Raw genomic sequence first — 72,089 nt, forward strand, 5'->3', positions numbered from 1 at the left:
TTCCACAGGAAGCTGATGCCTAAACCAGGATGAGTGTTGATCCCAGCAGAGATGACGATGCTTCTACCCAAAGGTCAGTTGTCATCACGTGTATAAACCCACAACAGAAGCAGGTAAGGCAGGAAATATGGACTGAATGCAATTAATTCACTGATTCTTTCATATAATTGTGTGGTTCTCATCCCTCTTTTCCCAGTCCAACATGCAGTATTTTTTTTCTCACTCTAAGGCTTCCAAACATATAAACTAAGCTAATTACAAAGCCATTTAAAAAAATAGGTATACATCTTTAATAAAGTACATGTATTCCTGAAATGCTTCTCTTGAAATAAATGTCTATAGGTGAAATAGGAGTCTCCTGATCCCCTTCAAATAACGTGTAACAGGGGTGTGGCTCACCTGTTCCATCGCCGCCACCATCCAAACCCCTGACTGGAGCGGGAGCATGCAGACAGGCAGGTGCAAGACCCGGGGCAAGTGCTTTGGGCTCAGGCCCTGCATAGTGTCTAGGGGTGGGTGCCTGCAGTCCCAGTGTTACCATGTTCTTTTAGCCTTGCCATCCACAGACGGCTTAAGGGTTAACCAGCTCAATGGACCCTCTGCCTTTTGCAAGGGCTGAGGGCCAGTGTGACAGCTTTCTGTATCCTGAGCTCTTGCCCGGCATCCTGGAAGAATTGGGTCACACACAGATTTGAAGGATGAATGCAGGGTTTTACTGAGTGGTGGACATGGCTCTCAGTGGGATGGATGGGGAGCTGGAAGGGAGAATGGAGTGGGAAGGCAATCTTCCCCTGGAGTCTGGCTGTCCAGCAGCTGAAGTCCTCTCCAACTACACCCAGCCGAACTCCTCTCGGCATTCGGACACTCCTCCTCTTCTCTCTTTCTCTGCTGTCTTGTTCTGCTGTCTATCTGCTTGTCTCCTCACCTGCTCATCTGCTTCTGGAGCCTGGGGTTCAGGGTTTATATGGGTACAGAATGGGGGACAGGTGTGGTGGGCCAAAGGCAACTTTTTTGGCTCAAAAACACCTTTTCCCACTTAGGGCCATGGGTCTCCAGGCTTGAGGGTGGGGCCTTTGCTGGGGAACTGCCTTCTTCTACCCAGTATTTTCTTGTCTCCTGTCTGTAACAGGTGAAGCAGCTTCTCTGTTGAATTACATTTTAGTTTAGGAAAATACTTTTGCAACTATTTCTGCTGTGAACTGTGGAGAGACAAGAGAAGCTATCAAGCATAAATAGTTTTCTTCTTCTTAGTGGAGCTCAGAAATGTATGGGGAAATAGTTGTTTACATTTTCTTAAGAATTTCCTTAATTCAAATCTTAAGAACACACAGTGAATTTATTTTTTTATTATATTGATATTGTTGTGTAATGAAAACCAATTTCACAACCTTTTACAATAGTTTAGATTGTTTACATTTTATTTAATTCACATTTTGAAAACGTAGAATCCAGTTAGCTGATATGAGCAAACACTTCAGTTGGCCGATGTCTCCTTTACAATGAAATAAACCTTGAAGAGAGGACAGGAGGCACAGAAGACGCCCAGGGGCACCCTGCAGCGAGGGCTGCCAGGAGAAAATGTCCCTATTTTCCAAGATGCTGTGATTCTTTTAATACAGGCGACTTCGATTTTGTCTTAATTTCTTCTTACCTCTTTGGGATTAAAACACCTTAAGCAGAGTAAACGACAGAGCTGCACACATCTGCTGTTCCTGATTTATCTGGATGCAGTGGGTACCTCCACATGGTTGAGATGTAGAATTCTTTGCCAAGAGGTCATGCTGTCAAAGACAACATATGTTGTGCAGCTCTGCAAATAATTCTTCCAGCATTTGCTATTCACCGGGCAGAGGAGGCCAGTGATCTAGAAAGCACTTCCTACTAACTTCCTCAGCCTCATCCCTGCTCACCCATGCACATAAGCCCAGCCTTCCCTTCTCTATGGGTCCAGGTATTCAGGAAGGAACAGAGAGTTGGCTTCAGGAATTGCTTTTTATTAAAATATCGGTTTAGAATTATTTTCTTTCTTTTAAATAGAAAATACGAAAGACAAATCTTGTGATTGCCTATCAAAAGAGCTTATCCAAGGCACAAGCTAACCATAGGTTAATATTTAAACTTCTGCATCTCACTCAGCCGCCTTCTGCCCCTTTGCAAAGCAGCTCACATGCTACTGTCTCTGCCTGGGCTGCTCCTGTGGGGCTGGGCGCACCCGCTCCAGCAGTTCAGGTCTTCACCGGATAGGAGTCTCTATCCACAGTAACATGCCCTTCTCTGTGACTCTCTACTTTTCTGTCTTTTCAACCATAGCCTCTGATATATAATATATTACTATGCATCTTTCCGCTTGAAAGTAAACTCAATAATAACAAAGAACTTGACTGTTTTGTTCACTGCTATATCTCCATTTTCTGGAATAAACATACATTAATTAATTCAAAACAAATTAATAAATGATTTATTAATAGGTTAATGAATACACTGTAAAACACATGGCTGAGACTCTGCAGCCATAGAATCGAGATGATGTTGTGCTGAATAAGCTCTTCTGGACACTCTTGCTAAGCCCATAACTAAATAGTCAGCAACTAAAAAACTTATCCCATTTTAAGTGACATGTAAAATCACAGAACATAAAAAAGAAATGAATCTTAAGCTACCTCCATCAGAGCCAGGTCACAAACTCCTATTTTATGGGGATTATGGTCTCTGAAATATTTCAGAATTACAGAAACAGTCAAAAAATGGCTTCCAGACATGAATCTGAATGGTAGGTTCTCCATCAACACAGACATTCTGTTTTGGTATCAGTGACTCCCAGGCCGGATCAGCAACCATCTCTCACATGCCTGGAATAACCGCCGGCTGCATCCCTCACAGGCTGGTGCTGGTGATTTGGAGAGATGTTCACATGTCTCAAACCTCCACACAGGCAGGAGATAAATTCTCTGAAGAATTAAAACATGCATTCTGAATTGGACTCAAGAGAAAATCCTGTGGATTCTTAACCCCAGGCAAAATGCAGACCATATAATGAATACAATGTGTTTTCGGGGGGCCGGGAGGGGCGGGGAGAAACATCACCACCACCAGCAATGCACTTTTTCAAGGTCTTTGGCAGAAACTGATATATAAACAGATTTTTTAAAGCAACTAACCTCGGAATTGTTTATTTCATTCTCTTTAAAGAGAAAGGACCATCTATTTCATCAAAGCACAGTGGAATAATTTTCTTCTTTCAGAAATGAAATAACAAAGATGCATTATTCCCTGCTGTGGGAGCAAGTGTCTTTCCTCATTTCCCCATCAGCCGCCACCTGCACACGTGGCTACAGCAACAGCCTGTGCTTCATGGCTGGGAGTCAGCACAGCACATGGTAAAATTCATCACAAGTTTCTCTTTGGATGCAATCCAGAAAGAAAACGATTTCAGATTTAGAGAAAAGGAATGGGTGGTCAAGGGATTCTAAAATTCAGTCTTCAAAACAAGCTGGAGCCTTGCATGCCTTCACCGTCCACAGAAACACAACGGTTATTAAATTCAACATCCGTGTGTTCCTTTCCACACCAACTGTGTACGGCAGCAGGTTCTGCCTTGTGTCTGTGGCTGCTCCGGAGGCTGTGTCTCAGTGGTCAGAGATGCCTATGCTTTACCCACAAACAGACTCCCTGATATGGTTTGGCTGTGTCCCCATTCAAATCTCAACTTGAATTGTATCTCCCAGAATTCCCACATGTTTTGGGAGAGACCAAGGCAGAGGTAATTGAATCATGGGGCTGGTCTTTCCTGTGCTGTTCTCATGATATAAGTAAGTCTCACGAGATCTGATGGGTTTATCAGGGGTTTCTGCTTTTGCTTCTGCATCATTTTCTCTTGCTGCCACCATGTAAGAAGTGCCTTTCGCCTCCCGTCATGATTCAGAGGCCTCCCCAGCTGTGTGGAGCTGTAAGTCCAATTGAACCTCTTTTTCTTCCCAGTCTCAAGTATGTTTTTATCAGCTGCGTGAAAATGAACTAACACCCCCTCCCGCTTCTTGGTGTCCACACACTCAGCGCTCATGCTCTGGATCCTCTGCATTCTCAAGTTTGAAGCTCGGTTCCTACCCCTTGTCCTCTCCCCTCTCCATAGCCCCCAGACAGTCCACTGCAAAGCCTGACACTTTCTGTCATTTCTCTCAAAACCAGCCCAGTCTTTCCAAGCTCATTTCATCCCCCACCCAGCTCAGGTAATGAGGCCCATCAAGGTAGAGGCTGAGAGCCAGAGGGATGTGGAAACGGAAAGTAAAATTCTAAGCCTCAACCATCTGAATGGATCCCTCCTCTCGGCCAGGGCCACTGGGAAGTTAACTTGAAAAACTAGTTCAGGCCATGATGGGAAGAGAGAGTCAGACCTGCCTTATCATACCCTCCTCTCTTTTGGAATTACTAATAGAACAAACTCTTTAAGTCTGATAAGAAACATTTACAATCTATTCTCTCTGAAGCCTGCTACCTGGAAGCTTCAATTTCTTGATAAAACCTTGGTTTCCACAACCCCTTATCTTAACCCAGACATTCTTTTATATTGATTCCAGGTTTAGATAATAACTCTTTCAACCAACTGCCAATCAGAAAACCTTTGAATCGCCTATAACCTGGAAGCCCCTGCTTCCAGTTATCCTGCCTTTCCTAACCAAACCAATGTACATTTCACATGTATTGATACCTTATGCCTCCCTAAAAATGTATAAAACCAGCTTGTGGCCTGACCACCTTGGGCCATGCTCTCAGAATCTCCTGGGCAGTGTCATGGGCCATGGCCGCTCATATTTGGCTCAGAGCAAATCTCTTCAGATATTTTACAGTTAGATTCTTTTTGTCTAAAGCCAGAAGACATAAGGCCCACAGAGGATGAAGTCAGAATGGAAGACTGAGGCAAAGGAGGGTGGGGCATTGCAGGAACTTAGCACCAGACAACATAAAGGATCCTCCTGCTGACTCAGCTAACAAACGTTCACTGAGTATGTACTAAAAACTGAGTACCTGTTCACTCTGATGATAGTTTCTTTTGCTGTTACAGAATGGGAGAAAATCTTTGCAATCTACCCATCTGACAAAAGGCTAATATCCAGAATCTACAAAGAACTTAAACAAATTTGCGTTAAAAAAACAAACAACCCCATCAAAAAGTGGGCAAAGGATATGAACAGACACTTCTCAGAAGAAGACATTTATGCAGCCAAAAGGCATATGAAAAAATACTTATCATCACTGGTCATCAGAGAAATGCAAATCAAAACCACAGTGAGATAGCATCTCATGTGATCATTAAATGATCATTAAAAAGTCAGGATTTTAATGGTGATCATTAAAAAGTCAGGAAACAATAGATGCTGGAGAGGATATGGAGAAATAGAAATGCTTTTACACTGTTGGTGGGAGTGTAAACTAGTTCCACCATTGTGGAAGACAGTGTGGTGATTCCTCAAGGATCTGGAACTAGGAAAACCATTTGACCCAGTGATCCCTTTACTGGGTATATACCCAAAGGATTATAAAACATACTACTATAAAGACACATGCACATGTATGTTTATTGCACTATTCACAATAACAAAGACTTGGAACCAACCCAAATGTGCATCAATGATAGACTGGATTAAGAAAATGTGGCACATATACACCATGGAATACCATGCAGCCATAAAAAAGGATGAGTTCATGTCCTTTACAGGGACATGGATGAAGCTGGAAGCCATCATTCTGAGCAGACTTCTGAGGCTGTGTTACGTGTGTGTCTGTAACCTTGGCAAAATAAATTTTCTAAATTGACTGAGAGCTGTCTCAAATATTTTGTGTTCACAAGACAATGAGAAATAAGTCTCTGTTGTTTATAAGCCACCCAATCTATTGCACTTTAACAGTTGAATGGACTGGGATACTGGGTTTGCTTATTAGGTCAATTTTGTCAATCTAGTTGTTCATCTCTTCTGTGTTATCGCTGATGTTTAGTTGGTCTGTTTAACCTTTCTGTTACTAAAGTATATTGGATTATTCCAACATGGTTGTGGGCTTATCTATTTTGCCTTCAGTTTTTTCCCATTTTTGCTTTATATATCTTGAGGTTATTTTTTAGGTGCACTAATATTTTATTAGATTAAAATCTAAGTTTTATTTAGATTAAGAATTGGTATATCTTCTGTGTATGGCTCTTTGTTTTCATTACAAAAACTTCCTTAATTACTAATGCTAGAAATTTTCTGTCTTTGATGATACATTTCCCTGCTTTTTCTGTGTCCTTTTACATAAACTATGTCTCCTGTAAAGAGCATGTAGTTACATTTTGTTATTTTAATCCAATTCAACAATATTATTGGTTAACTGGCACACTAAGTTCATCCATATTTTCATACCATTACAATATATTTGGATGTGAGTCTACTCTTTTATATTTCATTTTTAATGTGTGATATCCGGTCTCAATTCGTTTTTTTTATTTCTTTAATTATTTTTGCATTAATCAAGTGTTTCTATTCTTATTATGTTTTCACTCTTCTCTTAATGGCATTTTAAAGATTAACACACCCATTCCTGATTTATTTCTCGCTGATGTTATTACCGCTCCCACTTCCAAATGATGAAGGACCTTAGAACACTAGCATGATCAGTCCTCTTTGCTCTTTGTGCTTTTTGGAAGTGAGCTATGCTAACCACCTACCACAAACACCTCTTGTTTGTGCTGTTTGAAATGTGTTTACATTGCATTTGATCTTTTGGTTTTATTTTACCATTTTTTTAAAGATGGGGATCTCAGTATGTTACCAGGGCTGGTCTTGAATTTCTGGCCTCAAGTGATCCTCCAGCCTCAGCCTCCCGGAAAGCTTGGATTATAGGTGCACAACACCACACCCAGCTCTATTTGATCTTGACATCATCAAAACTGTATTATTCCCATTTGATAGAATCCACATTTTTTTTAACTCTATGCTTGCTATATTTCCTATCTGGTATTTCTGTGGGATCATTTGCCTTCTTCCTACAGACTTTCTGGTCATCCTCATAGTGCAGCTGTGCTGCTAAAAGTTTTCTAAGTATTTGTTTACTGAAAAATTATTATTTTTGTTTTTGGAGAATATTTTTAGTGTTAGTTATTTCTTTCAGCATTTTAAATATCACATTCCAGTGTCTCCAAACACCCATTCTTCTTTTCTTCTTCTTAAATGTCAGTTACCATTCTTATTATTGCTCACATAGTCTTTCAGTTTTCCTCTGGTATAAAGATTTTTTTTTTGTCTTTAGCTTTCAAAAGCTTTACATTAATGTGAGTGGGTGTGACTTATTTATCTATCTGCCTACATATCTTGGATCTTTGGAATGATGGATTCAGCAGTTTTAGAAACTACTTGTCCAATAGTTCTAATAGTTTTTGTCACATTTTTTTCTCTCCTCTCTTTTTGGGTCTGCAGTTAATACTGTTTAGACTTTTTCTCCATTTCTCCTAGTTTATTTTTGTGTACATTCCAATCTTTTTTTTTAACTCTGTGTTTCCTTCCAGATATTTTCTTCTTGCCTGTTTTCCAATTCATCAATACTCTTTTCAACTCCATCTCATTGCTATTAAATCCATTTATTGGTTTCAGTTCTTGATTTCAGTTAATTTTCAGTTCTATAATATTAATTGATGGGTTTCAGTTCTCTCATGTAATTCCCCATAATATCACCAGTTTTCTTATACATATTTTGATTATTTTAATGTCATTTTCTGATAACTCTTTTATCTAGATTACCAGTGAGTTTGTTGCTCTTGTCCATTTTTTGTTTTTTTTCCCCTCATTTACTATAATTTAAATTTGTTTTCTACTATGGCTGGTAACTTTTGTTTGAATATTGACACTATCTTATGAAAAATTATAGAAGCTTTGGAGAATATCACCTTGCTCCAGAGAAAAACTAATTTTCTATGCAGTTTTGAGTAGTCATAAATTACCTTTATTATATCAGGGATTAAACGGTTTTAAGGCTGTGGGGCCAATTTCCCCACAGTTCTAGATGCTTTGGTAGCATGAATAATAGAAATCCCTTCTGCTTTGCCCTTTTTGATGATTGGTACAATTTGTATTTTCTTTTACTCCTAGGAAATAGTCATTCAGGGATCTCAGGTGAAAGTATAAAATTGACTGATTTACTTTGGCTATTACTAGTGTCCCTTTTGATGGAAATTAAACTTCAATATTTTCCATTCAGCACCTTAAGAATATGGAAATCTCTCCTTAGATTTACAAAATTTCAGATACCAGTTCTTGCTTGTTTTTTTCTCTTTAATTCCCTGAAGTTTAGGAATTGTTATAAGCCTCCAAAAGAAAATTAGTAGAGAGAGTCTCTGTTCTCCAAGATATTAAAATTAGTAGAGAGAGCCTCTGTTCTCTAAGGTATTAAAATTAGTAGAGAGATTCTCTGTTCTCCAGGACATTAAAATTAATAGAGACAGTCTCTGTTCTCCAGGATATTGAAATTAGTAGAGAGAGTCTCTGTTCACCAGGATATTAAAATTGGTAGAGTCTCTATTCTCCAGGATATTAAAATTAGTAGAGAGAGTCTCTTTTCTCCAGGATATTAAGTCAGTAGAGAGAGTCTGTGTTCTCCAGGATGTCATCCCTCAAGTCCTGCTACTGAGGCCACTCTACTCTCAAGCCTTCACCTCCTCAGCTGTGGGAGATGCTGAGAGTTCTGATCTTCTTACCCTCAGCTGCTGTGCTCCAAGCACCCACAATTGGCCAAACTAGAAGAGAAAGTTGGGTCCAGCCTTGTGTAATTTCCTTCTCTCTGGCTTTTCCAGTTATGGCTACTCTGGTTGTTCTCCAGAGTCTTCCAAAAGCTCTTTAGAAAATGTTGTACATATATAGACACAGGGAGAGGAACAACACACACTGGGGCCTGTTGGGGAGTGTGGAAGGAGGGAGAGCATCAGGAAAAACAGCTAACGCCTGCTGGGCTTAATACCTAGGTGATGGGTTGATGGGTCCAGCAAATCACCATGGCACACATTTACCTATGCAACAAACCTGCATGTCCTGTGCATGTACTCCAGACCTTAAAATAAAATAAATGCATAAAGTAAAATAAAATAAATAAAATGTTGTTCATGTTTAGAGTCATTCCCAGCAGGAACTACTTCATCATCATCACATGGATAAACACTATAACCACATTCTGATTCTGATCCACTCAGTATTTGAACAAAATATGTCGATATTTATACACACACAAGAATGAATTAAAAAAATGAATAATAAGAGGGTAATTGATTTGCAGTCTTTTCTAGTTACAGCAGTAGTTAACATGAACTGATCAAGAAGGGAACTTTACCTGTATAATTAAGGATGTATTTTCATCAAGTTTTGCTTTTATATTTAATACTCTTAAAATATGTAATTTTATGTTGTTTTAACAAGTTAAGCATTAAAAGCAATAGTAATAACACAATCAGAAACTTTAAAAATATGCAGTCTTAATGACATCATTTTAAGTTATATTTCTCAATTACATATTTGTGTGGAAGAGGAGTATGATAGAGTGATCCCTCAAATGTCTCTATTCTAAAATTTATTATGTAAGGTTAAAAATAATAATTACAAAAATAGAAGGGACTTGCAAATTCAAGAAACGTGTAATAATTTAACATTTTGACTGTTAAAAAGCTTTTTCATGTGGATGATTCTGGTGTAAAGGAGACGTGGTATTTCAATGCCCCTGTATGTATTTGAAACTGGTGTGACAGTTTTACCTGACACGTCAATGACATTGTTTGCAACTACTTAAACTTTGGAGAAAAATTTAGATACCTACTTACAAATGTGCAGTCTTTTACATTCATGAGCAAAGAGCTTGAAGACTGCTTCTTTCAATCGTCCCTTCCCTAGCATCGCTCCCTTCAATCATCCCTCTCCCTAGCAATGGTGTGATTGAAAACAGTTTCCTTCGTTTTTCTTGGGTCCATTGCCTTAGAAGAAATTCATTTTGGAAAGCACTCAATCCTGTTCTAGTTTACACAGATCACGTTCCAGGTGTGAGGCATACCCACCATCCTCATGGCTTTGTGCACAGCCATGTGGCTGTTGTTGGTTTTTGTCTTTCTTATGTTTAAGTAATTATTTTGCTAGAACACTTCCTTAAGCAGTTTGTCCAGAGAAGATCACCTGGTCAAATATGTTTTATTGTGTTCCTTCAACATCTTGAATTATTCCTGTGCACTTTAATAATAGTGGTGGCACATCTGAAGTTTGCGTATATGTGTCCCATTCTTTATGTGTTGGTGTTTGAATACTGGATCTAAGAAAATTTAATTATAAAAATAGGTTTTCTGTAATTTAAAAAAATCTCAGAATACTGACACAGATACAAATCTAGCACAAGAATGAGGACTTCATTTCTGACCAGAACACAATGCATTATTTTATTCATAAAAATGTTAAATTATTTTCAGAAGTAACATGTGAATAAACTCATAAATTTCAGTAAACTCAGTTGTTTTTTCCCCCAAAGTGCTTTACTGAGGTGTAGTTGACTTATAAAAACTGCATATTCAATGTATACAACTTGATGGGTTTGGAGAGAAGTAGGCAGCTATGAAGCCATCACTACAATCTATGCTCTAAGCCTTTCTATCACTTTCAAAAGTCTCTTCCCACTCTGATGATGATGATGATGATGATGATGATGATGATGTTTGCAATAAGCACACTTGACTGTATGCTCTGTGCTGAACTGTAGAGCGTTAGGGCTTGTTCATCCTTTATCAACACCTCCCTGTTTCCCTCTCCTCCCAGCCCCTGGCAACCGCCCTTCTACTCTCTGCTTCTGTAAGTTTCATTGTTTTAAATTCATTACATACATGGTATCTATCAAGCAGTATTTGTCTTTCTGTGGCTGGCCAATTTCACTCAGTATAATGTCCTCAGGGTTTATCCGCATGGTTGCAAATGGCAGGATTTCCTTCGCTTTAAAGGCTGAATAATACTCCATTCTACATACACACCACATTGTCTTTACCATACATTCATCAGTGGACGTTGAAGTTGCATCAACGCCTTGGCTGTGAATAATGTGAATAATGCTGTAACGAGCAAGGGAGTGCAGCTCCCCTTTGAGATCTTCGCGTCAGTGCCTTTGGATATATGCTCAGAAGTGAGATTGCTGCATCCTTGGAGAGCTCTATTCTTAGTGTTTTGAGGGACCTCCACTGTTTCCCAGAGCAGCTCCAGCACTTTGCATTCCCACCAATAGTACACAGGGTCCGATTGCTCCACATCATCAACCCACACTTGTTGTCTTCTAGTTTTGTGGGTTTTTTTAGCCATCCTCACAGGTGCGGTGATGTCTCACTGTGACTTTGATTTGAATTTCCCTGATTATTAATAATGTTGAGTGTTTTTTCACATGCTTGTTGTCCATTTAAATGTCATCTTTAGAGATATGTATGTTTCAAGCCCTTTGAACATTTTAATTTTTTTTTTTTTGCTGTGCTTTTATTTTCATTTTTGCTATTGAGTTGTGGAAATCCTAGAAGCCACCCCAATGTGAAGAATTGCAGCTGTGTATAGAGCCCAGTGGTGTTCTAGGAATCACTCACAAGTCAAAGTCAACATGGTAAATACCTTGTTCTTTTACCTATTGGGAAACATCATCTTCAAACACGAAGTTTAATAGAATTTGTATGGATGTATAAACAACAAAGGAAGCCATTAAAACCTATAATTGAGTGTTGTACCATGATGATCAGAGATTACACTTTCAGTAAAACTTTCTGGTTTACCATGCTTTCTATAAAAGGGAAGGCCTAAAATATGCTCCAAACGCATCCCTCGTGTCTGAAACGGTGTGAGTAGCCGTGGAAAGGCTAGCATCCTCATGGGAACAGTCTGACCGTTGAAACAGTAGGCTCGCTGGGGAAGCGGTATATTTCACCTTGCGGGAAGGTCATGAGGAAACACACCCTGCTGGTTTGGAGGTTGCGAAGAAACAGGCCACCGCAAGGGGATTTCATTACTAGTGGCAGAAAGCTGTTCCTTCAAGACTTCCAAATTGGTAGTTGATACATTGTGGATGTTGGGGAGATTTCAGTACTCTACCAGCTTTCTTGAAAATATATTTTTAATATAAAAGGGTGTTGACATTAAAAAACGCGTGCTAAACAAGAGCAGAAGCGCTCCTCTGTACGCTCACCGCTCGCTCTCAGCGCCGTCCATCTGGTGCCTTGACTCTCACTCTCCTGGGATGATGAAGTTAAATGCCAAGAGAGTTAACTGGAGCATTTTTAGAGTCAACTTAGTATGGAAATCTCTCTATAATAGGCAATAACTAGTACAATTAATTCACGTCGGCCTCTGTTATAGCACCCTCAAATTATCATGCTTCCCTCATCCATGAGGGAATTCATGCACTGGATATTTGCTGAACACCTACTACATGCCAGGCATTATGGTAGGTTTGGGGAACATGACAATGGAAAAGAAAAAAGGAAAAAAAAAAAACCTGCCCTTATAGGGATTGATATTTTAATGAACCAAAAAGGGAAAGATTACAAAAAAACAGATCTAAAGGCCATAAATGACCCAGTTCATTAGAGAATGGTGAGAGATGCATCAGCAAAGAGAAAAACTGAGCAAGACCAGCGGTCCAGGGTGCAGGGTGAAAAGGGCAGGCGGTGCCTTTGCCATGAGCTACGTTGTTGGGTGGTGGTTTTTGTATAAACCAAGGAACCGATGGGGAAATTAGGCAGGTGGTGATCCCAGGGGACAGAGTTCCAGGAAGAGAGGAAAGCAGTGTGGAGGCCTCCAGGCAGGAACACCCACGAGTGTGTTCAAGGGGGAGTGAGGAGCCAGGGTGGCACAGCCTTCGTGATGGAAGGAACTCCCCATGGAGAGGAAGGAGAGGAAGAGGACAGCCGTGGGAAAGCCACTGCACTCACCCAGGTGGGCAGTGATGGCAGCTCCACCAGGGCATCACCAAGAAGGGAAGGAGGTGTGTCAGGACATGCACTGGGAGGGTATTTGGACGGACTGGATGTGATGTGTAAGATAAGGGAGAATCCAGGGGCTCTTCAATGTTTTCAGCCTAAGCAACAGAAAGGACAGCATTGCCCTCACCTGAAGTGGGGTGGCTGCAGGTGAGGACGGATTGGAAAGGGAGATCAAGAGTTCAGTTTGGACATTTTGAATTCTCCATGTCTACTGAGAGGAGAGGTTCGTCTAAGAGGAGAGGTTCGGTGGACAGACCCTATGTGAGTTTTGGGGTCAGGGAGTGGTCTCAACCTGAGGTATGAATTTTGGAGGCAGTGGCATGAGGATGGTGTTTAAAGCCATGTGGACAGAGAAGGGGAGTGAATCCAGGAATGAGTCTGTGGTTTCTTCGATATTCAGAAGCTGGGAACAGAGGGATTAGCAGAGGCAGCTGAGAACCAAAGAGCAGGAACCTAGAGGCCAAGTAAAGAGCAAAGTGTGAGCTGAAGATGCTGTGGGAGTTGCCCTGTGTGCTGACAGGCCCGTGGAAGGGGACCGAGAGGCACCGCCGAGATCACCCGAGTGCTGCCCCCACAGACACAGAGTGGTGTGGACTAAACGGCGGGGTGACGGCTGATGGGAGTGGGTGCAGAGCAATGGGGACGTAGCTTACTGACAGCGTGGGTTGGGAGAATCTGTTTTGTTTTGTTTTGTTTTAAGATGGGTGAAATCACATGTCTATCTACTGTTGGGAATGATCTGGCACCTGTGGTTCATTTTCCTTTGCTGGTAACCGGCTCCCAGGATGCTGTACACACACCCCTCCCTCGTGCGTTTCAGAGGCTCCTCCCCAGGCTTGTGATTCACATCCTTGAAGCAGGAAAGGCATGGTCGTTTGTTGCAATCAGCCACATAGTGCTATCTGGGAGTGACGGCCGGCGTCCAAGACAGTCTTCCCAGGTCCTGGCCTGCTGTGGCTCTCCCTGCTCCAGTCTGCCTGCCTCATACTGGGGACTGTGTGCTCAGAATATGGCAAAAGTGGGGGCGTGGGCTTCTGAGACCAGGCCACAAGTGACCGCAGCTTCCTGCCAGGCAAATCCTTGCCCTCCTGGATCACTCACTTGGGAAGCTGAGGCTTCTGATGGCCGCAGGAGTGTGCTTGGAAGCCTCACCTCCAGTCCCATCCAGTCTTCAGATAACTGCAGACCCAAGGGACACCCTGAGCCTCAGCCAGCTAGTCAGCCAGCTAGGCTGCTCCCCAACTTCTGAGCCCAGAAACTGTGTGAGATGAGAAAGGGTTGTTTAAGCTGCTAAAGTTGGAGGTGAATGGTTATGCTGCAATAGATAACCAATTCTCAGGGACAGACAGGCTTGGTAGACTGGAGATCTTGTCAACCTGAAGCACATGTTTTCTTTGAGGCTTAGTTTCTACCAAGAAAAAACAGAGACGGAAGATTCTAGACCACTCAGTGCCAACTTTTTTGTATATTTTATTTCCGTGTCCTCGCGGAGGTCACTCAGGCAAAAGCAGTGGTCTCCTGGCTGTTTACACACATACGACAGCATGTTTATCACACACTTGGTTACTCTCTGCAATCTCCCTGTGGCTGGCACTATTCACCGTTTACGTCCTCACCACCCCATCAGGAAGACACGTAGGTTTAATCCCTACAGCCAGAGATTTCTGCAACGCCAGGGCACAAGCTTCTTATGTCATCTTTGAAGGAGCACAGATGATTTAAAAGAAAATAACACTAATAGCCAACAACCGGGGACCCCTTCCTGCCTATGGAAGCTTCCCCCACAGAGAATCCCATTTAATATTCATAGGAAGCCAATGAGGCCTCTGTGGCCCCCACTGGCCTGACAAGGATGAAGAGACCCCGGAGGGCACGGAGCCCACCTGGAGTCACAAAGCCAGAGACTGCAATGATCCCAGTTGCAAAGCTGGCGCAACAGGCTATACCCTTTTACGGAAGGGTCACTGCCATGCAGGAGAGGGGAGCAGTGTGGGTTGTGAGATTTCCTAGAGGTGACTCTCGCCATGGCCCTGCCAGCACTTTTGTTTGGTGGTTCAATCATCGCCGAGGAACGGCTCCAAGTCTGAAGGGTTTTTTGAACCTTTTCCTGCTTTTCTTGCAGAGAGAACTCTGCACGAGGGGCAGAGGAGAAGCAGATGCCAGATCCCCGAGAAGCACTCCAAGCCCTCTGGCAATGGAGTTCCGAGAAGAAAGGAAAGAAGAAAGAACCGGGCGCAGTTTCCAGGTTCTGCCTGCCCCTCCTACCCCAGCACTTCCCTCCTGCCCTGAACTCCTTCCAGAGGAAAGACTGTGAAGCCCATCGTCCCTGTCTGAGGTAGACCGGGCAGAAAGCACGCAGGTTTTGTTGCGAAGTGGAACGTGCTAGTGTGCTGTCCCCTCAACCAGTGTCTTCTGCTTTGATTTCATTTTTATTTTTTTAAGAAGAGAATAAAAATCTCAAAGACGAAGTTTTCATACTGTAATTCCTGGAAATCATTCTGGAGTCAAATACTTTTGTCTGTTAAGAAAAAAAAATAAAATGTAGAGATTTCCTGCAGCTCTGGGAGTGTCGCCAGCAGACAGGGGTTTCAGGCTCCCCCTGCCAGCACTTCTGAGCAACGTGGCAGCTGCCGGGACCGGGCCTCTGAGTGCAGAGAGCAGGTTGCCAGGAGCGGACTCAGACAGTGGAGGCCCCTCGCTGACCCTCTCCGGGGCCGCTGCAAAGGAAGAAGAAAAGCATAGGCATCAGCTTCAACAATGCAAAACAAAGTCAGCTTGAATTCAGATGAGGGGCAGTTAAAATCGCAGCCTAGAAGTCTGAGTGTGGTTTGTAACACTCCAAACCCGGTGTCAGCCTTCAGCGATTGTTCTGCTGACCATCTTGCTAAAGGACGGCTTGGGTTTTTCCTTATGGCAACTCCCCAGGGTGACAGATTATTCAGCAATGTCACCATTTTGTAGATGCATTCGGGATTTCCAGCCATAAGCCATGGATGATGTCGGGGATCCTTTATTCCTGGTGGGTGCTCAAAAGAGTTTGCAAACTATACCCAAAAGGGCACGGGAACCCCTGAACTTTCCAGGCTGTCTTGGCACACGGCTCACTAGAACTGTTAAAGCCATCAAAGTATCTCTGACACGTCCTTAGCCTGTGTTTGAAAACCTGCAGAGATGGGAGACTCCACTCTACCAGACAGTGCACTCCGTCCACTGGGAGTGACGCACGGCCAATCCAGGCTTCAAAGAGAGAGGTTCACCATATTCCAATAGTGACTACTGGGGATTAGGGTAGGATCACCTTACCAGAGCTTGGAAGCTGCTTAGAAGTTAACATTAGTTTTATTTTTCTTTAAAATAAAAGTCCAGCAGGAGGGCCAGGATGTGGGCAGCTCAGTCCTTCATGAAAAGGATGACGTTGATTAGCCACGCTCCACATCCCCAGAGTTAAACGTAGGACTAGTTCTGACGTCTGACTCAAGAATGTGTTTCCTTGCATGATGTTAAGGCAGACCCACAGATCCATGTGGATTAATCCCCTTCACTAGCAGCAGGGGCCCGACGAGTTAGCTGATGAGGAGTAGCCCCCGAGACGAGGCCTAGCGTGGGGCCACGGCCTTGGGATCCAGACAACACCCCAGCGGTTCTGTGCCGCCAGCAGGCCCTGCCACATCTCCGGGCTGCAGCCTTGACTGTCAGCAGATGAGGCCATGGGTTGGGGTGTCTCTCCCACTGGAACGGCTTCGTGGGGTGCTCACTATCCCCTGGTCATGCTTCGGCACGGCTGGCACCAGCTCCCTGAGGGGCCATTGATTGGTTTTACACAAGTCTGTGAAGCCTTCCACAATGCACGATGTCATTAGCAAATCCAACACAGCCTGCTGGTGTCGCCTCTTCCTTCGCTACCTTCACAACCACTTGTGGCAGAGGAGGAGCCTCCAATTGCACTTGGCCAAGGCGGCTTTTGTAAGAAAACGACAGGACCAAGCCACCCCCACGGCATCATTTCCACGAGAGAACATGTCCCGGGGAAACTCCAAGGAAAGGGTAGTTTTGTGAAGAACATGCTTGTGTTCTTGGACACAGCCCAGCAAGTCCCTGACTTTAAAAAATGTGTAAGAAACAGGAATGTAACATTGACTAAACATGCCTGCAAAGATGGACTTTCCTTGTGGCGAGACCCTTCCTTCTCCTCCCTGCCTGGGTGCTAGCAGGGTAGGACCCCCAGCATCAGAGCTCACGCGTCATGATTGGGGACACGAGACTGGGCAGCCATTCGGAAGGCCGGGCAAAGAAAAGTGTAAAGAGACATTGGTCTCATGCTGCAAAATGAGTTCCAAATAGTGAATCCTCAGCAATACTGTCTCCCCATGGACTGGAATTTGGACCTGCTGCTGCGGCGGGCAGCTTTGACCCGATGAGGACCATGCCCGGAAGGATGTGGGAGCAGCAGGGACCTGGGTGGAGTGACCTGGTGGATCGGAGACGCCTGCCGGCTCAGCAGCCACAGCAGCAGCTGCCCTTCATGGGACGGCAACGTGGCAAGAATTCCCCACGGGTTCCGGGGGAGCCTGTGTTGCTGGACCCTTTGCCGCACCACCCAACCTGGTCCAGAGGAGCAGGAATTGGCCGACTTCCAGGCCCTGCACCTGACGGGGGCTTCCTCAGCCTCTCACGTGATCCTCGCAGCAGGCGAACGTGTTTTCCAGATTTTACTGTTGAGAGGGGAAAGCCATGTTTTCAAATGTCACAGTAGAAGAGGTGGGACGCAAATCCAGCCCTGGCTGGTGCTGAAGCTGGTGCAGGTGCATCTGCAGGGCACTGCCTCCAAGGGCAGAGGGGGGACTGCTGTGTTCCATGGCAGGGAAGCCCCCCTCGATGCTCACACCACCCAGGTCGTATGGCTTTGAGGACATCCCTTTCTTCAAACCCGTGTCATCTGAACAATGTGGCCTGAATCCCAGGTTGGGAGTGAGTAATTCATCATCCAAACTGATTAGAGAATCTGAGTGAGGGACCTTCAAGTCAGGGATAGAGGAGAAGAACGGGCTTTGTCTTCCGGAGCTGCCATAACAAAATGCCAAAGACTGGGCGGCTTCAACCACACAAGGGCCTTTCGACACAGCACTGGAAACTGGAAGCTGGGGGTCGAGTTGTGGGCAGGGCTGGTTCCTGGGCCTGGGGAAGGATCTCCTCCCGCTGCAGACGGCCGCCCCTGGCTGCATGCCCACCTGGCTATCCTTGGTGCTCACCCACCCGGGTGCCTCTTCTGCTTCTTAGAAGGACCCCCAGCAGATGAGGGCCCCAGCCTGTTGACCTCAGTTACCCTCCATCATGTGCTGAACGGTCCATCTCCAAAAGCAGTCACCGTGGGGATTAGGGCTTCAACGTAGGGCCCAGGGTGGATGCAATTGAGTTTGTAGTGGACGTTATCTTTGGGATCCTCTGTCTTCCCCCCTGAGCCTGTGAGGCTCACTGTGAGGGGAAGGGAGTCCCATTTCTGCTAAAGCCGTGAACTGGAGATCCTAAGAACTTGTGGGACCACTCCGTGCTGACTTGCATAATCTCCTGGTGGCTTCCCTGTCTGCACCATCTCTCTCGAAGCCTGGACTCAGGCCCTCAGCCTGGCACCCTGTCCCCCAGCCTCCTCGGCTCCACTGCAGGGCTGCCTCACCCTCAGCACAGCCCCCATCAGCTCAGCCTCTGCACCCATGCTTTGGCGACCTCCTCCTGCCCTCCCCACTCACCCTGTGGGAAAGGGGTTCCTCCAATCTGCTGGCCCTGCTGCCAGCTCTAACCCATTGATCCGATCACTGTTTTGGGGTCAGTTTCCAAGCCTCCAGGTGTCCAAACTCCCCACCTTACATATTTGAATTCCATGACAAATAATTTTTGACACCGCCTTGCCTGCAATCTCACCATTTTTGGATTTCTGTTTATTGAACTTGCTTGGTTAAATCTTATTCTCTTCCATCTCTGTGTGCAATGACACAACTGGTCACCACTGGTAAAAATCTCAAAACCACCCACAGAGACAGTCCAGCAGGCCGCATCGTGCCACCGGCTAGCCTCATGCACCTCCCTCATGGTCTCCTACCCATCTCCTGGCTGACACTGGCGCCTTCTCCGTCTCCTCAACCTGCACCAGCTCGGGCCTCACCCTCATGCTGAGCGCCAGCCTTGCTCTCTCCTAGTCCCTGGCAAGATGGGGGTGATCTAGAGGAAGTCTCGGTGTCCTCCCCCTTCCCTGCCCATGGGTGCCCCGGCCCCTGTATCCAGGGCCCTGCCCTCCACATCCCCGCCCCGCAGAGCCAATCTGTGACCTGGCCTGCCCGCCCCGCACCCAGCTTTCTGCCAGCACAGCTCTGCTCACCCTCAACTTCACTGTTTTTCTCCTGAATTTTTCCCATCAGCAAACACACATGCTGTTATTTGTCCCATTTTAAAACGCAATCAAAACAAAACAGAGTACTTTGGACTGCACTTTCTCCCAGCCACCATCTTCGAGCTCCTGGCCTGTGCAGCTGACCCCACAGCCAGGTCCTCCTTCACGTTCTCACCACCCCAAATGCGGGCACAGTGGCGCCAAACCTGCTCTTCCCACTGTTGTCAATAACCCCAGCCTGGCCGAATCCAGTGATTCATTTCTGTCTTAATCTCTCCTGGACTTTCAGCAGCATTTAATGTGTGCGACCCCTCCCTTCTCCTGTCTTCAGCCTTCCTCGGGATCCACGCGGCGCCCTCTCTCCCATCTCCCTCTCGGGAGCGCGTCTCCAGCCCCGCACCTGCCGTCTCTATTCTCAGGGCATCCCCGCCACAGGCATCACCTTCTGACCTGTCGTGCTGTCTGCCCCCTCACTCACCGTATCTATGCTTTATTATCTGCCTCGGCTCATACAACGTCAGCTTTGCAAGGGGTTCTTCCAAGGTCTTATTTTCAATTGATCAATGCCGAGGATGTGGAGCAATGTGTGTACCAGAGGGGGCTGGGCACACGCAGGCTTGTTGTTGGATGGAGGAGAGGCAGCATCCCCTGCATGCCTGGGTGGTCCCCATCTCCAGGCCCTGTGCCAAGCACTTCTCATCTTCTCGTCCTCTAAGGGAGCCGGCCCCACCCACCACGTGGATGCTGGTGTTGTCTGTGGACCAAGATCAGTGTTTTGTTGGTTTTTCTTATTGTTTGGCACCACCAAAACATAGACCCGTAGACCGTGTTGTTCTCCTCCGCCTGGAGGGGCTGGGGCTGGAGCTGGGGCAGCGCCCTGGGGAGGCCCCGCCCCAGGCCATGCAGTTCCCAGGCTCCTTTCTGGGAGGGGTTGGTTCCCACAAATGGGGAAAATCATGAAATGGCAAACCTGAGTCACGGCAGCACGGAGGACAGCCCCTGAAGGCATAAGCAGGAAGGGCATAATGCTTTCCAAAACAGAAAACTGCATGGACTTTACTGACTCATCACTGAGTTCTGAGATCACTGACACTTGCACATGCGTCCATGCTGTTGTGAGTCACGGAGAAAAATGGAAGAACAAAATGACCAAGTGACAGGGTCTGTAAGAGTCTCTCACTGTAGGGACGGGCTGCCCTGAGGAGACACTGCCCAGGCCTGGGTGCCCCGGGCCAAAGTCCTGACCCTCACAGGGCTGTGTCCTATGGATGACATGTGGCACTGGACTGCTCACTGACAGGTAGGAACTATGCACTGAGAGGTGGGAACTGCTGGCTGGGGAGTGGGAACTGCTGGCTGGGGGTGGAATGTGGCTGGGAATGGGATTGCTGGGGAATGGAATCTGGTGGGGGGGGAAATGCTGGCTGCTGGGTGGGAACTGCCTGCTGAAGGGTGGGAACTGCTGGCCGGGGGGTGGGAACTGCTGGCCTGGGGGTGGGAACTGCTGGCCGGGGGGTGGGAACTGCCTGCTGAGGGGTGGGAACTGCCCACTGAGAGGCAGGAACTGGACTGAGCGCTCAGTAGTCCTATTCTGCTGATATCTTCAGAGGCATCAGGATGCGGCTGCCTTTGGGGAAGCTGCGTTTACCCAGCCAAGGACGCTGCCTCCAGAAACAGAACTGGCCTCAGGCCAGAAATAGGGGTCTGCCTTTTTAATATATTGTGTTGTTTAAATCAGCAATCCCCAACCTTTATGGTACCAGGGACCAGTTTCAGGGGAGACAATTTTTCCATCGACTGGCAGTAGGGGCAGTGGGGGCAGTAGGGGTGGTTTCTTGATGATTCAAGTGCATTACATTAATTAATTAATTAGTTTGTTTGTTTGTTTTTGAGCCAGCTTCACTCTTGTTGCCCAGGCTGGAGTGCAGTGTCACAATCTCAGCTCACTGCAACCTCTGCCTCCTGGGTTCAAGCAATTCTCATGCCTCAGCCTCCCAAGCAGCTGGGACTACAGGTGCCCGCCAGCATGCCCAGCTAATTTTTATACTTTCAGTAGGCACAATGTTTCACCATATATTGGCCAGGCTGGTCTCGAACTCCCGAACTCAGGCGATCCACCTGCCTCCCAAAGTGCTGGGATTATAGGCGTGAGCCACCGCGCCTAGCCCAAGTGCATTATATTTATTGTGCATTTTATTTCTATTATTATTACGCTGTAATATATAATGAAATAATGATACAGCTCACCATCATGTAGAATCAATGGGAGCCCTGAGCTTGTTTTCCTGCAATGAGATGGTCTCATCTGAAGGTGAGGAGAGGCAGTGACAGATCATCAGGCATTAGATTCTCATGAGGAGCAGATAACCTAGATCCCTCGCATGCACAGTTCACAATAGGATTTGAGCTCCTGTGAGAATCTGCTGCTGCTGCTGATCTGACAGGAGGTGGAGCTCAAGGGGTAACTTGAACCATGGGGAGCGGCTGTCAATACAGATGAAGCTTTGCTTACCTGCCGCACACCCCCTGCTCTGTGGCCCAGTTCCTCACAAGCTACGGACCGGTACTAGTCATGCTCCCAGGATTGGGAACCCCTGGTTTAAATCATGAGGGAAATCTCAGTTTAAATCTTTATTTTACAAAAATAACAAAAATGAATTTTCTGCTTATGATGGCCTTATATTAACAGAAATGAGTAGTGCTCACATTTTGGAAGTCAGCTATGATGATGATGATTTATTTTTCCATGTTATATATACACAGGCAGTATGAGTTCAACAGTCACTTGCATATTATCAACACATGTTAACTTAGCAGGATTCTAGAACTTTTTTCTTCACAGAATTAGAAGTACCTTTTCCAATATTCATGCCATGAAGAGTTTGTTGGTGAGTTCTGATCCACCCCTCTCAAATCTGCCTACAAATGGGGCCGTCCATGGTGATGGGGTGGACGGCTGGGCTCTGCAACCTGCCAGCGTTTTCCTGCTGTGCCCTGAGGCAGTGCTCAGGCTAGCCAAAGATCTGTGGGTGCTGAATGCAGCTGTCCTCATTGTGAACTCCCTTTTTGTCACCAAAGCCCCTTCTCTTGGTTGATTCTGTTAGGTGTGGGGTGTATCCACAATTTCTTAGGTTAATACTTAAGAGCTAGAGATGTACTCAATCCAGGTCCAGTGGAATGCCTTTGGTAGTGGGATTGTACCCAAAGTTCACAGAAGATAAATTTTGTATAAAATGAGCCAGGTTTGCTTTGTACATTTCCAACTGAGAATGAAATTTAGGGGGCTGAATAGTCAGAGTATCTTATTTTACTTGTGTCTTTGGATATAAACATTTTTCTTTTAAAACTCCTGACTGCATATTCCTTGTGTGTGTGTGGCTTTTAGTCCTAGATTGTAAAGCTTGCCAAGTCTGCCTGCTGGGAACTGACTCCCCCGTGTGGAAGCTCCCCTTGGTCTGACACAGTGCAGGTGGGTCAAAGACTCCTCCCGCACTTCATCCTTGAATTACACAGGAACTTGCATTGAGGCCATTGAAAGGGTGATGGCTTAGAGTGCACGAGAGCCTGGCCACCATGTGCTAGTGACCGACCGTACCCCCTGTGGCCCTCAAAGGGAGTCATCATCCCTGCCTTGCCAGGCACTGTCTAGTGAAGCCCCCGACATCTCTCCCGAGCCTGTGGGCTGTGGGGATGCTCTCCATGGCCTGGAAAGCCTTTCATAGTCAGTGTGAGATAGCAATCGATGTAAAACTGAAATCCGTCTTCTCCTTATCCACTGAGGGTGTCAGCTCCCCCACCGGATCAATATAAAACTGAAATCCGTCTTCTCCTTATCCACTGAGGCGTCAGCTCCCCCACCAAATCCATATAAAACTGAAATCCATCTTCTCCTTATCCACTGAGGTGTCAGCTCCCCCGCCGGCGCAGGTGTGCTGTTTTCAGTGGCTCTGGCACCCATGGCTGTGGGTCGTGCTCTAGCAGTGTCTTCATCACAGAGGCACTTCCCTGCGTGCTGCAGCTTTGCCGCCAGGACATCTTACGCACACACTGTCCTGGGTAGGCCTTAGAGCTATGTCTGGACCAGAAAGCTTGAAATTGTGCCTACAAACCTGCTTCTGTCTCCCTATGAATTTGCATAGGGGAGGTTTGGAGATCATGAAGATGAGCCCTTAGTGACATAGAGACGACAATTCCCTTTTCCTATTAGCAGTGACCCTCTTAGCCAGCAACCTGAGTAGCCGGTTTATCTAGGTGTCTTGTCTCCTGGTCTGTCTCTAGAGCTTTCTGCTTTGCCTGGCTTTAGAGAACTTGCTTTCTGTCCATGCCCTGTAAGGGATGGAGTGACTGATCTGCAGTTTCCAAGGGGACAGTGACTTTGAGAAGATCCCTGCATTGCACACACCACAGGATTTTACCGTACAGCAGAAACACTTCTGCCTCTGTTCATGTGGTGCAGAGGGCGGGTGCGTCCCCTAGGAAAGGCGAAAAAAGGGGAAAGTAAGAGAGTTCTTGGTGGAAGTATTTTTGTTTGTAACTTTGCCTCCTATAAGATGTTAGAGAGGGAAATAGTGCCAGAATGGGGAAGTAGGGGAAGAGAACGGATAATCCCTGGATTGGAGCTCTAGTCTAGTTGATTGGTCAGGAAGACTGCAGAGGTTTCGGGGTTGGATTGTCTATTTCAGTTCATCACAACAAGGCCCAGGAATCAGAAACAGGGCTGCAATCAGCAGAAACAGCCCTGCTCTGGACATCTCAGGGGCCTGAGCATGAAGGCTGGGTCCAGGGAGGACGGGGCAAACGACGGCAGGACAGCAGCCCGGCCCAGCCAGGGCTCACAGACGCGCTCCCAGGCAGGGGCAGCAGAGCGCCCAAAAATGCTTCCTGAGAGCACACCATGGACGTGACTTCATGTGGATGTGCTCGTTCCCTTCTAGAAAGACACGCTCCTGGGGCGCCATCATCACTCGGCATCCCTCGATGATGGAACTGCCGTCAGACAGTTCCAAGGAGTGGCTTGCCCAAGGCCACACACTGGACGGAGGCTGAGCTCCACTGCAGCCCCGGCAGGCAGGCTTCCTAAGAGCAGCGTGGAATCTGGGGGCTCCGCGCACCATGCCCGGCCCTGGGCTCCCTGACGCAAGGCAATGCCTGGGCACAGTGTGCGGCCACCGGCACCTTCACTCCTCACCTGTGCAAGCGAGTGTGGGGGATGAAGCGACATCGGTGTGTGGCGTCTCAGTGCAGTGTCGGCACACAGACTGCCCTAAGCAGATGGGGGACGGGGCTGACGGTGGATTCACCCTGTGGGGGCAACCCCATCTCAGCAGGAGGGCCGGGTTTTGGGCAGCTCTGGCCTTCACAAAAAGATTCATGTTGATTAGCCACGCTCCACATCCCGGGAGTTAAATCTAGGAATAGTTCTGACACCTGATTTAGGAGTGTGTTTCATTGCATAATATTAAGGCAGATCCGCAGATCCATGCAGATTAATTACCTTCACTTTCAGCTAGTAGGAGGCGCCCCATGAGTTAGCTGATGAGGAAGAGCCCCCGAGACGAGACCCAGCGTGGGGCCACGGCCTTGGGATCCGGACGACACCCCCGTGGTTCTGTGCCTCCAGCAGGCCCTGCCGCATCTCCGGGCTGGAGCCTTGACTGTCAGCAGATGAGGCCACGGGGTCGGGGTGTCGCTCCCACCAGAAAGGCTTCATGGGGTGCTCACTATCCCCTGGTCACGCTTCGGCACGGCTGGCACGGGTCCCCTGAGGGGCCGTTGAAGAACCCCCAGGCCTCCTGGGTCTTGCCAGGGAGACCACCCAGCCTCAGGCTGGTTCGCAGGTGGTGGCAGCTTCTCTACGCCTAGGACGTGGCTTTTCCCAAGCTCTTTCCCAGCTGCCTGTCACTTTTCTTCCCAGCTTTCCCTTCTGAGGGGAGCTCGGCTTCATTCCATGGCTTTCCAGCCACGTCATAAGCATTTCCTCGTCTGACCCACGAACTGATAAAACGCTCTGGACGGGGCGGCCTGGATGCTCCAGGGACTGCACCATCTCCGTGGGCGGCAGGGCGCCTGCAGGACCCAGCGTTGCGCGGGGCAGGCGGTCTTCTGAGGGTGTAACCCTGTCCCCCAGGGCCCTAAACACGGCGTCAAAACTGAGCTACCTCCACAAAAAATTTGAACAAACTGGAAATCATAAGGTGGTGAATAATGATATGTTACCATAGGCAAGTAGAAAATTGAAAGTTTAAGCAAAAACTAAGTCCAAAGCAACAGCTGCGCCAGGACGGAGATGAGAGCCCACAGTGAAATTGCTGCGTGTGCCCAGGGTGGCGGCGGCGCCAGGCAGGCGCGGATCCCGCTGCGAGGGACTTGCCTGCTGACCCGGGGCCGCAGGGAGCTCTGCTTATCAGGAGAATATTTGAAAAGCGATCTATTAAAAGGAATGCTTAAGTGAATTATAAAGTCTGAGAAAGGAAATGGGAGAACCAAGATATCTAAATTTTCTCAAAACTAATTGTTAGCTGGGCAAAAATGTAGATATTCGGGGCACTGAGGGCGGTGAGTGCGATTTTGCTTGCACCATTGGCAAAGTATACCTTGAATTTATCAAAATTTTGTCATCATCTAGTCTTAAATAGTTAAAGGGTAAGCAAAGGATGCTAAACAAAATAAGGAGAGAGAGAAAAGGGTGGACAATTCTCACAGGAGTTTCCACTGGGGCTGCATTCCCAGGGTGCTGGCCGGGAAAGCTCAGTCCACTGAGCACAATATGCTCTCTCCACAGCATGCGGGCTGCCAGCATCTACCGAGTGGGTCATTAGGCCTGTCTCCCAGAGACAGCAAAAATGTGCAGAACTATGTACACATCCCTGGGCCGGAAAGCACTGACCCTATAGATTCTGGTGCCCTGCGGCTCTCAGACGCGGATAGGCGCGCACTCCAGACCCCCACAGGCCCCCAGAGCACGGTGGAGGGTGGGGGCAGAGTCATGAGAAACGTTTTACCAAACACCACTGAATGCAGCTTTTTCTCTCCCTTGAGAAAAATAAAACGCCCAATAATTTAATTTTAAATTAAAAAGCTGCCTCTTTAAACTTTGTTGAAAAATACAGAATATGCCACCATTCTGCAGTTCCATGTCATGAATGGATAAAGTACGGGGAAAGGGAGGGGAGTAATTTGTAAAAGTTTAATGGAAAAGGCAAGAAGAAAGCTGGCCAAGAAACAGAGAGGGAGAACCAGAGAGACGGGATGTGGGGAGGAGAGAAAAGCATGCAGATGAGGAGACAGCGGGGGAGGAAGGGGACACAGCCGGGAGCGTCCCTTTCCGAGGAGCGCTGTGGACAGGCCTGCGCAGCCTGGACGGGAGTGACTTGATGATGTGATGGGCGGATTTCCTGGCAAACTTTCCACCTCTTTCCAGTCACACCCATCTTCAGTCCCCGCTCACCATGACAGAGTCGCAGCCACCCCAGGACAGAACCTGGCCTCCGGGCAGCAGGTAACAGGAGGATATTCTACCCAGGGCCGGAACAAGCCAAGTCCAGCCTCAACTGCTCTGTGGCTAGTAAGTGCGAGGATGCTGTGTCACAGGTGTCACAGGTCACTAAGAGAACGTCATGGGCACACGGGGAATGTCTTTATGGCACTGTCTGGAAGCAGGCTGCATCTCAGCAGCTCCAGAGGTTACAGGGGCTGGTTTTCACAAACACAAGGAGTGTTAGAGACAGGAGACGTGGAGGAGCATGTCAAACCTGGTGGGGATCGAGTTTAAACACATCTGCACACACCTGGGTGTGTGTATCCCCGCGCACCTCAGCCCTGAGTGCCCGCACCTGGCTTCCCTGCCCCCCCACCCCCCTACCCCACAGTCCACACAGCCCCACACCTGCTCGTGTCCAGAAAGCCCTCGCTGAGCATCCTCCCACACCAGCCACTCTCGGAGGACTGAGAAAACAGTGGTGGGGGGCCAGTTCCCAAATCCAGGCGCTCCCGGCACAGCCAGATCCGGGACCACTGACCGAGGGCTCGCACTCAGCCTGAGGAGGCAAGTGGTCCTTTGATTCAGAGTAAGAACTGCTCTGCTCAGAGGCCAGCGTGCTCTGGCTTGGGTCCCCCTGGCACCTCCAGGCAGGTCTTTCTAATTTGGTTCCTGAACACGCTCCAGCTCCCACCCTGAGGCCTGCCCTTGCCCTTCCCTCTCCTCATTGCTCTTCCCACCCTCCTCCTTCCACTCCCTCTCAAGGCCCTGCCCTGTCTGGTTCACCATCCTCCCCTCGTCCTCTCCTGGCTCCTCCCCAGAGCTTGGTGTTCATTCAGACGCCTTCTCGCTGCAGCCTCCACCAGGGCCCTGGCGGCCCTCACCCTCCAGCAAGTCACTGTATTTTACTTTCTTCATGAAGTTTTTTACTTTTGAGATTTATCAACTTTATGTGCACGTTTGTCGCATCCCCCCTCACTAGATTTCATCTACATGGGAACAGAGACCCCTCTGCTTTGCTCCCTGCTGTAAAGTCTCTATCTACAGACACTGCTGGGTGCTGAGTTTCCAGAGCGGTCAATGGGATGTGGGACTCCGTGGTGAGGACTGAATATGCGTGAGGATGAAGGGCGCTCGATCCCTGTCCTCTGTGATCTGGTACAACAGAACCAACCCCTGCATGGTGGGCCCCAGTGAGCAACCTGCAGGATGCACGGAGCCACCCAGAAACACGTGAACTAGGCGGTGACAGCGGGGACAGAAACATCTCACAGTACACCAAGAATGAAAGTTTAAAATACTTAGCATTTGACAAAGTTTCCAGTTATATATTCTTCTTTGAGCATCAAATGAGGGTCCAATACCTATTTCTGTGCTCATGTTACAGACAGAATGGAAACACAGAGAGTTACAGAGATGCGATCCAGGTGGGGGCTGGGAAGGGGCTTCCTGCAGAGGTTTATACCCAGGCTCGTGGAGAAAAGGCCCCTATGAGGGACCAAGCCAAGGACTCAAGCAAGCGCAGGGAACGAGACAGCGTTTCCAGGCCAGCATGCGGGAGCCCTTCAGCAGAATCGGGGGTTAGGAAGCTCGGTGACTAAGGCAGGAAGGCGATGGAACGGGAACGGGGTCTTTCCGTTTCACGCAGGTGATGGAACGGGAACGGGGTCTTTCCGTTTCACGCAGGCGATGGAACGGGAACGGGGTCTTTCCGTTTCACGCAGGCGATGGAACGGGAACGGGGTCTTTCCGTTTCACGCAGGCGATGGAACGGGAATGGGGTCTTTCCATGTGGGAAATGCTGAGCCTGCGCTGCCGACAGCCTCCGGCTGAGACATCTTGTGGGCAGCTGGGACAGGCGGCAGAGTAAGAGTCAGTGGTTTAGAACTTAAATGCCCTTGGACAATTGTGGAAGCTGTTGATTTTATTATTTTATTATTAACTGAAAAAATAGAAAATAGAAGAAAATAGAATTGGAGAGGAGGACTAAGTAGATGTTTAACAACAGAGCGTGCAATGCAACAGCACACTGAGAAAAGTAGACCAGAAAGGACGGGGAGCTTCAGGAGGCAACAACTTAGAAATATGACAGCCACTCACAGGCCAGTCCTGCAAACGACAGATGACTCCAGGACAGGCTGGGCGCGGTGGCTCATGCCAGCAATCCCAGCACTTTGGGAAGCCCAGGCAGGTGGATCACCTGAGGTCAGCAGTTCGAGACCAGCCTGGCCAACATGGTGAAACCCCGTCTCTACTAAAAATACAAAAATTAGCCGGGCGTGGTGGTGGGCACCTGTAATCTCAGCTACTCGGGAGGCAGAGGCAGGAGAATTGCTTGAACCTGCGAGGCAGAGGTTGCAGTGAGTCGAGATCATGCCATTGCACTTCAGCCTGGGCAACAGGGTGAGACTCCATCTCAAAAACAAAACAAAACAAATGACTTAAGGAGACGGCTTCAGAAAACACTGTTGTGTTTGGTGACTGAGAGGTTATTCATGTTCTTGGACAATACTTTCCAAATGTTAGTTTGCCTACAGGTCACGCAAACATCCTGCATGTGGAGTCAGACTCCGAAGGTCTGGGAGGCACTGAGTTTTGGGTTTTTTTGTATAAAAGCTTCCAGATGGCACTGATGCTGCCCGTCAGTGGACTACACCTTGAGAAGGCTGTAGAGACTGTGTTAGAAGGGCAGGGTGAACACCAGGTCCCGTAGCAAGGTAAGGGGTAAGCAGGTGTGAGGAGACAGGGCAGACACATGGCCGCCTTCTAGGAGTCTGAGAGTGGAGATTAGGATAATAGAAGCTTAAGGGCATTTTAAGGTTAAAGGTCTTATTTTTTGTTTTGTATTGATTTTGGATGGATGAGTCCTGGAAAAATTAATTGCCAAGGGTCACTTGGAAGAGAGTGGGTGCTGTGACATCGGTGGGGTCACCCAATGTCAGACTGGCGAGCATTTCAAGTTGCCTGTAAGTGTTGTGCCTCAAGCTCCTGGCGTTCCCGGAGGCTGTGCCCTGGAGGCCCGTTGCAGAGGACACGGAGGCACATTCTCCTGCTGTGAAGTCAGCCCGGGCAAGGCAGGCGTGGCAGCCTGTACCACTGGTGCGGCCACGGGGCCGGGAGGGCAGGAAACGTGGAGAGGGAGGTTGGTTTCATGTTGCGAAATGCGGGATGAGTAGGCAAACCCCCCGCAATTGTCTGGCCAAATTATACTTTTAGGTTCAGGCCTATACTTTATATTTTAAAAGCTCAAATTATTTTATAATCTCCTGAAAATATATCATCTCGCCATTTGCTTTCAATACTGCACTTGGACTTTTTATAATCTTTCACAAACATGTTCTCCCTTTGGATAAATGAGGAAATAAATAGTACTCAGTGAAGACCAACTACTGAATTATTTTAAAATATCTTGTTTATAAAAGGTTTTTTACTAGTGAGAGGATTTTTTTTTTTTTTTTTTGAGACAGAGTCTGGCTCTGTCGCCCAGGCTGGAGTGCAGTGGCACCATCTCGGCTTACTGCAAGCTCTGCCTCCCGGGTTCACGCCATTCTCCTGCCTCAGCCTCCCGAGTAGCTGGGACTACAGGCACCCGCCACCACGCCCTGCTAATTTTTTTGTATTTTTAATAGAGACAGGGTTTCACTATGTTGGCCAGGATGGTCTCGAACTCCTGACCTCGTGATCCGCCCACCTCGGCCTCCCAAAGTGCTAGGATTACAGGCTTGAGCCACCGCGCCTGGCCCTAGTGAGAGGATTTAAGAGTTGCTTTGCTCTTGAAGCCAGCAGAGACTTCTGCGTGCATTGCTTCATTTGTGGGGGAGGACTCTAGCCCCACATGGCAGATGAAAAACTGTGCCTCGGAGGAGTTAAGCAAATTGCTGAGGATGGTACCACAGAGAGTGACTGAGGCGACAGCCAGCATCCAGCCTCCAGAGTTCCGCTGTGCTTCCCCAAAGACAGGAAGGCTCTCCTCAAGCACATTTACTTCAGGAGCTGCTGAAACTGGGGTGTAGACCACAGGAGCCTCCGTGACCAGCCCCAAGCCCGAGCCTGCGATTCTCTCATCTGCGCTCACCAGCTGAGGTGAAGGGTGGGCCTCCATTTTGGTTGAATTACATTATCTCTCATAGAACCATCTGGAAACCCCATCACCTTAATAATTCAGTGTTGTTTGATGCCGTGAAAGGTGAAAAAGACTTCAATTCTTACTTCCAAATTGTGCTGGGGAATGACACAAATGGTCTCTCAGCAGCACACACACCCTGTTAGAAGGGGGTATGGTTTTGACTTCACGCTTATTCCCAGCAAATCCTGTGGCTTCTGCTAAGCAAGGCTGTCCTCTGAGCACTCCGCCCCTCCCAATTCCCGGCCACCTCCCCAGCTTCCGCTGTTGCCTGCCCTCCACCCGGCGCCTCCACTATGTACTCGTTCCCCAGGTTCAGTCTCGGGCGGCCTCAGTTTTCTCCACGTCTTCTCCCTGGACAGTGGCAACGTTTGCAGAACCCCAGCTGCTCTAACACCAGGCCCAGCTCCTCCATCCCAAGCGTCTCTACCCAACTGTGGGATCTGTCCGCACCTCCAGATGGGGAGGCCCACGTCTCCGTGTCACCTAAGGGCGGGTGTGTTTAGAAGCATGCTTTTGCATCTCCACCACTGGAGACCGAGGGACATGGGGTGTGTACGTTTTGTGAGTAACTCAAACATGGGCCTCACCTTTTGGTTTTATGGATATGAACCACTTCCCTGCAGTCATCGGAGTGGAGTGCTGGTAGCGGCTGGCCCTAGGCTGAGTGTTTGACCGGGAATACCCACACATTTCTCTCAACTAACCCATGAGGTTGGCATGTTCAGTACCTGGGGAGAAAGTGGGGTAACAATGATATGGCTAAAGCCCACAGCCTGGGGCCTGGCACCTGGCAAGTGCCCTCTGGGTGTTGGTGGAGTTCTTATTTGCATGACTTCAATCATTACAGAGGTTCCCTAAGGCCACACAGCTGGTCGGGGCTCTGGCCCTGTCTCATCTCACTCCAGAGCCCCAGATGAGTGCAAGGCAGAACCTCTATATTTCTGTCTCAGATTCTTCTCATTGCTTTGTTTTTCTCAAAACCTTTCATTTTATCAATGATGAATACTAAAAAAAGATTATTTTCTTTTTGTTGAAACTATATGTATTGATTTTTTCTCTTTGGTGTTGTCATAAAACACCTGTGGTCAAATCCAGGCCCTTCCGGTTACCAGCAATGTGACCCTCTGCACGCTAGTCACCTCCTTGATGACTCAGTTTCCCCATCTGTAAAGGAGAAGCAATGGAAGTACTGCGCAGTTTAAATAACATAAATGTTGCAGAACACTTGGTACATGGCCAGACATCCAGTAGGTATTCCATAAAGGAAGCTATTTGTATTTTTTGTTTCAAATTCTGTTCCATGGTGAACGTTTACTGTCTCAGATGTGATATGAGATTCCATTTTGAATAGCCTTCAGGGATGTGACACTGGAAATTCTCTTCCTTTTTCCGTCAGCTAAAAACTATTGTATAAATGTTTCAAGCTCTGCTCTGCTATTCCCCCTACTCTTACCAATGACAAACATGCCCCTAGGTTTCCCCTACATTCCCCTACAGCCGCCCCAGCGCCTCGCTCCACATCCCCCTCTCCCCACCGCCACCTTCCACCCCTGCTGCTCCTTCCGCCCCTGCCCTGCTGCTCCTTCCGCCCCTGCCCTGCTGCTCCTTCCGCCCCTGCCCTGCTGCGCTGGGCTTTCCCGGCGGCTTTGCTGCCCACTCTTCCTGCTCGTCAGACCCACCAAGGTTGCAGAGAAAGAAAGATAGCAGTAGATTGCTAGGAAACGAATACTCAACAATAGGGTGATTTCAGAACTAAATTCCAAAGAATTCAGCCGACAGAGCAAAAACTCACTCAAAAAACCAAAAAGATGGAGATCTGTCTACATCAAGGCCTGTTCTGATGAAGTTATTGAATTTCAAAAAAAAAAAAAAGGAACATTTTAGGTACCCAGCCAGGTGCTTTAAAGGAAGACAGTCACCAGGCTGGCCCTGGATTCGTGAACAGTAGCGCTCATGCTCTCGAAATCTTAGTCTAAAATTTTGTGCCCACCGTGATTTTCTGCAAGCACAAAGACAGCAGCGCTCAGGCGGTTTCAGTGTAGGACGGCCCGAAGGAGTTGTCCTTTAAAGTCCTTCTTGCTGGTGTGATCCAGCCATGAATGAGAACAACCTGAATGAAGAGGTCAGAAACAGGAAATGCGTCAAAATAGATTGAACTACAGAAAAACAACTGAATCCATTTAAATATGGAACTAAGATAAAAAATGTTGATCACAGGAAATGTATTGGAAACGTGTAGACAACCTGAGCTTAGGGAAGAGAGGGGGTAAAAGAACGTCCACAGATGCTGATTTTCTCATTCAGAACCAGGGGCCCTAAGTGTGACCTAAACCTGAACCACTGGTTTTGAAAAGTTCCATCTTCTTCACATTTTTGTTAATATTTTGACAAACTTTAGAGCTGTATTTTAGGAGCTATTATTTCTTTTGTAATTGAAAATTGTCTGAACTCTGACAGTTCTCCTTTATTTATAGTCCAGGTCCCTGTTTTATTGGTCAAATTCATTTAAAATTAAATTCTGTACTTCATTATACTTAAGCGTTTATGGTATAATCACAGTTTTAAATGTGCTTTTCCTTCTTTTATTCTTTCCCATTCATGGAGAGGTTTGTGATAATGCTCATTGAACATTGGCGTTAGTAATTTCTGGGTGGTAAAACTGGGATAATTTAATTTTGCTTTCTTTATGGTTTTGAGTTTTATCCCTAATTACAAAGTTATTAGTTTAAAATTTAAATATTAAAACTTTAAAAATAAATTTTCAAAATGAAGTCATCAGGATGTGGGGCCTGGTGGAGGCTGGGGTGACTGACACCCCCCAGTTGACGGTGGTGGGTAGGAATAGGGTGTGGGAAGATGGGCTTATTCCAAGGGGAGAGGGCGGTTTGGCGTTGGCTTGAGATGGATCTGCCTGTGGGCATCCTGTGCCTACAGCCACTCGCCATGCAGAGTGGAGGCTGAAGAGAGGAGCTCGCTGCAAAGAGGCCAGCGGGGTACAAAGAAGAACTAACTGCAGGGCACCGAGCCCTGCGTAGGAAAGAGCGGGTTGTCTGGGAGGCAGGAGGAACTCTGTCCCTGAAGCCACGGGAGGTGCTCAGGCCTGAGAGGAAGCAGCAGGAATCTCTGCGGGGCATCCCAGAGCTCCAGTGAAGCCTCAGCCCCGTGTGGGCAGAAGCTGGGGGAACATGTGGAAGGCGTGACCAAGGGGACGCCTGCAGGAGCTGCCGGAAGCAGCATGGCAGGGACAGGGTCAGAGAGAGGAGGCTGCAGGGTCCAGGAGAAGTTTCAGAAGCAGAAGAGGCTGGAGCTTGCTTATGCTCTGGGAGAGGGCAAACCCCAGGAGAAAGGAACACACAGGAAAAGGGGGGTAATTGGACCTGTCCCACTGGAGGGAAGAGGCTTTGGGGTCACTGCACCGGAGCAGGACAGGCCGGGCCTCTGAGGGCCAAGAGGAGGGGGCTGGTGGGTGGGGATCTGCAGAGGGGATGCAGCAGGCTCTGAGAACCCACTTTGGCTGCTCCACCATTCAACATAGGGACTGCCGAGAGTGACGGGCCTTGTTTCAACAAGAACTGAGTCGGGTGCTGAAGGCTTATAAGAGCCCCTCAATCAAATCGGAGAAGAAGGGAATTGAGATGAAACAGCTTTGAAGGCACACAGGAAATGTGCGGTACCTGTCAGGCAAATGAGTTAATAAATACACAAATGGGTTAATGCAAATGGGAGATAGAAATAAGACTTCTTAGTAGTGGCTACTACAATACGGATTTTTAATTTCACCTTTCTGCGTCTAGTTATTTTTGCATATTTTAGTAACTGTGGCATTCTATTACATACAACAGACGGTTACAGGCATTGTCTTCATAGAGAGCAAAATAAAACTCTAAGACTAACACAACAATTTATGTTTAACAAAGAGGAAAGAGCATAAAGTTTAAATGCGAGACTTTGGGGCCCCTGTGGGCCAGCGGGAAAGAACAGGCCTCTTGTTTGTAGGTGTCCGTGTGCTTCAGACACCATGTCTTGGTTTCTTGGTCAGCCCATTTTCTACCAAGCTTGAGACCTCCGTTCTGGGCCTGAGCCTGAAGGACTGTTCGTTTATTTCATTTATTTATTGGCTCTTTCTCTTCCTTGCCACGCAGGAGGATGAGTAAAAACAGAATGAGATACTTGGGAGCAACCTCATGAGTTAAGAGCTCGTGAGCTTTCTCAGAGACACTGGCTCCATCTTAATTTAATTAATGCAGAAATGAAGACTCGAACATTTGAGAATCTTTAAAAATCATATTTTAGCCAAAAGATTTATCTCACAGAAGATAATTTCCAACACAGCCAAAAGCAGCAAATATTTGCTAGTTCTATAATGTTTTATGTGAATTTGATACTTGGCATATTTTCTGGTGTGTATTTGTCTCCAGGACATCTGTGCATGGCAGTTAGTCACGGAATTTAAGTTCAGTGTGGCATGCATCCTAGCGGGTGGGAAGCCAGAAAGTAAAATGTACAATCACCCCAAGAGAAATGCTTATAGCCAGCGAGCAAAGCATGAGTTTTCATCATGTTCTAGGCAATTTCTAGGTGAATTTATCTTTAGATGGAGATTTCCTTTTTCTGATGTCTGTTCTTTCTTCAAAATTCACAGATTGCTCTTGATAAAGAGCATTGAGTTACCCTACACAGAGATGGAAAGGGGCTTTATAAATATGATGGTAATACACAATAAATTAAATGCATCTCTAAAGGCAGAAGTAAAATGCCTTGTCTTGTATCATAAATATTATTGATACTGACACAATACAATGTCTCTAACAGTATATATCACACTCTCATTCATTCATTTATTCAACAAACATTTATTAATCACCTACTGTATATCAGACTCCTTGATAGATATGGAGAAAATATCCTCTTAAAGCAAACCAAGACAAAACAACCAGACCCGTGTAATTTGGAAATTGGTTATTTGGGTAGATTTTTGGTTTCTAAACAAGAATAAGTCCAAATGACCCTTCTTTACATTGTTGGTAAAGATTTAGTCAGAATCTCAAAATGGTAATTTTTCTGTAACTGATAGAAAATATAGACATTGGGTTTCCACCTCACACATAGGAAGAAATTATAGGAAGTCTTTGTTTTTGGAGGAAACCATCACTGCTTCCTAACACCCAGCAGTAATAAGACCTGGGTCACACCCTCAAGCTATCATGTCCACAGAGCTGAGTGCTCCCAAGCATGAGGCACAGGCCAGCAAAAGCCGTGTGGTCAACTCTAAATACCCAATGACACAGGTTCCTTTTGTTTTGGTTTTGGTTTTTCATTCTTTTTGGGGCCTCTCGCCCCAGGTAGATATTCTATGTCCTTCTGGTATACATTTTAATCTGACTTCCACTGAAGCAGGGACAGGACAGGTCACCCCTTCAACTTGAAGCGCCTTCTGCTGAGAGGCCCTGGAGCCCAGTGGGTGCCGAGGGCTGGTTCCCTGGGTAGAGAGGTTGGGGTTTAGCTACGTCCGTTGCTGGCACTCAGTGGGGAAGCCTTGGGAAGGTTGTGGGTGAAAGTGGATTATCCTCTCCCCGGTGCTGGTGCCAGGCCCAAAAGTGGGCAACAACAAATAAACACACACTGCACAGGTCCTAATGCTTCAGTCCCCTGAAACACCTGGGGTGCACCTTTGTCAACTGGATAAAAACAGCACATGCTCTCTGCTAGGGCCTGTGTTAGTCCATTTTCATGCTGCTGGTAAAGACATACCTGGGACTAGGAAGAAAAAGATGTTAAATTGGACTTAACAGTTCCACATGGCCAGGGAAGTCTCATAATCATGGCAGGAGGTGAAAGGCTCTTCTTACATGGCAGCGGCAAGAGAAAAACTAGGAAGGAGCAAAGTAGAAACCCCTGATAAAACCATCAGATCTTCTGAGACTTATTAACTATAACAAGAACAGTATGGGGGAAACTGCCCCCATGATTCAAATTATCTCCCACCAGTTCCCTCCCACAACATGTGGAAATTATGGGAGTTCAATTCAAGATGAGATTTGGGTATGGACACAGAGCCAAACCGTACCATTCTGCACCTGGCCCCTCCAAATCTCATGTCCTCACATTTCAAAACCAATCATGCCTTCCCAACAGTCAGTCCCCCAAAGTCTTAACTCATTTCAGCATTAACCTAAAATCCACCATCTAAAGTCTCACATAAGACAAGGCAAGTCCCTTCCACCTATGAGCCTGTAAAATCCAAAGCAAGCTAGTTCCTTCCTAGATACAATTGGGGTAAAGGTATTGGGTAAGCACAGAAGTTCCAAAGGGGAGAAATTGACGAAAACAAAGGGGTTCAGGGCCCATGTAAGTCTGAAATCCAGTGGGATAGTCAAATTTTAAACTTCCAAAATGATCTCCTTTGACTCCAGGTCTCACATACAGGTCACGCTGATGCAAGAGGGAGGTTCCCATGGTCTTGGGCAGCTCCGCCCCCGTGGCTTTGCAGGGTACTGCCTCCCTCCAGCTGCTTTCACAGGCTAGCATTGAGTGACTGCAGCATTTCCAGGCTCACGGTGCAAGTTGCCAGTGGATCTACCATTCTGGGGTATGGAGGATGGTGGCCCTCTTCTCACAGCTCCACCAGGAAGTGCCCCAGTAGGGACTCTGTGTGGGGGCTCTGACCCCACATTTCCCTTCTGCACTGCCCTGGCAGAGGTTCTCCATGAGGGCCCCGCCCCTACAGCCACGTTTTGCCTGGACATCCAGGCATTTCCGTATGTCTTCTGAAATCCAGGTGGAGGTTCTCAAACCTCAATTCTTGACTTCTGTGCACCTGCAGGCTCAACACCATGTGGAAGCTGCCAAGGCTTGGGGCTTCCATCCTCTGAAGCCACAGCCCAAGCTGTCCATTGGCCCCTTTCAGCCACAGCTGGAGTGGCTGGGACACAGGGCATCAAGTCCCTAGGCTGCACACAGCTCAGGGCCCACAAAACCATTTTTTCCTCTTAGACCTCTGGGTCTGTGATGGAAGAGGCTACTGCAAAGTTCTCTGACATGCCCTGGAGACATTTTCCCCATTGTCTTGGAGATTAACATTCGACTCTTGGTTATTTATACAAATATCACAGCTGGCTTGAATTTCTCCTCAGAAAATGGGATTTTCTTTTCTATCACATTGTCAGGCTGCACATTTTCTGAACTTTTATGCTCTGTTTCCCTTTTAAAACTGAATGCATTTACTACAGTAACCAAAACAGCATGGTACTGGTACCAAAACAGATATATAGACCAATGGAATAGAATAGAGCCCTTGGAAATAATATCACACATCTACAACCATCTGATCTTTGACAAACCTGACAAAAACAAAAAATGGGGAAAGGATTCCCTATTTAATAAATGGTGCTGGGAAAACTGGCTAGCCATATGTAGAAAGCTGAAACTGGATCAATTCCTTACACCTTACACAAAAATTAATTCAAGATGGATTAAAGACTTACATGTTAGACCTAAAACCATAAAAACCCTAGAAGAAAACCTAGGCAATACCATTCAGGACATAGGCATGGGCAAAGACTTCATGACTAAAACACCAAAAGCAATGGCAACAAAAGCCAAAATTGATAGATGGGATCTAATTAAACTAAAGAGCTTCTGCACAGCAAAAGAAACCACCATCAGAGTGAACAGGCAACCTACAGAATGGGAGAAAATTTTTGCAATCTACCTATCTGACAAAGGGCTAATGTCCAGAATCTACAAAGAACTTAAACAAATTTACAAGAAAAAAATCTAACAACCCTATCAAAAAGTGGACAAAGGATATGAACAGACACTTCTCAAAAGAAGACATTTATGCAGCCAAAAAACACATGAAAAAATGCTCATCATCACTGGCCATCAGAGAAATGCAAATCAAAACCACAATGAGATGCCATCTCACACCAGCTAGAATGGCAATCATTAAAAAGTCAGGAAACAACAGGTGCTGGAGAGGATGTGGAGAAATAGGAACACTTTTACACTGTTGGTGGGACTGTAAACTAGTTCAACCATTGTGGAAGTCAGTGTGGCGATTCCTCAGGGATCTAGAACTAGAAATACCATTTGACCCAGCCATCCCATTACTGGGCATATGCCCAAAGGATTATAAATCATGCTGCTCTAAAGACACATGAACATGTATGTTTATTGCGGCACTATTCACAACAGTAAAGACTTGGAACCAACCCAAATGTCCATCAGTGACAGACTGGATTAAGAAAATGTGGCACATATACACCATGGAATACTATGCAGCCATAAAAAATGATGAGTTCATGTCCTTTGTAGGGACATGGATGAAGCTGGAAACCATCATTCTGAGCAAACCATCACAAGGACAGAAAACCAGACACCACATGTTCTCACTCATCGGTGGGAATTGAACAATGAGAACACTTGGACACAGGGTGGGGAATATCACACACTGGGGCCTGTCGTGGAGTGGGTTGGGGGGGAGGGATAGCATTAGGAGAAATACCTAATGTAAATGACAAGTTAATGGGTGCAGCACACCAACATGGCACATGTATACATATGTAACAAACCTGCAAGTTGTGCACATGTACCCTAGAACTTAAAGTATAATAAAAATAATTAAAAATAAAATAAAATGACAGATTAAAAAAAACCTGAATGCCTTTAAAAGCACCCAAGTCACCTCTTGAATGCTTTGCTGCTTAGAAATTTCTTCTCCTAGATACCCTACATCAGCTCTCTCAAGTTCAAAGTTCCAGAAATCTCTCAGGCAGGAGCAAAGTGCCACCAGTCTCTTTGCTAAAACATAACAAAGGTCACCTTTGCTCCAGTTCCCAACAAGTTCCTCATCTCCATGTGAGACCGCCTCAGCCTGGATTTCACTGTCCATATCATTATCAGTATTTTTGTCAAAGCCATTCAACAAATCTCCAGGAAGTTCCAAACTGTCCCACATTTTTCTGTCTTCGTCTGAGCCCTCCCAACTGTTCCAACTTCTGCCTGTTACCCAGTTCCAAAGTCACTTCCACATTTTCGAGTATCTTTTCAGCAACGCCCCACTCTGCTGGTTCCAGTTTACTCTATTAGTCTGTTTTCATGCTGCTGATAAAAACATACCCAAGACGGGGCAGAAAAAGAGGTTTAATTGGACTTACAGTTCCACATGGCTGGGGAGGCCACAGAATCATGGTGAGAGGTGAAAGGCACTTCTTACATGGCAGTGGCAAGAGAAAATGAGAAAGATGCAAATGTGGAAACCCTTGATAAAACCATCAGCTCTTGTGAGACTTACTCACTACCAGAAGAACAGTATGGGGGAAACCACCCCCATGATGGAATTACCTCCCACTGGGTCCCTCCCGCAACACTTGGGAATTATGGGAATACAATTTAAGATGAGATTTGGGTGGGGACACAGAGCCAAACCACATCAGGGCCAAAACTATTTTAAAAGCTATTATTTGTTGTCAGTCTCACAAAGTGGCTTTGTAAAGTCTGTGGAAACAGTGAAAAGGAATTTTGCATTTTGTTGAAAAAAGGTTGGTAGTGATTTTTAACTTGTGCCTGCAGATAGAAAGCCCTTCCCTAAAAGCAGCAAATCAGGGGAGATAAAAGCAGCACCGCTGCTGTCCCGAGTTCCCTCTGCCTATGCTGAGGGTTAGGTCCCTCTCCCGATCTAAGTGCCTTGATGCTGACAGACCTGTCATCTAAAACAGGAATGGGCTCTGCAGCGTTTAGACAAATTCCAAAGAGCAACTCCTTGCAGAGGATCTTTGAATTCTGTCTCTAGTCAATGGCCACAGATGGTGTTTCTCACTAGATTAACCTCCAGCTGACAAGTCCGTAGGCTGGTGTCTTTGTTCCGTGGCTTCAGTGAGATGTTGGGTGGATCATGCTGAGGAAGAGCCCTGATGTGAAGGCAGCCAGCCTGCCATCCTGCACTGCCTCACAAGTCCTGTGGGTCTGGGTGAATGCTGAGCCTCACCGGGCATCCAAGGTAGAAGGGTGCACCCTCTTTAATCACCTACTGTATTTGATGATAAAATAGACTTTACTACCTGATAAAATTAACAGAAAGTACTGATGACATAAAATAATATATGTGAAAGTGATGAAAATTATTTCTATGTGGCTAACAAATATTCCTGATATTGACATTTCTGTCCGTGACACTCACCTATAAGAACTTCCTCCTCCCAGCAACCCAGTCCAAACCATAGAGGGTAAAAACATGCCATTTGGGAAATGAGTGTTTTAAGGCGAGCTTATCTTTTCCACCTTTCCAGAGGAGATATGCCAAGATGATCACACAATTACAATGGTGTATGATGAGAAACAAGAGAACTCTTTTCCAAGGCTTCCAGTTACGAGGACATCTGAAAAGGCACTATTTGTCCTATCTGTTATCCCATCAAAATAAAATTAATAAAGAATGCATATAATATGGATGAATAAACATTAACTTTCTACAAGAGAATTGCATAATTGGCTTGAAAGGCTCCATCTTGGGACATGCTATTGATGACGTTTTCTTTCATCTAAACCCAGCTCTGAATTTCTTCTGATGCTACACCTTTTATTTACTGCTACAATGAGCAAAATGTTTTATCGTGCTACAATGAGCAAAATTTGGCATTTATGATCTTCTATATTGTCTTACTAACTCTTCCTATTAATTAATACCAGACAAATTTAGATTCTGGAAGATCTTCCTTCATCAAAGGCCAGTTGTTACACGTGGAGGCGGCCTTTCAGACGGCATTCTGTCTTTCTGTTTATTCCACACCACATTTCTGGAGCACGTGCCTCAGGCAATGAAGTTTTCTCTATGCTTCATAAATATCTCCATATGTGTTAATTTATGCGTTAATTTTATGTGTCTATCTTGTGTGTTAATTTTATTTTCTCAGGAAAGTTTCCCGGGATTCGCAGGGAACTGACGAGGAAAATTTTCACAGAGAATAGGAGAAAAGCTGAAATATCCCATTGATCTCATTCGCCATCCTTATATTTTTCAAGCTATAAACTGTAATTTCTTCTCAACAAATGCTGTCAGAGAGGCAAATGCTCCCTGGAAACAGGGTGGGATCCTGTGTAATTGTGGCCCAGATTTATCCTGTGGAGACCAGCCCTTGATATTGTTCTGAAGACATTACATAAGTGGTTTTCAAGCTTCCAGAATTAATAGTTCTGGGATATCATTCAACAGAAACAGCTTCTAAGCAGGGATCAGGATACCCAGCTCATGCCAGCAGCTTGGGCTCTGTCAACACCATCCCCCCAACTCCTTCAGGGACATTTGAGACCGAAAAACCAACCCTAGCAGTCCATCCAGGCAGTCGCCTGACCAGTTAGGAGATTTTATCTATCCTTGCTCTCTTTCCCAAATATAAGGGTTAAAATTCTACCAGAAACAGTCGACAATTCCTTTGTGAGGACCAAGCCCAGTCTACTTTTCTTCTACGGCACCCCATTTCCACAAATTCTCCTCTCTGTTGCCAAAACTAGCAACCTCATGATGCCTTAGGGTGTCCCACAGCCAGCAGGCCCAGCTGGACGTGTCAATCACTGTGGCACCCACTGCGTGCCCACAGAGGTCAGAGACCTTCAGCCCCCCACCCTCCAGTATCACCCTTTATTCCCAAGTCTCTTACCAATGGGGCTGTACCGGACTGGCTGTCCATGCTGAACGGTGGGGAGGGGCTTTTGTACTCGCAGGGACCCTCCCCACTCGTGGGGTCAGTGCTGTTAATAGTGCCAGAGAGAGGCCACGGGGTGCACGTTGGGTGAATGGGGGGAGGTGGCCACCTGAAGCTGCCACAGCCACTGCTATGTCCACCCCTGTGGTCCGAGAGGGCCGGTCACTCCAGCGTGGCTTCTGCTCTCTCCAGGGTGGTGTCAGAGACTGTTTCAATGCGCTGGAAACCTGAAATGAAAGAGGTGCACAGGGCCAGGCGCGGTGGCTCACGCCTGTAATCCCAGCACTTTGGGAGGCCGAGGGGGGCGGATCACGAGGTCAGGAGATCGAGACCACGGTGAAACCCCGTCTCTACTAAAAATACAAAAAAAATTAGCCGGGCGTGGTGGCGGGCGCCTGTAGTCCCAGCTACTCGGGAGGCTGAGGCAGGAGAATGGCGTGAACCCGGGAGGCGGAGCTTGCAGTGAGCCGAGATTGTGGGTGACAGAGTGAGAGTCCGTCTCGGAAGGAAGGGAGGGAGGGAGGGAGGGGTGCACAGGGCTGGCCACAGGGGCAGGCTGGAGACATGGCTCTTGCCACCGGGATCAGAAGGTCCCTCACTGTGTGCCGTGGTGATGCCTGGCCAAGCGAGGTGGCAGGGAGGCGGCCCCAGCACGCTGACTCCATTCCAAGGAGGCTGCTTCTGACCTGTGTCACCTGCTGTGACATCAGAGCTGGGCCCCTACAGACCACAGCCCGCTTTGCCAGAAAAATTCGCTCAAAATTAGGCTTTTTGGAGTAAAACTTTTGTTTCTTACTACGATTACTAAGAAAGCCCAGGATACTCACAAAGAACTGAAGCTCAGCAATTTCTCCTCTGAGTACACGTTGACATCGCTGAAGCCAGGCACTGACCAAGCCTGAGTTCGTCAACACCGTCAGCACACAGCCTGGTCTCGGCCTCCTCGTGAGTTCTTTTCGCCACCACGCATCCAGGTACCTGCGTTCCTGCACGGAGGCCTCTAGGTTCGCAGGAGACCCAAAGCAACGGGTCTTAGGCTCACTCAGGAGCAGCTCCTAGCTCCCCCCTCGGCCACAGCCCTGCGGGAAACAGCGGAGACAGAGATGTGGTGATAAAGCAGAAGTGTGAGAAGCTACAGTAATTTTCCTCAGGGTTGGTAAATTTCGTGCCAGCCACCATGGCCATAGGCTTAACCCAAATTAATAAAGCCCAGTGTAAAGCGTGCTTAAGATTATACACAAATAAAGTTAAACCCCAGCTAAGCCATGAAAAGCTACCGCTAAAATAAAAAACTGTGAAAGTGACTTCAGTGTGTTCCGAGCATGATAGCTAAGACCCAAGCTGGGGTCAGCTACCCCCCTACGCCTCGCCATGAGCTAATAAAATGAGCAGTCACCGGCCCGAGTGCTGCCAGCAGCAGCTGTGACCCAGGGCAGCGCTTCGCTTCCTCGGAGGAGCCACTGGGCCATCAACAACCCCCGAAGCCTCCACCGGCTGCTGCTGACCCAGCCACACGCCACCATCTTCAGCAAACCCTACGACGGCCGCAGAGTGAGCACCAGCATTTACACGAAAACGTCAGGTCCAGGGGTAGCTCTGAGGTGGAAAGAAATGGACCGCGGAACATTCCACCCACAACCACCCTTACGAAATTAAAGGCCAAAGGAGGATGTGGCAGAAGTTAAGAACAGACAGCATAACTGAACAGGGCCATGACCACACACACGCCACCCGCCAGCAGCCTCAACCACCTCCACAGACAGAAGCTCAGGTGCGGTGGGGGTGAGCCTGACGAGGTGGGCGTCCTGGAGAGCAGGTCCCGGGAAGCCCAGCGCAGCCTCTGCACGGCACCTGCTCACACCCGGGAAACTTCACATCGACTCCAGCACTCTGAACACAAACTAGTCCCAAATCAACAAAACTTAGCAATCATATGTATCTAGACCAAAACATGTATTCACAACAAAAGGTATAATAGATAGAAATTTATTTAGGTGCTACGGGGCATGTACTGTAAGAGAAAGATGACAGAACAATTTAAAGTACAAAAAAAGCAAAGCTAATCCCTTATACCATTTGCATAATAAATTTGCTAGAATGATTTTATGAAGAGAAATTTAGCTAAAACCTCTGAAAGCAGACAAGTTACTCATGGACAGTCGCAAGAACAAACTCTCCAGTGTGGCAAAAGGTGAACAGAACCAAGAGCAGAGAAAAGCCATCCCGACCTGGTGATCGTGCTTATCCAGAGGAGAATCTCAGCTCAACTTTAAATCACCCGAAGAAGTATACATCTTAATGTAAGTTTAAATGTTGATCTAAAGAGGGACAGCTCCTTAGAAACAGGAAGCAACCTTTTATCCAGAGTAATTTATTAAATTTCTGGAGTTGTTTAAAAGCAGCCACCAAATAAGAGCATGTTCAAGTTCAACACTCAGCAGACGCTAGTTTCAGCTCTCTCTCCAAACTCTCTACATTTTACTGGATTAATCTATTTATAAGTAGAAGAAATACTGTTAACACAGTAGCAAAGAGGAAATTCTCCTTGTATAAGCTTGTATTCGATCACATATCCACTGATAGGTAACAACTGGGTAAAACTAAACCAACTGAACGATTGTTTATTCAAATAATTGTGACCCCAACAAAGCCATGCACTTAAAAAAGATTTAAAAAGTAAAAAGAGTCCAGCAAATGTAAACCCTGCAGATGACCGCAAAGCTGCCGGCAGGCTGTCCCCCTGTCCACCTGCCCCCCGTCCCCCGTTCCTGTCCCCCTGTCCCCCTGTCCCCCATCTCTGTCCCCAGTAGGCCACCAGCCGTGGACAGCATGTGGCTGGTGCCTCCCGCAGCTGCCCGACGTCCACCCAGAGGAGAGCTCTCGGGAGGGGAGAGCCTCCACCATCCAGAGCAGACAGCGTGGGGCAAGGGGGGTCTCTGGACGCTCAGGGAGATGAACGAGGCCTGCTGGTGAGGCTGCCTCCAGCAATAGCGAGTGAGAAGGTGCTACCGGGGTGTCGGGGCCGCTGTGGGTACTCTCTGAGCCACATGAGATTTTGAAGGATGGGTTTTGAGGAGGTGAGAAGCACACTCGGATCTTTGTTTTCAGAGGATCCCTCCAGCTGCCGGTAGAGAATGGAGGGAAGCAGGCCTGGGAGCGGGAAGCCCACTGCCTCTGGCCCAAGCTGCAGAGTGGCCATGGGGTTGGAGGGAAGGAAACTGAGCCCTGGTGTCCCCAGAGGCCTTGGAGACTGGCTGGATGGGAGGGGAGGGAGGGAGAATGCTGGAGGAAGACTGACAGCTCAGTCTGGAGACAGGTGAGCAGCAGGTTTGCAGCTGTTCCCTGCAGTGCTACCCACAAGGGTCCCCAGCGACAGCAAAGCATGACACCAAGGAAGCTCACATTTTGAGAATTTTACTTGTAAATATCAAAACCACATGGACTCTGGTGATGTCATAATTTACGGTAAACCTCAGCTTTTAAACCAGAGGCTCAGACGATGGCGTGAGTCGCTGACTCACCCGGCAGCTGCAAGGTAAGGGGCGAGCTTGTTTTCCTTGAGCACCTGCTTAGGAGTCCTTTCACAGAGATTTTTTTTTTTTTTTTTTTTGGAGATGAAGTCTCATTGTGTCACCCAGGCTGGAGGGCAGTGGTGCCATCTCAGCTCACTGCAACCTCTGCCTCCCAGGTTCAAATAATTCTCCTGTCTCAGCCTCCTAAGTAGCTGGGATAACAGGCATGCACCACCACACCTGGCTAATTTTTGTATTTTTAGTAGAGACTGGGTTTCACCATATTAGTCAGGCTGGTCTTGAACTCCTAACCTCAGGTGATCCACCCGCCTCAGCCTCCCAAAGTGCTGGGATTATAGACATGAGCTACCATGCCCAGCCAGGAGTCCTTTCACAGAGGTTCTGTTTCACAGTAGCACATGGTATACATTGTTGGGCTAGAATGAAGAAAGTGCAACGTTTCCCGTACTTTTTGGCCATTGGAAATGTTACACTAGACGCACATCAATTAAGGTGACAGAAAAACTTGTGCAACCTCCTGGAACAGTGAGCCTTTTTCATTCTCGATCACTGGGAATAGACATCAGTGGGGTTTTGCATATTTCCCTCTCGCAGAAATCCTACTGGACACTTCAGTGTAGCTGACACAGAAAGATAGGCGCTGCACTCATCACCGAGGGCAAAGAGACAGTCACAATGGCAGCTGAGCCGCGGGCGGGGCGTGCTGGGTAGAGCATCAGCTCCTGGGCTAGGGAGCGCAGGGGTGCAGGAGTTGATTTGGGATCGCATAGCTTCACTGGAACACTTTGTAAACTGCAAAACTGTATTTTTTGCAAGGTGGAATTTATTTACTCTTTTCGTTTTCTGTGCTTCATTATTCAAATAATTAGTTAAGAGGATCAAAATATGGGTGTGATACTCAGCACATCAGACAATATTCTGCTTCTCATGGGCAAACACGGGGGTGTGAAATTCCTTATTGTTAATAACAGCAGCTCTGTGGGACTCGTTACGCCCCCAAGCCCGAGCACCGCACTCCTGTGTGGCCTTCCCTTGTGGTTGTCGAATGTTGTCGTTGTTTGCCAAATGTTGGCATACTTCTCTGTAAAAGAGTTTCTGGAGAAAGTACCAAATCCTGAGCCCTGAATTCGTCCCTGCTCTATTCACATCCTCGCTCCTCAGGACCCGTGAGCCTCAGAGCCACCAGGCAGGGCCTTAGCCTGCAATGTCAACACCACAGCCCCCTCCTACCTAGAGAGTCTCTGGGATGCCACAGGCATGAACAAAATATGGCAGAAGGGTTGAGTGAGTGAATGAGTGAATTAATACATTTTCATGATTATTTGACTTCAAAATATTTTCTAAGGCCACATGCAGTTACTCCCTCACTGTGGGATTCATCCACTTTCATAATACTCAACCCCACCCTCCCACACACACAGCAAGGCTTCCTAGGACAGGCTGAGCATCAAGCCTTGGGCTGCCCCATCTCCAGCTTCTCAAGCCCTGAAGCTCAGACATGAATGCTCTGGTCTTGCCCAATGTCTCCGGGGCCCTGATTTGCACCAGCCCCAAACAAAGCCCTGCAGCTCCGGGCGCTTCCCCCGGGCAGTTCCCTCTCCCCCATCAGTGGACCTCAGCATTGCGCCAGACATGCCTGTGGGAGCCCTGTGTGCAGCCAAAAGCAGCCCAACCGTAGGAATCTGAGTTCTTCCTGCCTTGGGTCATCGTTATCGAGCTTTTCTGGGAAATTTGGGATCTTAGTGTCTGGCAAAATTTATATTACTTATTTAAGGTAAGTGTTGCCATTTTCCATTTCATAATCAAGTAAAAGCTAGACATATTCTTACTAGCCATCAAGAGAACCACAAATGATTTGCTATTTTTTTTCAAAGAAATATTTTTATTTCATGTGTTGGCACAAAATGTAATAGCTATTTCTGGATTTGGAGATTTTCCTGAACAAGAATTCTGGATTTAAAATGTTGAAGGCTATTTCAATTTTAAAACTAAAAGAAAATATGCAGAACATTATCAAAAGTTTAATACTGCATAACTTAATGTTATTAAAATGTGTAAAACTTGCAGCGTATTAAACTATAAGAGAAACCAAAACTCAAAAAAAGCTACGCAAAAGTGGCTACAACTAAAATGGACCTAAAATAACTCAAAAATTTCTCCTTCTGGCCATAAAACGGTAGGTATGGTCTCTGAAACCCCAACGTGGCCCCGATAACAGTCAGTGTGGAGTTGTGAGCATACCAAGAGGAATTCAGTGAAGGGAGGGCAGAAAAGCCATCCCACTGGTCACCCACCGTGGGCCTCCTGAAATTCTCACCCTGTCTCTGCAGACCTGCTGCACAGATGAGAAAACTGAGTTTCCAGAGAGCTGAATGATTTAGAGTCACACAGACCCAGGGCACGTGTCCCAACACTGTGCCTCCCATTACATGGTAGTGCCTGCCTTGTACAAGCGTTCCTTTCATTCGTGCATGAATGAGTTTGTAAGGAAGGTTGTAACAGCTGCCTAAGAGTCAGGGACCAAAGTTAAGGATCCTGGCCCCTCACTGACTTGCTTTAAGATCTTACACTGTTCACTCAGCCTCTACGCCTCCTCTTAGGGCCTTCGCTTGCAGAAGACGGTTATTCCACCGACCTGCACCAGCTCATTTGTTGTTAGAGTTAAGTAAGAACATAAAGTCGCGAGATAAGTCGTTTTTCTTTTTATATTTGACTGATGCTTCAAATATAATTTCATTTCATCTGGAATATATTTTGATAGCAATTTTTCTTTACATCATTTTACTGTTAAACACAATAAACAAATAGGATATTGAGAGAGAAAAGTTACAAAGATTCTAAACCAATGACTCTGATGATCTCTGGTATCAAATTTCCTCTTAGTTTTGAAGGCCTGGCTGGAAAACCCCTTTTGCTCCATTTTTATTTCTGACATTGACCCTGCCCCAACCCTGTATAAAACTAGGAGGAGATAATCATGGCCCCGTGTGATCCTGGGGGGAATAATCGTGGCCCCGTGTGATCCTGGGGGGATAATCACAGTCCCGTGTGATCCTGGGGGGGATAATCATCGCCCCGTGTGATCCTGGGGGGATAATCGTGGCCCCGTGTGATCCTGGGGGGAGATAACCATGATGTGTGTAATCTTAGGAGGAGAGAATCATTGCCTGCTGTACTCCTAGAGGATATACTCATGGCTCCACCTAACCCCGGGAGGAGGTAATCATGATCTGTGTAATCCTAGGAGGAGATAATCATGGCTGCGCGTTGGGACGCCTCCTTTTCTCGGCTGGAAGATGTGCCCCGAGTGGACTGAAGTCACTGCTCTTGGTGCATCTGGAATGTCCTTCCAGTGCCTACTTCTTCCTTTCAATGAGTTCCCTCTGCCCTTGGACCCCAATTCTCTCCTCAGCAGCAGCTTCAGAAGATGACATGTCTGTTTTTCCTAAAACTGAACCCTGGTGACCAAACCCTTGATCATGCCCTCAGAATCAGAGGAGTGTTTTTCTCCCTCTCTTTCCACCTTCCACTCCTTTGAATTCTCCTCTGTCCACTCCTCTTCCCAGCTTCCCTTCTTTCTCTCCCTCTCTTTCCACCTTCTGCTCCTTTGAATTCTCCTCTGCCCACTCCTCTTCCCATCTCCCCATCTTCCTGTATAATGGGCTTTAGGCCTTTGCTTCCCCAAGCCCACTCTGTATTCCCTCTGTCTTTCATGATTAACATTCTTCAGGGCAGGTGGTGCATCCGGACCTCCCTAACCTCTCCTCTGCCCCTTTTTCTACAACTCCAGTTCTCAGCATCTGTGCTCAGCAGTCCCTGGGAAACGCACTCTCCTAAGGTGCCGTTAACATTCTTATCTCCAGGCAGAACAGTCTCTCCTCAAATCCGACTTTTGTTGGCTTCCATGCAAAGAGAAGCAGGAGGTAAAGAGATCTCTCCCCTAGCTCATCCCGGTGGGGAACCTATGGACTCTGCCAATGAAGAAATGCTGAAGAATTGCAAGAAGGACACTGCTCCAAAGGAGAGCAGAGGAGTACAGACGCAAAAGGAGCTGTGCACAGCTGGAAAGGTGGCAGGAGCTGCACAGACACCCATTCCAATGCCATTCTTGCTGCCTGTAATCAATCCCTGTTCCCTTATTCTGGTGGTCAGTGTTCCTCAACAAATCACGCAGAGCCCCTTCCAACAACTGGGTAATCTTTTTGCCAAAACAGATTCTGTGCTCTCCAGGGAATCTCAATCCATGATAGGAGATGCCATCTTGAATTCACAATGGTGAACCTCTCAGAAGACTCTTCTAAGTTAGGTGCAGTCGATTCTAGCTCTTTTGGATGAAAGTGGGAGAAACACAGCTTAGAGACCAGAGAACATTCTCAGCGCCTGATCACATCATTGTAGTCCTAGATGTCCACTCAGAGGTCTTTGCTGAGCACCAGCCACTCTTGGAGGAGAACTGCTTGGAAACCAGGATGTAGATGCACAAATGTTCTCTGCCCTGACTCAGGTTGGAGCCCCCATCAGAGCTGTCTCCCTTTCCAGGAGAGTCTGCCTATCACAGATACTCTTAGTTCCCTGGACTGTGTCTTTTTCGACCAGCTCTGGTGTGAGCTACAGTGACAATGGACATTCCTATCACTCTTGATGGCATCCTACCTCAAGTAAACACTGTGTTTCTCATATTTTCTAAACCTACAAGTGGAGGCAGCCCAGAATTATGGGCAATTAAAGGCATGGAGCGTGAGGGAGTGGGAGGTGAGCTGATGAATAAATGCCTCAGACTCCTTCAGATGAATATTTCTTCCAGGTTCCTCAACAGGATTCTGGGAAAATTGAGCTTCAGTTGCCCACAGCAGTAACCAACTCAATAATGTACACTTTAAATCTCTCTTGTAGGTTCCCAGCTCCCAGGGTCCAGCTTCCTGGGGTCAGCTCCAAAAAAAAAATGACTTGACCTCAAGCTCAGGTCCAATGCTCTGCTTTAAGACAAAGCCCAATGAAAGTTTTCTTCGTGGTTAGAGAATAAACACAAGGAAACTAATTGTATTATTATCAAGGCTATAATTATCATACTTTTATCAACATGAAAATCATCCAGGCCGCAGAGAGCACTCCCACACAGATGCTCATGGGCCTTATGGGAAGCCCTCTCTCCTGCAGCTGGGCTCGGACCCTCACTCTCCGCCTCCCCCCAGCCCTCAGCCCTAGGGCAGGCAATCCTTTTTCCAGTAACACAGTTTTGTTTTGTTTTGTTTTTTTCCCGAGTCGGCTATAATGGAGCATATTTGAGTTTTGAAAGTGCATTCCATTGGAAAGTTACACCCAGGACATTTTAAGATTTGGGTGTTTCTTAAACTCTTCAGCATCCCATTCAGAGATTATTGCATGGGAGTTACCTTTGTGATGGTTGAGCTCACCCACCCCACACTGGTTTATCCTAAGCAAATTCTCCAAGGGTCCCACCTTTTGTTCCTTCTTAGAGTCTCCTGTCTGTGCTCCTCCCACCTCTCCCTAGGTCTGGCAAGAGACAGGGGCCTCAAGAGGTCTGACTGCCTAAGGCAAGGGGAAAGTGCCGTGCACGCTACCAAGGCCTGGAATGTATCCTTTCCAAACACCCGTGGCCTAGCTTTATTCCTGCTGAAAGTGTAATGAAAGTTTTTATCATAAAGAGGTTATGGTATCTCACTGTGGTTTTGATTTGCATTTCTCTAATGATCAGTGATGTTGAACTTTCTTTCGTGTTCGTTGGCCATATGTATGTCTTCTTTTGAAAAGCGTCTGTTCATGGCCTTTGCCCATTTTTTAATGGGGTTACTTTTAGCTTATAAGTTTAAGTTTTTTATAGATTCTGAATATTAGACCTTTATCAGATGTGGTCTGCAAAAATTTTCTCCCATTCTGTAGGTTGTCTGTCTACTTGGTTGATAGTTTGTTTTGTCGTGCAGAAGCTCTTTAGTTTAATTATGTCCCATTGTCAATTTTTGTTTTTGTTGGAATTGCTTTTGGCATCTTTGTCATGAAATATTTGCCAGGGCCTTTGTGCAGAATGGTATTTCCTAGGTTATATTCCAGGGTTTTTATAGCTTTAGGTTTTACATTTAAGCCTTTAATCTACCTTGAGTTGACTCACATGAGGCAGGATGGCTATTTTTAAAAAGCCAAAAAATAACAGGTGCTGGTACAGTTGCAGAGAGAAGAGAACATGTACATACCACAGGTGGGAATGTAACTTGGTTCAGATGTTATGGAAAGCAATTTAGTGGTTTCTCAAAGAACTTAACCATTCAACCCAGCAATCCCATTACTGGGTATATACCCAAAGGAATATAAATTATCCTACCAGAAAGACACATGTACCCATGTGTTCATTGCAGCACTGTTCACAATAGCAAACATGGAGTCAACCTAAATGCCCATCACCAGTGGACTGGATAAAGAAAACGTGGTGCACACACACCATAGAATATGACGCTAAAGAAAACGTGGTGCACACACACCATGGAATACGACGCTAAAGAAAACGTGGTGCACACACACCATGGCATATGATGCTAAAGAAAATGTGCACACACACCATGGAATACGACGCTAAAGAAAATTTCACACACACCATGGAATATGACGCTAAAGAAAATGTGCACACACACCATGGAATACGACACTAAAGAAAATGTGCACACACACCATGGAATACGACACTAAAGAAAATGTGGTGCACACACACCACGGAATACGACGCTAAAGAAAACGTGGTGCACACACACCACGGAATACGACACTAAAGAAAATGTGGTGCACACACACCATGGAATACGACACTAAAGAAAATGTGGTACACACACACCATGGAATACGACACTAAAGAAAATGTGGTACACACACACCATGGAATACGACGCTGAAGAAAACATGGTGCACACACACCACGGAATTCCACGCAGCCATAGCGAAGTACAAGGGCATGTCTTCTACAGCAGCAGGTTGGAGCTGGAGGCCACTATCCTTAGCAAACTAACACAGGAACAGAAAACCAAATACCATAGGTTCTCACTTATAAGTGGGAGCTAAATAATGAGAACACATGGACACATAGAGGTGAACAACACACACTGAGGCCTACTAGAAGGGGATCATGAGAGGAGGGTGAGAATCAAAAAACTACGTATCAGGTGCTATGCCCATTACCAGGGTGACTAAGTAATCAGTACATCAAACCCATGTGACATACAATTAACCTGTATGAATCTGCACTTGAATCCCTGAACCTAAAATAAAAGTTAAAAAACAAGCAACAAAGAGGCTACAGTATAAAAGGCTATTTGTGAGTTCCACTTGTGAATAAGCTACTACAACTGATAATACATCGTCTATGCAAAGTTGTTTCACAAGAAAACTGAGTGTCAGTTGATCTTTGCTCCTGACTCTTCTTGCTTATTTTTAATTATTTTAGAAATTCTATACAAATTTTTTTTTAATTTTGTTTTTATGAAATAGAGTCTCTCTCTGTCACACAGGCTGGAATGCAGTGGTGCAATCATGGCTCACAGAAGCTTTGACCTCTCAGACTCAAGCAATCCTCCTGCTTCAGACTCTCAAGTAGCTGGAACTACAGGTGCTCACCACCATGCCTGGCTAATTATTTTTAAAATTTTGTGTAGAGACAGGGTCTCACTATGTTGCCCAGCCTGGTCTACAACTGCTGGACTCAAGCAGTCCTCCTGCCTTGGCCTCCCAAAGTGCCACCATGTGAACCACCATGCCTGGCTTAAATTTTTTTATTGGTGATCAATGATTGTATGTATTTCTGGAGTACATGTGATGTGCAAAGATGCTTGTAATCTGAGTCTACAATTTTCCTCATAAGCAGGTTTACATGAACCTTCACAAGTACTTCTGTACACACACACAGAAACATGACAATGTGATGGTCAAGATGAGAATGACCACGTATTCTGCTTTTGACATCTTTTGATTTGGGGCAGAATCAATATGCCTTTCCTCTGATTGTAGCTTTGCTGATGCTGAGGTAAATCACATGTTGAAAGCATGTAAGCACAGAAAGTTCTGTCGATGAACGGTCAATCACCTTTGCACGTCTGCTCTCTCTCTTTGAGGGAAATGCTTTAGGGCAGGTGAATATTCCTGAGTATTCCTTGGAGATGCCCGTGTTCCAGAATTACAACCAAGACCTTTGCTTTCATGCCACGTCGGGAATATATGTCCTCTGCTCTTTTCCTCTGAGCCTCAGGGGTGCAGATGTTGGGCTGCGACATGTCTCAAGGAGACAGTTTTCCCCTTCAAGATCCCACGGATTGTTTCCGCATTCCCTGTGAGTGTGCTGACCCTATGCAACTGCAAAGCCATGAGGCCAAGCATGTGGCCTCTGCTCCCCTTGGAGCCGTCTTGGGGGTCTGGTAAATACTGCTCATCTCCACCCTTAGAATCACCCTGGGGCAGGTTGCACCAGACCTGCCTCCCAATGCTGGTGAGAGGGGACACCAGGGGTAGAAGTCCCCATAGACAGCCCGGTCAGTGCAGCCATCTCTTCCTCCTGCACCATCACTTCTCCTGAGGGAAGCATCTTCACCTGCTCATTACCTGCAGGCTGAGATCCCAGGCTCTATACACGGCTGATGGACTGAGTTACGGGCAAGCGTGAGTAGGGCCCAAGCTCCCGGCACACGTGACTCTGTGTTGGTTCCCATTCCTCTGGGAAGCATTTTTCCAACTCCCCATAGCTGGACCCTGCCTTGTGTCTTCAATGCAACTCTCCCCTGGGTGGGTGCTTTCCTGCCCCCACTCTCCATCGCCCTCTCCAAGGGGGGCTCTATGCACAGCTCCCACCCCCCCCCACCCCCAAACCCCTCTGCCCACCCTCTAGCTCCCACTAGCCATTTTATTATTCATCTAATAGCTACTTCAAAACACCTCAAATTAGCTATTTTGTTTCTTCTATTCATTAATTTAATTCTTACAATAGCCGCATGAGGAATATGTTATTTCTGCCGCATCACAGATGAGGAAATTGAAGCTCAGGGGAAGCTAGTCACTTTCCCAGGGACACGCAGGCAGTCAATGGCTGAGCCAGACTGAGGGACATGGCCCCCTGTGCTCACCAGCCTCAACCCGATACACGCTCCCAAAAAGCTTCACATTTCCTCAAAGGTGAGGTCAATAACATACTTCTCTGCAAATAAAAAATAATAATTAAATTTCACTGACTGCATATTATGTGTCAGGGAATCTGCAAAGAGCTTCACCCATGTCCTGTCATTCTGGCATCAAAACACTCAATCAGGTGCTGAAATGGGCATACTCACTCCACACATGGGAACCCGGAGGCACGTGAAAGCCAGGCAGCGGACATGCTGGAATTTACACATCCCTACCTTGGGCAGGAGTCCTACCCTCGTGCCATCAGCCTCCCCAGGTACACAGAGGTTGTGTAATCATTACCTATCCAGGCGACAATTGAACCGAGCTAAGCTTTGGGTGGTATAAGATGCACTAACGTTTAGACATGCCAGGATTCCAGGTGGGGCAAGCACGTTCTCCTCCAGTGAAGCCACGAAGCCCCACTCCGCTCCTGAGAGGCCAGGAAGGAGACGGGCAGATGGTGAAGCCATCAAACAGCCCTCTGGACACAGCCCAGGAGCCCCGGCCAACAACACCGTCCATCCCAAAGGCCGGCTTGGAAGTTCCCACCCTCGTGCCTCATCAAAAGAAAGCATGATCACTCTGGCAGGAAAGAGCAGCTTCCCAAAATCCAAACTGGCAAGACGGTGGAATTCCTCATAAGAAAACTCCAGATGCCCCTGAGCTTGCTCTCCGACAGAATGTCCTCAGCACCATCTGGTCTGCGCTGTTGGATGAGACACACAGCACAGCACCCACGGCAAGGTCCAGAATCCCTGTGAGCTGTGAGGTCCAGAATCCCTGTGGGCTGTGAGGTCCAGAATCCCTGTGGGCTGTGAGGTCCAGAATCCCTGTGCTGTCACAACCGGGCACGGGCTGAGGGACCTCAAACAGGGCCTCCACGATTCTGAGCCCCAACTTCCTCATGTGAGACCCAGAAATAGGTAGTGAACACAGGAATGATTTAAAAATGTAATGGGCATGTAGCATCTATCCCAGGGCTGGACACACAGGCTTCAGTCACTGAATATACGTACACACACATATACACACGAAGCGCTATGGTATGTCAAGAAACATTCTGTCCAATACAACAGTTTTTAGAAATTTTACGATCATGACCCCTTCAAGAAACAATGAAAGCAATGGAATAACCAGCCAGAAAAACCAAAGGCACTGTATATATAATAATCCAGTAAGGAGCATTCGGGGAGCCTGGCAGCGGGTGGAGAATCCCCGTAAGAATGTGACGAGTTGATACCTTTAGTCCCACGGCGCAGACCCCCGATGGGAACCGCAGAGGGCCTAGCAGAGCGGGCCCTGCGAAAATTTAGGGGAGGCCACAGGAGGCCCAACATCACTCAGAATGAAGATCCTCAGCCTACAGTTTTCTCCTTAGCTACTTTTCTAGCGCTTCCTTCGCAAACAGAGGCAGCAGACTCAGGCAGCCACCTGCACTCTTCCGCCTCCAGCGCAGGCCTCCCGCCACTGCTTCTCCTCTGCCTCTTGAAACTTGTCTGTGCACAAAAGCAGAGTGGAGGGAAAAGAACACATATGTGTGGGAAACTGTGCTATGCACACGCGTGCATTAAATACACAGCCTCATTTGACCTCGTGGAAACTCAGGGAGGCAGACAGTGTGTTCCCATCTTAGAGATGGGAGCGGTGAGGCTCAGTGAACATAAGTTACAGTGTGGCTGGCGTGGTGAAGCTGACATCACACATGGATGCCCCACTCCAGAGTGTATTCTTCCCTCCACGTCCGCGTCACCACTGGAGAGCAGCAGGCGTGAGAGCAGGTGGACCTGGGGGAGCAGGGAGACTCAGGACTCCTCACGGCTGGGTCTGCCGTGGTCCACATGCTTACCTTGGTTTCTCAGCTGTGTTGAGGGATAGTTGGTGTTGAGGCTGATCTCACACTGCTATAAAGAAATGCTTGAGACTGGGTAGTTTATAAAGAAGAGGTTGCATTGGCTGACGGTTCTGCAGGCTCTGCAGGAAGCATGATCCTGCTCAGCTTCCCGGGAGGCCTCAGGAAACTTACAATTACGACAGAAGGCGAAGGGGAAGCCAGCACGTGGTACATGGCTGGAGGAGGAGGAAGGAGGGAAAGGGAGGTGTCACACACTTTTAAACAACCAGATCTCACGAGAACTCACTATCACAAAAACAGCACCCAGGGGCTGGCACTAACCCATTCATGAGGGCTCCACCCCCATGACCCATTCACCTCTCACCAGGCCCCACCTCCAACACTGAGGATTACAATTCAACATGAGATTTGGGCGGGGACACAGATCCAAACCATATCCATTGGTAAATGAAAATTGTTTGCATTCAAGGTGTACAATGTGATGGTTCGAGATACGTATACACTGTGAGATGTGGACCCCAGTCCAGCTGCTTAATGTGTTCATCACCTTACATAGTTACTGTGTGCGTGTGCATGCATGTGGTGAGAATACAAGATCTACTCTCAGCAAATTGTAAGTATTCAATACATTATACATTAGTATGAGATGTAGTCACTGTTCTGTACACTAGATTCTCAGAAATTGTTAATTTTATATGTATAAGATGATACATGTTTAGGCTTAAAGGCTTAGGCCTTTGCTCAAAGAAAAAAAATGTCTTAAGGTCAGTTTATTAGTCTGACAATTTCATTTACTGAGTGTTTACTATAGTTACGATTTCTTATAGTTACGATTTTTTCCCATTTTTTTCTTTTTTTTTTTTCTTTTTTTTTTTTTTTTTTTTTTTGAGATGGAGTCTCACTCCGTCGCCCAGTCTGGAATGCAGTGGCGCGATCTTGGCTCACTGCAACCTCCACCTCCCAAGTTCAAGCAATTATCCTGCCTCAGCCTCCTGAGTAGCTGGGATTACAGGCATCTGCCACCAGACCTGACTAATTTTTTTGTATTTTTAGTAGACATGGTGTTTCACCATGTTGGACAGGCTGGTCTCAAACTCCTGACCTCAGGTGATCCACCCAACATGGCTCCCCAAAGTGCTGGAATTACAGGCATGAGCCACCACACCAGCCTCTTTTTTTCTTATTAAGGTGAAATTCACATAATATGAAATTAACAATTTTAAAGTATGCAATTCAATGGCACTTAGTACATTCACAATGTTGTTAAACTATCACCAAGCATATTCATTACCCCAGAAGAAAATCTTGCACCCAATTAGCAGTCACCCTCATTTTCCCCTGCCCCCAGCCCCAGCTAATGCCAATCAGCATTCTGTCTCTATGGATTTACATTTTCTGTATATTTCATATAAACAGAATCGTATCTATTGTCACCTTTGTGTTTGGCTTCTTTCACTTTGCACAATGTTTTAGGGGATTATCCATGTTGTAGCTGTATCAGTATTGAATTACTTTTTACAGATGAGCAAAATGTTGCTGTATGTACATGTCACATTGTGCTTAGCCGTTTATCCATGGATGAACATTTGGGTTGTTTACGTGTTTGGGCTACTGTGAATAATGCTGCTATGGACATGCAGGTATGAAACTATGTTTGTAGATCTGTTTTCAATTATTTTGGCTGTATATCCCTAAGAGTGAAACTTTGGGATCATGTGGTAATTCCACACTTAACTTTTTGAGGAAATGTGAAGCTGTTTTCCAGGGCAGCTTGCACCATTTTACATTCCCACCAACAGTGATATATGGGGGTTCCAATTTCTCACTGATGCTTCCCTTTTTAATTATTATTATCACCATCCCAGTGAGTGGCAGGTGGCACCCCAATGTGGTTACCATTTTCATTTTCCTAATGATTGATGAGGTCGAGGGTTTTTTCATGTTATTTTTGGCCATTTGTATAACTTCTTTGGGGAAATGTCTATTCAAATCCACTGACTATTTTTGAGTTGAGTTCTTTGTCTTTTAATTGTTGAGACACTAGACACTTATAAAATGTATAATTTGCAAATATTCATCCCATTGAGTCATACATCTTTTTACTTTCATAAGTAAATAGCTTACTTATGAGATTACACGAAAGGTTTTAATTTTATTTTAACAGAGACCAATTTATCTAGTTTTGTTTGTTGTTGCTCATGCTTTCAGTGGCGTATCTAAGAATACATTGCTAAATCTAAGGTCTTGAAAATTTACCCCTGTTTTATCTAAGAGTTTTATAGTATTAGCCCTTACAGTAGGTCACCAATTTTTGTGTATATAATGTGAGGTAGGAACCATTTCTTTCTTTTGTATGTAGAGATCCAGTTGTCCCAGGGCCACCTGTGGAAGAGCCTGCTCTTTCCTCATTCAATGGTCTTAAGACTCTGTTGAAATCAATTCACTATACATATATGTGTTTCTTTCTGGACTCTCAGTTATGCTCCACTGGTCTATATGTTTATCTGTATGTCCATGCTACACTATTTGATTACTGTAGCTTTGTAGTAAGTTTTGAAATCAAGAAATGTAAATCATCCAACTTTGTTCTTCTTTTTCAATCTTGTTTTGAATTTTTAGAAGACATCGTAATTACATATGAATCTGAGTATTATTTTTTTTAATACTGCCGAAAACCACCCAAACATCAGAATTTGATAGCAATTGTACTGAATCTGTGGATTACAGTGAGGCAGTATTACCATCTTTACAATATTAAGTAGGTGATGTCACCAATAAGGCAAAATAGAAGGTAACTAGCTCATATCCTCCCACAACAATAAGAATTCTGCATGCATCCACAGTCAAGTCTCTGCTGGAACCTCAGGACTCAGGTAGGAGTTTGGAGCCCAACACTGTGGAGGGTCATTTTAAGAGTTCAGACCTGCACTCGCGTTGCTGGTCTGCTGAGCTTGCTCCCAGGCTCAAACCCAGAAATGACTCAGTCTTCCAAGGGGTTTGGCTACAGCCCCATTTTGGCCTTGAGGCTGCAATCCAAACCACCTGCCAAGGGATCTGGAAGGAATCACACACACTAGGGCCTTGGCAGAAGGGCTCATCTGCCTGCTAACATCAGTCTCAGTGGTGAACCTGACAGTTTCCCTATGGTTCAATCCCAGTGTCCCCAAGCTGAGATGCCAGCTCAGAGCTGCTTGCACAAGGACCCAGAGAGAGATTCACCCATCTATAGCCCAGGTGTCTGAGACTGCCTGATAGGATGGCCAACCTCTCTCCCACAGCAGATCCTTAGGTGACCCAGTCTCAGCTCTGGCCCCTTCTACTACAATCAAAGAACAATCCCATCTATACTGAGATCTGCAGGGAGATTTGCACCCTTCTGGGGCAATGAGACCAGACTCTCCAGCCTGCATTCCACAGCAGATCCTCAGGGTGCCCAGGCTCAGCTCTGGCCCCTCCTGCTATAGTTGGTGAACTATCTCATTGATGCAGGAACTTGCTAGGCAACATGCATCACTCTAAACCAAGATCAGACTCTCCAACCTCTGTGCCACAGCAGATTCCAAAGGGGCTCAGTCCCAGCTCCAGCCCCTTCTGCTGCAGTTATGGAATGATTTTATCTGTGCAAGAACTGCCTGGGAGATATATACCCACCTGAGCCAATGTGAAAGACCCATAAACCTTCTTCCAACAGTAGATTTCTAGGGGACCCAGTCTCAATTTCAGCCACTCGTGCTGCACTTGGGAACCCAGACCAACTGTGCAGAGACCTGTTGGGTGGCACATCCATCTGGGCCATTGACACAGCCTTCTGGACTCAGCTTCCTGGCCAGCACTCCCACACAGCCCAAGTACCTTCCCTGGGTCTTCCCCAAGTTAATCTCAGGTGGAAAGCCATGTCAACCTCAGAGTCTTTACGACACTTGTAGCAAGCCTAGACTTAGAGTGTCTTCTAGTGCAAATATGGCTGCAATGGTCACAGGCTCAGGGAAATCAACAGTCAATCTACTTAGAATATACTTCTACTTAGAAGAAGGACAGGCACAAACAAAGACAGACTGTGAAGACTAAAATATATACGTAATCTTTCAATGTGCTGACATTACCACATATACATAAGCATCAAGGACATTCAGAAAAATGTGACTTCACCAAACTGACAGATTAAGGTGCCAGAGATCAACCCTAAAATGATGGAGATATGTAATCTCTCAGACAATTAAGTAAAAATAGTAGTTTTAAGAAAGTTCAATGAACTTCAAGAAAACACAAAGTATTAATTCAGAAATTTATCAGCGAAATTTAACAGAGAGATTGAAATAAATTTTAGGAAAAATCAAACAGAAATCCTGTGCAGAAAATAACAATAAATAATACGAGAAATGAAATAAACAGTATCAATAACAGAAATTGACCAAAGAGAAGAAAGAATCAGTGGGCTTGAAGACTAACAGTTTGAGAAAAAAAAAGGAAAGAAAAGAGAAGGAAAAGGTGAAAAGGAATGAAGAAAGCTTTATAGGTTCTATGGGATGACATGCAAAAATCAAATATTCAGGTTATTGAAGATAAAGAGGAAACTGAAAATAAAAAAGGGTAGAAACCTTATGCAAAAACATACGGCTGGTGCAGTCACTCATGCCTATAATCCCAAGACTTTGCAAGGCTGAGGCAGGAAAATCACTTAAGCCCGGGAGTTTGAGGCCACCTTAGACAACACAAGTGAGTTCTTGTATCTCCAATAACTTTTTAAAAAATTAGCCAGGCATGACAGTTTATGCCTGTACTTCCAGCTATTCGGGAAGCTGAGGTGGAAAGATCCCTTGAACCTGGGAGAGTAAGGCTGCAGTAAGCCAGGATCTCTCCACTGTACTCCAGCCTAGGCAATAGTGAGATCCTGTCTTAAAATTATCATTATTAATTATTAATAACAATAGAAAACTTTCCATATCTGGAGAAAGATATGAATATCTAGGTATATGAAGGTCAAAAGTCACCAGTCAGGTTCCCCCAAATTAAAAATACTCCAAAACATGCTACAAGTACACTCCAAGGTCAAAAACAAAGATAAGCTCTTGAAAGTGAGAGAAGTGTGAGAGAAGAGTAGGAAATGGCATATAAGGAAGATCCAATATGCCTAGCAGCAGACTTTTCAGCAGAAACTTTACAGGTAGGAAGGGAATGAGACAATATATTCAGAGTGCTGAAGAAAAAATACTGCCAACCAGGAATACTACACCAGCAAATATGCTCTTTAAAAATGAAGGGGAGATAAAAACTTGACCAGAAAAACAAAAGCTGAGAAAATTTATTGCTACCAAACATGTTCTATAGGAAATGCTAGAGGGGGTTTTTAAAACTGAAGGAAAATAATGCTAATGTGATTGCTACACTAATATGGTAATCATGGTGTGTAAACCATTTGTGTATTTACTAAGAAGACTAAAAGGAAAAGCAATTGAAGTAAAAATTAATACAACAATATTTAAGAAACTGACAATATTAAGAATACAAATTGTGACATCAAGATTTAAAATGTAGTGGGAGAAGGGAGTTAATGTATACAGGTTTTCCTGGTTATTTCTTTCTTTTCATTTGTGATCAAAGTTAAGTTGGTATAAATTTTAAATAACTATTTATAATTATAGAATGCTTTTTGTAAGAATCATGGTAACCACAAAGCCAAAGCCTATAATAGGTGCACTAAAAATAAAATTCAATGAATTAAAACATACAACCAGAAGAAACCACTTAACCACAAAGGAAGGCAGAAAAAAAAGGAAGAAAGGAAAAGAAGAGTTACAAAACAACTAGAAAACAAGTAACAAAATGGTAGTTGAAAGTCCTTACCTATGAATAATAAGATTGAATGTAAATGGAATAATATCCAATTCAAAGACACAGAGTGGCTGAATGACTTTTTTCAAAAGAAGAATCAACTATGTGTTGCCTGCAAGAAACTCATTATATATATAAAGTCACACATTGACTGAGAGTGAAAGAATAAAAAAGATATTTCATGCAAATGCAAACCAAAAAAAGGGCAGGAGTAACTATACTCATATCAGATAAAATAGATCTTAAGTCAAAAACTGTAGAAAGAGACAAAGAAAATTATGATAAAGGGAATTTATCAATTCAGCAAGAGGAAATAAATAAATAAGCACTCAACACCACAGCATGCAAATATATAAAGCAAATACCAATAGAACTAAAGGGAGACATAGTTTGTAATATAATAATAGTAGGATAGTTCAACACCCACTTTCAACAGGGGACAAATCATCCAGGCAGAAAACCAATGAAGAAACACTGGAGTTAAATTACACTCTAGATCAAGTGGAACTAACAGACTATTACAGAATATTTTATCCAATTGCTGCAGAACTTATATTCTTCTCCTCAGCATATGGAACATTCTTCAGGATAGACCACATGTTAGGCAATAAAACAAGTCTCAGGAAATTTAAAACAATTGAAATCATATCAAGTATCTTTTCTGACCACAAGGAATAAAGCTAGAAATCAATAACAGGAACTTTCAAAACTGTACAAATATGTGGAAATTAAACAACATGCTCATGAATGACTAATGGATCAATAAGGAAATTAAGAAAGAAATTACAAAATTTATTAAAACAAAAGTGGAAATACACCACATCAAAAGCTATGAGATACTTTCAAGAGGGAACTTCATAGCAATAAATATCTATATCAGAAAAGTAGAAAGACTTCAAAGAAATAACTTAACAATGCACTGCAGGAATTAGAAAAGTAAGAATAAACCAAAAGCAAAATTAATAGAAAGAAAGATATAATGAAGTACAGAAGAGAAATAAATAAAATTGAAACTAAAAAATACAAAATATCAACAAAACAAAATGTTGGTTTTTTGAAAAGATATACAAAATCAACACCCTTAGCCAGACCCAGTGAAAAAGAGAGAAACCCAAATAAATAAAAGCAGAGATAAAAAAGGAAACATCACAATTTATTCCACAGAAATTCTAAAGATAATTAGAAACTAAACAACGACATGCCAACAAATTGGAAAACAATGGTAAGAAGTGAATAAATTTCTACACACATACAACCCACAAATATTGAACCATGAAGAAATCACCAATAGTAAGTAATAGCATTAAAGCACTAATGAAAAATCTCCCATCAAAAAAAAAAAAAAAAAAAAAACCTCAAGACTTGATGGATTCACTGCTCAATTCGTCAAACACTTAAATAGGAAGTAATACCAATTCTACTCAAACTATTTCAAAAAATTGAAGAGAAGGAAATGCTTTCAAACTCATTCTATAAGGCCAGCATTACCCTGATGCCAGAATCAGACAAGAACACACACACACACACACACACACACACACACACACACACACACTATAGGCCAATAACCCTAATACACATGGATGCAAAAATTCTCAACAAAATACTAGCAAACTGAATTTAACAACACATTAAAAAGATCATTCACTATAATAAAGTGGGATTCATTCCAGGGATGGAAGGATGGTTCAACATGTGCAAATCAATATGCATTACATAGCACATCAACAGAATTGAGGACAAAAACCATATGATCATTTCAATAGATGTTGAAAGGTATTTAATAAAATTCAACACCCATTCTTGATTTTTAAAAAACTCTCAACAAATAAGGTATAGAAGGAATGTACTTCAACACAAGGAAGTCCATATATGACACACCCACATTTAATATCAAACTAAAGGAAAAATGGAAAGGCTTTTGACTAAGATCGGAGCAAGGCAAGGATGTCCATTTTCACCACTTTTATTCAATATAGTACTCAAAGTCCCGGCCAGAACAATTAGACAAGAGAAAGAAAGTAAGTGTATCCACACTGGAAAAGGAAGACATCAGATTATCCTTGTTTGCAGTTAGAGAAACCTAAAGACTACACACACACACACACACACACACACACATAAATCAGAACCAATAAATTAACTTAATAAAGTTTCAGAATAAAAAATGATCATACAAAAATCAGTAGCATTTATATACATTAACAGAGATCAATCTCAAAAGGAAATCAAGAAAGAAATCTCATTTACAGTAGGTACAAAGACATACCTAGGAATACGTTTAACCAAAGAAGTAAAAGATCTCTAAAAGGAAAACTATAAAACACTGATGAAAGAGAAGAAGGGGGTACACAGACACAAATGGAAAGATATCCTATGCTCATGGATTAGAAGAATGAATACTGTAAATCACCCAAAGTGATCAATAGATTCAATGTAATCTCTAGCAAAATACCAATGACGTTCTTCACAGAAACAGAAAAAAGCATTCCTAAAAGTGTAGGAAACCACAAAAGACTCCAAATAGCTAAAGCTATCCTGAGAAAAAAGAACAAAGCTGAAGACATCACACTGCCTGATTTCAAATTTTGTTACAAATCTATACTAACCAGAACAGCACGGTACTGACACTAAAACAGACATGTGGACCAATGGAATAAAATGATGAATTCAGAAATAAATCCATGCACTTACAGCGAACTCATTTTTGGCAAAGACATCAAGAACATACATTGGGGAATGGACAGTCTCTTTGATAAATACTGCTGGGAAAGTTAGACATGCAGAAAAAAATGAATCGAGACCCCCCCCCTTTTACCATATACATACATCAAATCAAAATGGATTAAAGACTTCAATGCAAGACCCAAAATGATAGAACTACTACTAAAAAATAATAAGGAGAAACATTCCAGGACATTGATCTGGGTTAAGATTTTTTGGTAAGACCTCAACATTACAGACAACTATAACAAAAATAGAAAAATAGTATTATATCTAACCAGAAAGCTTCTACACAGCAAAGGAAACTATCAACGAAGTGAAGAGACAACCCACAGAATGGGAGAAAATATTTGCAGACTACCCATCCAACAAGGGATTAGTAACCAGAATATATGAGAAACTCAAACAACCCGATTAAAAACTGGGCAAAAGACCTAATAGACATTTCTCAAAAGAATGGCCAACACTTACATGAAAAAAGGCTCAACATCACTAGTCATTATGGAAATGCAATTCAAAACCACAAGAAGATATTATCTGACCTCATTTAGAATTATCACAAAGACAAAAAATAGCAAATGCTGATGAGAAGGTGGAAAAAAAGGAACACTCATACACTGTTGGTAGGGGTGTAAAGTAGTACACCCACTAGGGAAAACAGTATGGGGGTTCCTCAAAAAACTAAACTAGAACTACGTTTGGTATGGTCCAGCAATCTTACTGCTGGGTATCCAGCTGACAGAAAGGAAATCAGTATATCAAAGAGACATCGGCCCTCTCATGTTTATTACAACACTACTCACAATAGCCAAGACATCAAATCAACCTAAGTGTTCATCAATAGGTGAAAGGACAAAGAAAATATTATATATGTACACAATGGAATACTAGTCAGCCATAAAAAGGAATTAAATCCTGTCATGTGCAGCAGCATGGATAGATCTGAAGATCATTTTGTTATGTAAAATAAGCACGACACAGAAAGACAAATATTGCATGTTCTCATTCATATGTGGGAGCTAAAAAAGTGGGTCTCGTGGATGTTGAGAGCAGGATGGTGGATGCCAGATGCTGGGGTGGAATGGTGGAGAGGAAGATGAAGGGGAGCTGGTTAAGGAGTACAAAAATACAGTCAGAAGGAATGAGCTATCACATGCAGTATAGTAGGAAAATTACACTTAATAGTTTATTGTACATATCAAAATAGCTAGAAGAATTGTAATGTTTTCAATACAAAGAATAAAAAAATGTATGAGGTCATGGGTATCCTGATTACCCTAACTTTATCACTACACATTTTAAACAGATATCAAAATGTCACATATAACCCAAGAATATTACAGATATTATAATCAATTAGAATTAAATCTTCCAAACTATACACGGGGGTGTCTTTCTATTTATATAGGTTTTCTTTAATTTATTTTGGCATTGTTTTTCTGTTTTCATAGTACAAATCTTCTGCCTCCCAAGTTACATTTATTACGAGGTATTGTATTGTTTTGTATGTTATTGCAAACGGTATTGTACTTTTAACTTCCGTTTTAAATTGTTTCTGTCTGGTATACAGACGCACAACTGATTTCTATGTGTTGATTTTGTTCTCTGACACTTTGCCAACTTTTCTACTTCTTTAAAATCCAGAATAAGTATGGCCTGAGACAAGGGAGAAGGTTTGTGTATTCATGATGCATATGTATAGTCACGTGTATGTTGCTTGCGTATATACCATTCAATAATCAATACATAAATATAAATAATACATATCTCCATTTTAACAACTGTAATTTATTCCTAAAGCCATATTTAAAAATAATTACATTTTTAAATGGGAAAAGTCAAATGAAGAATTCTGTTCCACCCCAAGATAACAGTTTTTCAGTAGAAAAATAAAAACAGAAAAAATAAATATTTTAAAAGTAAATAAATCGTACATAAAACGAAACGCAATTGAGTTTTGTTGCACTAATACTTTCTTCCTCTTTCTACACCATTTTGTTTGCAGATTCGACCTTTTGAAGGTTCCCGGTTACCCTGCAGTGAAGCTGTCATTCAAGCACAGTCAGGGCCCAGGAGACGGCGCAGGGAGGGCGCAGGGAGGGCGCAGGCGCGCAGGGAGGGCTGGGCATGCGCTCGGCGGGGCCTCCGGCTCTCGGGGACGCGCACGGCGGGGCTCGCAGGGGCTGAACGCGCTCAGCTTCCTGGGGACTCCCCGACCCAAGCCATGCAGTTCGCGCGCGTCGGGGGTGTGCGCTGGCAGCCGGAAAGTCGAATATCACTTCCTATCCTGCATCTGACGTGCTTTGGGGTTGAAAAAGCCCTTATGTGGTAAAAAATGTCAGAAAAGTGGCAAAAGTCTTCAAGGGCCTGAAAATGGCCGAGACCGGAACTGAGAAGCTGGCAGTAGGTCCTGCTACTGCTGCAGGGGCGGCGGGCGCCCTGGGTGGGCCACGCGGCAGGGACAGCCGAGGCTCCGCGCCCACCCCACCCGCAAGGGGCCAAGCGCAGACTCAGGGGAGCCAGAGGGGCCGGACCCCTGAGCGAGGACTGGGGAAGGGTGAGTCAGGGGCTCCTGTGGGACTGCACGGGGCGGGGGGGCTCGGGCCTGGACCTCTCTCGGCACAAATGCCCACGTGGTCCCCAAGGCTAACGCCGGCTGCGTGGGCCGCAAGCTGCTCTATTCCCGCAGCTCACTCCCCTGGGCACAGGGCTGACACCCGGGCAAAGCAGGAGTGTCCCAGCTTGCTTCCGCCCCTCCCCTGGGCCCCCAGGCTGGTGGCTCCAGAAGGACTTTCCTAAGAGGGTGGGAAGCATCAGTGCAGGTACCTGCCCTGGGCTAGGGGCCTCATGTGGGTGATCTCAGCCCTCAGCAGGGCCCTCCCATTTGGGCATTGGCAGCCCACAGGGCCGTGGCCATGGAGCTGTTGAGTGGCAGCTCCCGGATCACCCCACACCAGCGTTCCTTAAGGCCTAGGCACTACTTGCTCCATGGTCAAAAGCATCACTTTGTGAAATGCAGACTGAGCAAAGCTGGCCAAAGATTTTGGTCCTCCAGAAATGACGGAAGGAGCCCCCTGCCCCCATGTAGCCTATAGCTGGGACACGCAGCAGCCAGTGAGTTGGTCATGGTACGAAGGCTTCTCTCCTCCCGGCAATCACAGATCCCAAGCTTGGATACTTGGAAATGAAGATGTGATATTTCACCCACCGACTCGTTCCGCGTGACCAAGGCCTGTGCCTGCCCTGAGGGCGAGGTGGTTGAGCCTTGTACAGACAACTCTCAGAGCGTGGGCCTGGGCCGAACCTTTCCCTGTGAGTAGCAGCATCAGCGTCTAGAACGACGGCCCTCCCCGTCCACGGTGGAAAGTGCGGAGCTCCCGTGGTGTGCTGGCAGCCGTTCGCAGAAAGGAGATGGAGGGACACAGGGCAGATCCTCGCACGGAGTCATCGAGGTCCGGGGACACCTTCCTCCCAGGTCAGTTCACAAAGGCACCACACGTTAATCCTTGTAGACAACCATTCTGATGTGGCTAAGGCCAAAACATGGTTTTCAGGAAACCTCAACTTTTTGATAAATGACAAAACCTGAATGCTCGAGAAATGTCTCATTTGAATGCCTGACTTCTAAGCATCCTTATTCAACATATTATATGTATTTTTTGTTTCATGAGTAAAATGTGCATTGAGCTTCCTCCAATAGCTGTCCATAGACCAGCCACTATCACTGCCATCATTATTTTGTTTCTAAACTTTTCGTTTACACGTGTAGGTCTAGCTTTTTCCTCCATATTGATGAAATAAAACTCACTCATTTCACAACTCAAAGCCAGGGCCTTCAGTTCACAGCCCGTTGCCTCAGACGGCCTTTCCTATATCTTATTGCTTCACTGTCTGACTCACTCCAGCGTGTTTCAGCCAAATATACTTGTTTTTATTCATCTTGCTCTCTTTTCCTCCCTCCCCCAACTCCCCCTCTTTCCCTCTGTCTCTTTGTCTCGTTCTCTCTCCCCCATCCCTCCCTCTCTTCCCCTTTTTCTCTGGATGCCCTCTCTCCCTCTCTGTCTGTTTTTCTTCTCTGTGTCTGGCTCCATAATATTCAGAAATCCCAACAGGAGCAGCTGGAGCTAGTAAAGAAACCCCAGAGTCCTGTGCTGCTGCCCTTGCCTCCTCCAACTGGTGAGCCCAATCGGCCCATTTTTAGGCAGTGCTGTGTTTGGAAATGGGCCCTTCCTCTGGGGTCCGCTGCTTCCCTCTGCCTGACTCAGAAGAATGAGTCAAGAGGGAAGAACAGCTCGTATTAGGGAGAGGGTCCCTTGTGCTGTTGCCTTTTTCTGAATCATTTCAATCATGTTTGCCAAATTCCTTACAAAGTTCTGTTCCCTCGTTTGACAATGAGCAGAGGCAGGAGAGATGAATTGCTAAATGGTTGCGTCCCACACCGTGCTGGAAGGCTCAGCAGAACAGAGACCTGTGTCAAGCAGGGCTTCCTTCTCCACCAGGCCCTTCAGCCTGCATTTTAACCTGTGACTTGCGAGGAGATAGCCCGTGATCACACCACAGGCCTGCTTACATTACAGGAAGCAAAAGCCAATTCCTTCTACCCCTTTCCCCCCGGTAGAAACCCTGCTAGTTCTTTTTAAAAAAGGGAGAGAGATCATGTATAGAAAACCTTTTTTACAATTTATTTCCTGTTGTTAATCTTTAAAAATGAGGTTCTAGCTAAGTGCAGGGTTTCAGTGATGAAATTTTGACCATGTGAACACATAAATAAATATTTACAGTCTTTGGCAAAACACATGACGTTTCATCAACCTATACGATAAATTTGTTTAGAAAAACATAAATAATTTACAAAAAATATGGTACATTCTAAATATTCACATCATCATCATTCCCACACCGTTGTACGGTTGACCCCACAACACGGAAACAGAAAAACCTGCACGCTGTTGACAGTCGCTACATTTAATGAAGTCTCCCAACACTTCGTTGGTCTTGGGAATACAGCTCCACACAAAAAAGTAAAAAGTGCAGCAAAACAACAACACAACGATCAACCTCAAAGGAAACAAAAATAATTTTATCAAAATGCAATGTGTACATTAAGACTAAAGTTATGGATCGTTCCTATTTGGCATAGAAATGTGGTGACTATTAACAGAAAGGGGAAAAAGATTTGCCCCCTATCAGACAGACAGACTTCTCTTACTAAACCCCTTATGTGGAGTGGGATGAGCGACTATTTCCTGCAGAAAGATCATGCAACTTAAAGCAAAAAAACAAACCAACAAAAAAACAAAAACAAACTTGTGCATATTACACATGACTGATTATTGGGTGTGCCTGGCAAGACTAAATACTGATTCGTTTTCAGCGTTTGAATTAAAAGAATTCCATATACAGCAGATAGATAACAGTAACAAATATTGAACTAAAATCGCTGGCAACATTATATATTAAGGTTCCATCATAAACTCCTCATTATTCTCTATGTATTCTGTTACAGCTTCTAGCATGCTTCATCATGACAACCTAATATTATAAAGCCTCATATTTTCACAGGATTATATACTTGTTAGATGTTTGTTTCTAGAAATTATACTACATATGTGTTACTAGGCATATTTAAAATAAGTTATTGGTAAATGGAGCTGCATTCTATATTCATTTAATAAATATTAACAAAACATTTATAACTGGAACCTTAATGAAATGTATTATCAAATCAGGTAAAAGCAACTTGTCTGCAGTTACCAAAGCCTAGATACGAGTTAGATGCGCCTTTTCCGGCCTGTGCGTCTGCTCTGACTCCTCTCAGGCAGCAAAGCTGGGGAAGGAAGCTCAGGCAGGAGCCTCCCCGACGCCACAGTGGCACAAGCAGCAGCTGAAGCACAGCACTTTGCTCTGCTAACCTTTTACTTAAATGAGGTTTTGCCAAATCCACATCTGGAACCGCGTCACACCCGTTTTGCAAGGATGTTTGTTCTTTGATGAAACTGCATCTCTACTGCACATGAGGGCTTTCATTGTAGGACAAGAGGGGAGTTTATTTTTGTAACTAACTGTTTGACATGTTCCAATTAGTTAGTTAATCGGTAGCTTATGTCATTTGCTATGCCTGTCTTCTAATCTCTCCTTACTAAAACATTACTTCAAATTTTAATTGAACCTTCTTTACAATTTATTTAATGGGATTTGTGTGTCATTGTAGAGCAACTCTAATTCAAGAATAGTGACAACTTTAAGCACCAAAAGTAGTTCAGCAATATTTTTCATGCTTAATTTATCATAATGGCTTATGCACAATATTC

At 45.5% G+C, this 72,089-nt stretch overlaps 2 long non-coding RNA genes across 2 annotated transcripts; both read right to left on the bottom strand.

Moving 5' to 3' along the window:
* Positions 1–15,350: 15,350 nt before the first annotated feature.
* On the bottom strand, positions 15,351–19,535 carry LOC116476342 (uncharacterized). The gene is made up of 4 exons (XR_004250195.1): positions 19,368–19,535; positions 18,321–18,469; positions 16,301–16,393; positions 15,351–15,714 (listed from the first exon to the last, which is right to left on the bottom strand). It is a non-coding gene; the product is annotated as an uncharacterized LOC116476342 (long non-coding RNA).
* A 12,045-nt stretch (positions 19,536–31,580) lies between these two features.
* LOC116473926 (uncharacterized) lies at positions 31,581–43,735 on the bottom strand. Its single transcript, XR_009210899.1, has 5 exons — positions 43,512–43,735; positions 42,640–42,911; positions 36,734–36,852; positions 32,973–33,092; positions 31,581–31,710 (listed from the first exon to the last, which is right to left on the bottom strand). It is a non-coding gene; the product is annotated as an uncharacterized LOC116473926 (long non-coding RNA).
* Positions 43,736–72,089: the final 28,354 nt, after the last annotated feature.

The sequence above is a fragment of the Hylobates moloch genome, unplaced genomic scaffold (assembly GCF_009828535.3).
Source record: "Hylobates moloch isolate HMO894 unplaced genomic scaffold, HMol_V3 SCAFFOLD_2, whole genome shotgun sequence".
Classification (NCBI taxonomy): domain Eukaryota; kingdom Metazoa; phylum Chordata; class Mammalia; order Primates; family Hylobatidae; genus Hylobates; species Hylobates moloch.